The sequence below is a fragment of the Salmo trutta genome, chromosome 18 (genome assembly GCF_901001165.1).
Source record: "Salmo trutta chromosome 18, fSalTru1.1, whole genome shotgun sequence".
In the NCBI taxonomy this organism is placed as follows: domain Eukaryota; kingdom Metazoa; phylum Chordata; class Actinopteri; order Salmoniformes; family Salmonidae; genus Salmo; species Salmo trutta.
Window position 1 is genome coordinate 32,217,338 of NC_042974.1, and position 72,089 is coordinate 32,289,426.

Genomic DNA, 72,089 nt, shown 5'->3' on the forward strand with positions numbered 1-72,089 from the left:
AAGAGACCAAAGATAACCCGGAAGGAGCTGCAAAGTTCTGCAGCGGAGATTGGAGTATCTGTCCATAGGACCACTTTAAGCCATACACTCCACAGAGCTAGGCTTTACGTAAGAGTGGCCAGAAAAAAGCCATTGCTTACAAAAAAGAAATAAGCAAACATGCTTGGTGTTTGCCAGAAGGCATGTGGGAGAATCCCCAAACATATGGAAGAAGGTACTCTGGTCAGATGAGACTAAAATTGAGCTTTTTGGCCATCAAGGAAAATGCTATTTCTAGCGCAAACCCAACTTCTCATCACCCGAGAACACCATTTCATCAGCAGGGACTGGGAAACTGGTCAGAATTGAAGAATGATGGATGGCGCTAAGAACAGGGAAATTCTTCAGGGGAAACCTAGTTGGCCATCAAAATTGCGCTGATAAATGATGGGGAATAGTACCCTGCTCGTCCTTCTGCAGCTTGCCTGTCAATGCAAGCTTGTCCCAACCCACATTTAGACAACTGAATGGGAACTTGCCTGCTTGCCAAATACATTTGATTGACAATTAGGAGGTATGCTAACTGTGAATAACAGTCATTGAAGTTCACCCTAGCTAGCTAGCTAGCTAGCAAAGCAATGTTTTGGTTTTGAAGCATAAACTTGGAATTTGATTTAAGAAAATGACAGATATTATGATTGTCTGTTTGTTTCATATCTGCAAAGTAGTTAAAACGCTGTCAGTTCCACTTTAAGAGTCCATGTTACCGCATAAACGGACTCAACTGCATGAATATCTGTCTGTCCTGTCTTCAGTCAGCTGTTTATTCTACAGACAAAAAAAACACATTGTTATTTTATTTTAATGACGGTCTTCAACCGGCCGTTGGTTACATGGCTATACAGTAATTGTGCCATAGCCTGGTTTAAGTTCTACTGAAAATACAAAAAATGATTTTTAAAACACAGAAGATTGTGCTAAAACATTCATTTTCTATTTGAATTGGCTAGGCTAGTGAGTAACAGGTTTGTTTTGCACTGTCCTCTACCCTGGATTGTGTTGTACAACTTGTACTAGGACAAACTCTGCACTACATGTTGGTCGTGAAACCAGGCTTCAATCTGGACTTTTGGCACGTGTAGCCTCCCTGTTGGACAGATTTAAAAGCACACCAACTGGCCTCATCTCACCTTTACCCTTACCCAGCTGTCATCATCCTCTGTGCCAACATGGTCTATGCCAGTTTATGAACATCTCTTATGACATAAAAGCAGAACATGTGACTGTCTATGTGGCTGTTGTCCAAGGAGAGCCCCAGTATACTGTATAGACCAGACCTCTAGACCGAGTTAAACCCTGACACACACTGCCCCCTCTCCTCTCCTGCTCCCTATCCCTGGGGTGGACATCATTACTCAGATTAAAATCAGTTAATGTACTCTGCATTGTTTAAAGACCTGGGAGAGGCCAAAATGGCGACACATAAATCTCTCTCTCTCTCTCTCTCTCTCTCTCTCTCTCTCTCTCTCAAATGAATATCTATTGTTCTTGGTAAGCGGGGGTTGTCGCTGGCGGTGTGTGTGTGTCCATGTGGGCAGGGCAGGGCAGCCCATTAGTCTTTATTTGTTGTAGAGCAGGGTTTCTGTGGATTACTCATGGCCTAAAGTGCTATTCCCTTTCATTAACCTTGGCTCCAAGTCGCTTCATTTAATACGAAACAAATTCCTAATCTGGACCTGCTAAACAGCGTTTCAGCCTGTGTATTACTGTCTCATATTGCCTTGGGTTGCCACTCACCAGATCCCTAATTACGCTCCCAGCACCTTCCCGGCTCCTCCTATGCGCCTATCATCATTTAAAATTTATTTTGATTGATTTATGTCAGCTTTAACTATGCTTTTGGCCGGATCGATAAATAAAGATCAATACTTTAATGTTTTCTTCAGAACCTTTATTAAAAAATAGATTGGCTATAAAGAGGGCTGAATTACAGAGAGCACTGCCTACTTCCAATGCATGTCAACTTGAATTTAATTGAACAACACTGAACCATTTGACATTAGCTGAGGGAACGCAGGCAGAGAGAATGAGAGAGAAACCAAGAGATAGGGAAAGAAAAAAAGTACTTATGCAGGAGAGTTTTTTTGAGAGAGAATGCAGCCCAGAGCAGGCTGAGGGATCACCGTTTTTCCAACTCGCTGATGCATGGTTGTACAATCAAAAAGTTCTACCTTCATATCTACAGTAGGCTGTAGAGAGGATGTTTATTGTTAAATAAAAGGAAGGTCAAAAGAAGATAGTAGGCCCTCTGGTTTTAAACTGGTCCCAAAGTTTGGGGTTCTCCCACAGGGGAGAACGACTGCTCCCTCTCATTGAAGCCATAAAGTTCAAGGCCGACCGTGCTACTGATGAAGGCATTGGTTGCGGAAAAAATGTCCCCCGTTATAGTGAATGGGAAAATGGAAATCTTTGTAAAAAATGATTTTTTTTGGAGACAATCATGATACCAATAATTGCTTCTATTACACCAGATGTATGTCCTTGAACCAATTATTTAAAAATTCACACACAGAATAAGATATAATGATAATTTAGTTGCTAATGGCAGCCTGCAGTACTGTGATCGGCCTTCATCTCGAGTTACTCAATGAGAGGGGCCAGCACTGAGCTAGCCTGCAACGACACTTCCTGGAGTAGCTCAAACTGCAGGGTGTTATGCATCCGTGAGATGCCATCTTAACAGACTTAATTTGGCTTCAAATGGGCTATGGAGTCTTCACTTAGGAATGAATGGTGTCACGTGACCGATGGCTTTGTCCATTCATATATATAGTAATTGTTCTCCCCCGAGAGCCAGAGATGATATCATGATCCAGGTCATGGAGAACTAAAGGTCATAGATAAACACCCTCAAACTTCAGGCCCATATAAGACAGAGCATTTTTCCTCAGAGCTAAATTCTTACTGTGCTTTGGCTTCGCCAGGGGAGGGGTGTTTGTTGGAGAACAACCTCCATCCCCCAACTTCCCTTATACTCCCCTACCTCAGGTGCCTTTGTTCCCCACACCCTCACAACTCCTACCCACCCTCCTGGGACATTCTCGGCCAGGGCCCATTGTGGATGTCATAGAGTGTGTGTTTGGCATGTGTGTGTGCTTGTCTGTGTTTGGTTGTATATGTGTGATTGTATATGTGTGTATGGTACAGCTGTGGCACCTCTCCCAGCTTTAGCCCCTATGGGATAAGGGGGTTAACACAACAGAGCCACAGAGGCTCCCTCCTTCCTCTTCCTCTCCCCTCCCCCCCTGCCCGTACCTTGATCCATACATTTTTTAAACGGGACAGTTTGACCCAGCACAGAGACACATGTGGAGTTGCACCGTGCTACCGTGATTAATTATAGGGTTACAGCCATGCTGACATCATCACAGTGCACTGGGCGCGGGCTCTTAACCCACTGCTGGGCAGACACACACAGACACATACACACTCACACATGTTGCTTCTTATGTTATATAAGGTGGATGCCAGCTGTGCATCTAACCACCATACAGGTAGGGGGCGCTCTTCAATTACATTTTAGGTTTTAGGTTTTATTCTTTCGCACCAAAGAAGACAAGTGAAAGACAAAATAGGGCAGATAAAAACATGGTAAAAACGTTGTGCAGGTGAAGTTGGAAACCCAAGAGGGGATTGTATGAAAACCTCACCAAAAAAATAACCACTTCAAAGTGTATAGGTTACCAATCATAAAGTGTTCAACAACAAGTCAACCACATCTGTCTAAAAGTTTGCTGAATTGAAATGTAACTTCATCAACCAGACATTTGTGACCGTTTACAAAGCTTGGTACAATTACACTGAATGTATGTCACCTACATGTATGTGCTCAGCGGTCAACAAACAAAAGGAGCATGTGCACTGACCAGAAGTAAACCAGGTCAGGTCCGCTTAACAGGTTAAGCCCATCTGGGGTGCCATGGCAACAGCAGGGGCCTGGCCCTGCCTCATGGGATTAAAATACTCTTATTGTTATTTGTATCATTGTCAGAAGAGAACAAGCCATTCCCTTCAGTCTGAATAATCTTCTGTACAGGTCAGTTTAGTAAACACTTGGTACTCTTTTTTTGTTTTCTATTTTCAGTGATAGTTTACTGTTAGTGTTTAATATCAAACCAAACACCATTTTCCTCAGACTTCTGGATAATTTCTTTATGGATAAGTATGATTCATCAATCTTTATTGTAAGGTTTTAATTCTTCTGATATTTCCATGACCTTGTCCTTTTGGCCTATACTGTAGCTCCCTCTGAGGTCTGTATTTGTACATACTGTACAGTGGAGTACACTGCACAGTACTTCTGCACAAGTCTCTGCTTGGGGGGACAATGTTTTATTCAACTGTTTACCTGGACTGCATTTTGGTGGATCAATAGCAGTATCAAGCAGACAATTACCGGACCTGTCTGTCTGTTTCTCTGACTGGATCCTACAGATTGGCTGAACCAGAGAGAAAGAGGCGAAGAGAGAGGTTTTACTCTGCCCAAAATCTGTCCACGAAAATAAGCCCGCGAAGCGAGGAATTTTTGTATGGAGGTCAGTGAGAGGGTGTCGAATTTGGTAAACAAGAAATGGAATTGCTTATTGGCTACTTGTGGCTTATTTTATCTGATATACGTTTCATAATGGTTTGGTTATTATGAATTCACTGATATAAGTGGACGCACGTGGCATTTCTGCAACTTTGAAAAAAAAACGACTTTATATCGGCGCTGTCCCTGTTGTATTAAAATAGATAAAGGACTCATCATGGATATAACCTGTTTTAGTATGGACATAGCCATTGCGGGCTTCCACCATTTTAAAATAGTCAACTGAGTGTGAATTCCTATGAGTTGGGAGCAATCAGCCAATGAAGAAGAAAACTGACTACTTTAAAACTGTCACAGATGCTATAACGGCACAGATACAAAGAAAAGTCCTCAATCTATCTCTATGGCCTGTTGTTCATGTGTATAACTGCCCTCTCATTGCCTAGAATAACCCCACCTGATCTCACCTCTTCCCACTTGCCTTCCACCTTTGAGGAAATGTATTTCCATTGATAGAGTGGTCACTTGACTATCTTGTCAATATAATAGACAATCTTTGGCTGAGCTGCTGTTCCAAGAGACAGAGAACAATTTCAAGGTCTCTCTGAAGCTATGTTAAGCCTATTATCCAACCCCTTGTAAGACCGGTATTCCTCTTTTTTTAATTGTAACAGTAGTAAGGGGACATGAGTATTTATTTATTTAACCTTTATTTAACTAGGCAAGTCAGTTAGGAACAAAATCTGAGTAGGGCTGTTGCGGTGACCGTATTACCGCCACACCAGCAGTCACAAGTCATGAAGGCAGTCAAATTCCACATGACCGTATAATCACTGTAATTAGGCTTCTCCAAGCTCTGATGCTGCTGCTGGTCATTAGTAGCCTACCAAACTTGCTAACTGCCTGGTACTCAGCAGTCCATTGTCCCTCTAATCACTTTGACATCAATGCAAATCTATTCGAAAATCTAATCAAATACTCCGTGAGAGCCCTTGAGCTCATGTTGCGCAACATTTCTATAAATCAAATCAAATCAAATTGTATTTGTCGCATACACATGGTTTGCAGATGTTAATGTGAGTGTAGCAAAATGCTTGTGCTTTTAGGCTATGCAATTGTATGAGAAAACAGAGTGATGGCCGCTAATAAAAAGACGAGGAACTAATCAGCTTTCTAGAGGCTAGCCCTACTATATTTATTTTTCAACTTTCCTAATATTAAGCACATTGCTTATATTTACAACAGGAGTACATCCTACCCAGCAGGCATGAAAATAAACCACGGGGAAAATGTCCTCCATTCGCTATTTAAGTGCATAGATTACATGTATTGTTTCCCGCTGCTCCTGTTTCGATACATTTGCATGATAATGGTTCATTCTAAATCAAAACAAATGTCACATATATATTATTTAGTATATGTAAAGACAAGATTAAATCAAGAATAGTCTGATGGGTGACAATATTAGCCTTGCACTTGTGAATTATATATTATCGCTTGTGAATGATGCCCAGCATAAGAAACAATGCCTTTTTTTTGCAAATTTTTCGAATCATGGTCACACACCTCATGCAGTCTAGCCCATAGGCATATGTGTTTTAACAAGGTTTGTACCACAACTAAAGTGGCCAAATAACTTCTTAAAATGAAGCACATTAATCCGCTTTACAAGGGGTGTAGAGCCTAACTGGCATATATAAGCAGCATGAGTTTCAAGTTTGGGTAAGATAATTTTCACCATACAAAAATGCACTTTTATAATAAAAGCAGTACATGCATAATTGCATTTGCGGTCACTTTTGATAATGGTGTTGGAACATTCACGCTTAATAATCATGTGCTCATTGCTACGCTTATAATGTGAAGAAATAGCCTACCGTAATTTCCGGACTATTCAGCGCACCTGAATATAAGCCGCACCCACTGAATTAAAAAAATTATATTATTTTGAACATAAATAAGCCGCACATGTCTATAAGCCGCAGGTGCCTACCGGTACATTGAAACAAATTAACTTTACACAGGCTTTAACAAAACACGGCTTGTAACAAAAATAAATAGGCTTTAACTAAACACGGCTGTAACAAAAATAAATAGTCTTTAACGAAACACGGCTTGTAACAAAAAAGAAAAAATTAGCAGTAAGATTTAGTTGTCTTTTTGCACTAAGTCAATTCCTCACGCTGCTTTTTCCAACGTCTTATCATCGACTCATTAAGACCAAGCTCCCGTGCAGCAGCTCTATTTCCTTTTCCAACAGCCAGATCAATCGCCTTCAACTTGAAAGCTGCATCATATGCATTTCTCCGTGTCTTTGCCATGATGAGGGTGACAAAATAACTACCGTAATCAGAATGATGGGAAGTTTGAGAGAGCTCGATTTAATCTAAACAGTAAACAAAAAAGTTGTTTGACCTTAACCCGTTCGGCAATTTCATTGGTCTAATGAAAGCTTCATGCCGCCAAAAAACTGAGCACGTCACAGAATGTGTTTTTTTTTTGAAAAATGTTTTGAAAGCGGGAAAAATCCATATATTAGCCGCGTCATTGTTTAAGCCGCGATGTTCAAAGCGTGGGAAAAAAGTTGCGGCTTATAGAAATTACGGTAATAGTTTATCAACATTTTAAGCTAACAATCTGATCTGTTGCGTCAGCCACATTGCATAAAACATATGTTTTGATGCTAGTGGTTGTATTCACTTGGGATCTATCACATCCCACAATTGTCCCAGACAGTGCCTGTCTTTCCTTGTATCCTGTCAGAAAGACCCGATCACATGATGTAGAGCGCAGCACTCTTGGAGAAGGGCACGACAGCCACTGGCTGCAAAAGGCATGATTTTTTTAGGGTGCATTACAGCCACACAAAGGGGATGCCACCGTGAAATTCTAGGAATTATCAAGTGCTTGTCAAATTGTGAATGAGTGACTGATGTAGTGTGTACTGCCTGCACAAAAAAACAAAGCAGCGCTCATGCTTTTCAAGCGACTTTTTTCAAATCATCATTAGAGTTGCATCCTGCAGGCTTACAATGTATTAAAAATCAAAACATATAGCCCAATGTTTGTAGAACAACTAAAGTTACATTAATAACTCTAAATAAAGCACATAGGAATACCTATTTCTTTGTTAACCACTCAACACAGAATAGCCCATGTGCACACTCCCTCAAATTGTTTGGAGAAAATAACCTTTCTATTTCATTCAGCTTTGTACAATTGTATTCTTCATACTATAAAATAATGCCACGGAATTCTAAGCAAATCTTGTCTGCTAAATGAACTAGTGGATTTATTAGACTTTTAAAAATGTAGATATTCCAAAGGTCTGCATCAGTGGCATGTAGGCTATGGGTGGAAGCCAGGAGATACTAAATGTCTTATGTTAATTAACGGTCAATTAACGTGAGACCGACAATCACTGGCTGACGAAATTTCTTGACTGCCACAGACCTAGACATGAGTTAATGCAGTTTTGAACAGGTCATAAACTAATGCATGAACATCAATGACCACATCTTAGCTGTACCATTGAATCCTGGTCAGGTTCCTATGTGTAATGTGATTGGAGTTCTGGCTTGATGTATGAAGGTACCTGAGCATGCCAACTCTGGTCTGATTTTCTGTCCAAGTAGCCTTAGAGGACAGCCAGAGGAGGAGGGAGTTGGCTCGTAAAGAAGAGGCTTTTGGGTTGTGTCCATCTCACTGGACCCACACACACACACACACACACACACACACACACACATGCATGCTGCACTGTTGGAACATGAGCATTTCACTACACCCGCGATAACTGCAAAATATTTGTATGTGACCAATACTATTTGATTTGATTTGATGCACACACTCACATATGCACCCGATGTACAGTGTGTTGTATCGGTGTCCCTTCCACAGGACGGTTGAGCTAATGTAGGCTAATGCGATTAGCATGAGGTTGTAGGTAACAAGAACATTTCTCAGGACATAGACATATCTGATATTGGCAGAAAGCTTACATTCTTGTTAATCTAACTGCGCTGTCCAATTTACAGTAGCTATTACACTGAAAGAATACCATGCTATTGTTTGAGGAGAGTGCAACATTTTGAACATGAAAAGTTATTAATGAACTAATTAGGCACATTTGGGCAGTCTTGATACAACATTTTGAACAGAAATGCAATGGTTCATTGGATCAGTCTAAAACTTTGCACATACACAGATGCCATCTAGTGGCCAAAATCTAAATTGCAGCTGGGCTGGATTAATACATTATGGCCTTTCTCTTGCATTTCAAAGATGATGGTACAAAAAAATACAAAAGAACGGTTGTTTTTTTTCTTTGTATTATCTTTTACCAGATCTATTGTGTTATATTCTACTACATTCCTTTCACATGTCCATAAACTTCAAAGTGTTTCCTTTCAAATGGTACCAATAATATGCATATCTTTGCTTCTGGGCCTGAGCTGAAGGCAGTTAGATTTGGGTATGTCATTTTAGGTGAAATGTAAAAAAAAGGGGCTAATCCTTAAGAGGTAACTTGGCAGAGCCCATACCCTATGAATGTATCTTTCTCATCTCCTAATAACCGCTACTGGCTCACAGTACCTTAGTCAGACCTGCACATGGCATCTGCCCAATGATTTTCGATCACAATATGGACAGACACAAAGTCCCAACTTCTCTGCATGCTGGCACACACACACACACACACACACACACACACACACACACACACACACACACACACACACACACACACACACACACACACACACACACACACACACACAGGGCTTTGGCGAGGGGGTTAAGCTGGTGAGAGTGTCAGAGGGCACGCGTGGCTGGCTTTAGTGCATTTTGTTGTAACGGCGTCCCAGTTGCCTTGTCAGAAATCAATTCTAACTGGGAGCCGGCGAGCACAGGAGGTCAAGGCTTCGGCTGCCTAAATATTTTATCTCAGGAACACGTCTGGAGTTTTTAAAGATGTGCACTGCCCTCCTTTCTCCCTCTCTCACACGCACGCATGCACACACACACACACACACACACACACACACACACACACACACACACACACACACACACACACACACACACACACACACACACACACACACACACACACACACACACACACACACACATACATACATACATACATACATACATACATACATACATACATACATACATACACACACACACATGCTTGGACGTCACTGCCTTTGCGTCCTGGCCTGGGTCAGAGCCTAGTTAAAATCAATTATAATCAATTATTAAGAGTCCTGGTATCTCTGTGAGGCTAAAAAGGGAGCTGGTGGGTGCAGTGTGCGCCGCTGGCAGATAAAGTCCACTTTTATTTATTTTATTACTGCTTCCCTTGGACAACTCTTAACCCCGGAGAAGCATTCAAACTACATCCCAGTTACTCTTCACAGAGGCCCGAAACATCAATATGTTTGATTTGTGCATGTGTGAGTGGTCTGATTGTCTTCTCCAGGTTATTATGTTATCTCAGGTTCCTAGGGCTTTGGAATAATTTTATTGGAGTTTGGAGGAGTTGGCGGAATGAGAGAAAGGCAAGGGAAGAGTGAGTGGGAAAAGAGGGAATAACAGAAAAAGGGGAAGGAAGTGAGAGACCTTGGGTGAGAGTGTCAGGTAGGGAGAGTGAGGGAGTGAAGTCAAGAGAGAGAATGTGATTGAGAGAGGAAATGGGGGAAGGATGGAGAGGAGGGAAGAGAGTGATGAGGGAGTCAAAAAGAGAACACAGAAGGCTGTTGTATAAAACACTACATATTCAAACTAAGGGCAACCATGGCATCCGTGACAGAGAGGGAGAAGCGTTCATCCATGTGGGTAAGAGTCTAGCTCACTTTTCAGATATTATAAGTTTCTAATTTTGTCAGAAAGTCATTTTCTTTGCAAGTTAAATTATACTGCTATGTAGCTAGCTGCCGTTAGCTGGCTGACTCTATAGTAATATTATTCGTATCTCAGAGCAATTTGCATTGCTAGTTATAGCCTAATGTTAGCTAGCTAGCTAAAATGTAACCTAGTTGGTTAGCTACTTGCAGATTCATGCAGTGTAGTAACTTTATGAGTTGGAATTATGGTTAATTGTTCAGCTAGCTAGCTACATGTCATCCGAAACGTTATACTTTTGAGTAATCTATCCATAGAATATACGTCCAAGAACTTGATGATGATCCAGGTGCTTCCAGGTGCTTCCAGGTGCTTCCAGGTGCTTCTCGGCACACCAAAAAAAAATTGATGACATTGGTCCTACTATGCCTGGTGAAAACCAAACACTGCAATCCATAGAGAAAATCTCATACCAACGGTCAAACATGGTGGTGGTAATGTGATGGTTTGGGGATGCTTTGCTGCCTCAGGACCTGAACAACTTGCCTTAATAAAAAGAACCATGAATTCTGCTTTGTATCAGAGAATTATACAGGAGAATGTCAGGCCATCCGTCTGTGAGCTGAAGCTGAAGAGCAGCTGAGTCATGCAGCAAGACAATTATCCAAACACACAATCAAGTCTACGTGAAAATGGCTAAAAAGTGACACATTTGAAGTTTTGAAATGGCCCAGTCAAAGTCAAGACCTAATCCCGATTGAGATGTTGTGTTTGGATTTGAAACTAGCAGTTCAAGCTTGAAAATCCACAAATGTCGCTGAGTTACAGCAGTTCTTCTTCGAAGAGTGGGCCAAAATTCCTCAACAGCAACGTGAGAGACTGATCAGCAACTACAGGAAGCATTTGGTTGGATCAGTAACTACAGGAAGAATTTGGTTGGAGTGATTAAAGCTACAACCAGTTATTGAGTGTAAGGGGACAATTTTTCACATAGGGGCATTGGGTGTTGCATAACTTTGTTTATGAAATAAATGAGATAAGTATGTAATTGTTGTGTTATTTGTTCACTTAGGTGCCCTTTATCTAATATTATGTTTTGGTTGAAGATCTGATAATTCAGTATAAAAAAAAAGCAAAAGTAGAGAACATTTGAAAGGGGGAAAATTGTTTTTCGCATCACTGTACATGGATCAGTTTAGAAGGAAAACAATCTTTGGTTGCTGTTTTATCTTCAGCAGTCATGGTAAAGCTAAATGTTACCCCAAGTAACCAGTTTATCCCTAAATTACCTGGGTTGGAGAACCAAATCTCAGAGTGAGAGTGTGTGTGGGTATATGGATGTGTCTGTGTGTCATGATTGAGGCGTGAAGTTCACTGCACTTCTCTGCCATCTCCTTGGACGACGAGACAATACTGACCCAGATGTGTGCCGATAACCAATCAATGGTCTGGACTTAAGTGTGATCACAGAGGACAAGAATGACACACACACAAACACAGACACTCCCCGATGCTGCTTTGGTCGATGGGCCCCTGGGCTGGTCTTAAAATGTGTCACATCTGAGAAGCATGCCGTTCCACCCTGATGAGCAATCTGCCTCATCAAAAACCTTTATCCCTATCAATAAGGCTTTCATCCTGGGACTCCTCCCTGGCTGGCCATAGGCAGTACCACACTCCCACGGTGGGCAGACCTGTGTGTGTGTGTGTGGGGGGGGGGCATGCATGCAGAGAAGGTGAGGCTATGTGTTTATCCATATTGGGATCTGAAATCATTGGTTAGATGCCACGTATATGTATGACTAAGTTACTGTGTGCCAATAGAGGTTCTTATGAGATGAGAAAGATAAATTGGATAGGGTTTGGGCTCTGCCAGGTGAAGGACACAGCACACTGTACATTGTGAAAACCCAACTTTGGACACTTCACAGATTTGTTTTACTTTATTTGAGAAAAAAGTCCCATTGAGACCAAGGTCTCTTCAAGCCCTGCATTTCAATAACTTTTCACATTTACATTTTAGGAATTTAGAAGACCTGTGTGTGTGTGTGTGTGTGTGTGTGTGTGTGTGTGTGTGTGTGTGTGTGTGTGTGTGTGTGTGTGTGTGTGTGTGTGTGCGCGCGCGCGACTGCCCTGGGTATTCTCTGTCAGTTAGTAAATCCTAGGCTATCACCGGAGAACACTGAATTAATCTTCAATCTCCCCCATTCAACGAGTCCCCCGAGGCTGGCTAATTAACCTAATAAAAACACTAATAGAACCATTTCCAAAGGTACATTTAATTTATTTGTCAGTGTTGTACATCAATAGGAATAAGGAGCACTGGGTACTTAGCCGTCTTTGTTAGCTACCAATCGGCACTAGCAAACAGTACAGTAGAGTAAATAGAAGCCTATTATGCCTCCTGTCACTAGTCACAGAGAAACAATGATAAAAGGTAGGAGGGAGAGGGGAATGAACAGGACGACAGATTAGCTTAATATTTATCTCAATCGATGTGGGCACGTTTTTCTTCGAGGGCGCCGCAGCTTGTCACACACTTTCCCTCGTCCTTGCTGCCTCGCTGTGACCTGTTAATAGAGCCAGCTAATGTTTTAATAAATTAGGTTTGATTAAGAAGATTGCCACCTTTTTGATTCTAATGGGGGTTTAAACAAACGCCGTTTGGATAGGCTATTCATAAAAGCCATGTGAGAATGGAAGAGGGGGGTGTAGGGGGATTGGAAGCCGTCTCTATCGTTTACGGCTCTCCTCTCTCTCGGCCATTAAGCCTCCTCTCGTTACTGGCTCTCTTCCTATCGCAGGGTAATGACCTGCAATCACCGCCAAGTGAATCACTATTAAAAGCCTTGGGCCCAGCAGTGGGGGAACGCTCTTAAAGGCAAATTAAAACACATGGAGTTAGTTTCCTCTCTGGTTATGATGAATCTATAGATATATAACAAGACCCTCGTCATTTTTTTTTCTGGTGGCAGATATATCTATCAAGGCCCAGAGGACTGGTCCCAGAGAGAGAGAGAGCAGAAGAGAGAGAGAGACAGGGAGGATGCTGTTGCTTTCTGGCTTCTGAAAGGTGAGAGAGACAATTTGTTGAAAACGTTTTGTTTTTATTTAATAATACAGTGCCTTGCAAAAGTATTCAGAACCCTTAGCGTTTTTCCTATTTTGTTGCTTTACAACCTGTAATTTAAATGGATTATTATTTGGATTTCAGGTAGTGAATACATACACAAAATAGTCCATATTGGTGAAGTGAAATGAAAATAATAACTTGTTTAAAAAAATTCTAACAAATTAAAAACAGAAAAGTTATAAAAAATTATCTGAAACTTTGAACATCCCACAGAGCACCATTTAAATCCATTATAAAAAAATGGAAAGAATAGGGCACCACAACAAACCTGCCAAGAGATGGCCGCCCACCAAAACTCACAGACAAGGCAAGGAGGGCATTAATCAGAGAGGCAATAAAGAGACTAAAGATAACCCTGAAGGAGCTGCAAAACTCCACAGCGAAGATTGGAGTATCTGTCCATAGGACCACTCTAAGCCGTACACTCCACAAAGCTGGGCTTTACGAGTGGCCAGAAAAAAATAAGCAAACATGTTTGGTGTTCGCCAAAAGGCATGTGGGAGACTCCCAAAACATATGGAAGAAGGTACTCTGGTCAGATGAGACTAAACTTGAGTTTTATGCCAATCAAGGAAAACGCTATGTCTGGCGCTAACCCAACACCTCTAATCACCACGAGAACACCATCCCCCCAGTGAAGCCTGGTGGTGGCAGCATCATGCCATGGGGATATTTTTCATTGGCAGGGACTGGGAAACTGGTTAGAATTTAAGGATTGATGGATGGCGCTAAATTCAGGGAAATTCTGTTTCAGTCTTCCAGAGATTTGAGACTGGGACGGAGGTTCACCTTCCAGCAGGACAATGACCCTAAGCATACACCTAAAGCAACACTCGAGTGGTCTAAGGGGAAACATTTAAATGTCTTGGAATGGCCTAATCAAAGCCCAGATCTCAATCCAATTGAGAATCTGTGGTATGATTTAAAGATTGCTGTACACCAGCAGAACCAATCCAACTTGAAGGAGCTGGAGCAGTTTTGCCTTGAAGAATGGGCAAAAATCACAGTGGCTAGATGTGCCAAGCTTATATAGTGAGGGAAAAAAGTATTTGATCCCTTGCTGATTTTGTACGTTTGCCCACTGACAAAGAAATGATCAGTCTATAAATCTCAGCTTGTTACCTGTATAAAAGACACCTGTCCACAGAAGCAATCAATCAATCAGATTCCAAACTCTCCACCATGGCCAAGACGAAAGAGCTCTCCAAGGATGTCAGGGACAAGACTGTAGACCTACACAAGGCTGGAATGGGCTACAAGACCATCGCAAAGCAGCTTGGTGAGAAGGTGACAACAGTTGGTGCGATTATTCGCAAATGGAAGAAACACAAAATAACTGTCAATCTCTCTCGGCCTGGGGCTCCATGCAAGATCTCACCTCGTGGAGTTGCAATGATCATGAGAACGGTGAGGAATCAGCCCAGAACTACACAGGAGGATCTTGTCAATGATCTCAAAGCAGCTGGGACCATAGTCACCAAGAAAACAATTATTAACACACTACGCCATGAAGGACTGAAATCCTGCAGTGCCAGCAAGGTCCCCCTGCTCAAGAAAGCACATATACATGCCCCTCTGAAGTTTGCCAATGAACATCTGAATGATTCAGAGGACAAATGGGTGAAAGTGTTGTGGTCAGATGAGACCAAAATGGAGCTCTTTGGCATCAACTCAACTCGCCGTGTTTGGAGGAGGAGGAATGCTGCCTATGACCCCAAGAACACCATCCCCACCGTCAAACATGGAGGTGGAAACATTATGCTTTGGGGGTGTTTTTCTGCTAAGGGGACAGGACAACTTCACCGCATCAAATGGACGATGGACGGGGCCATGTAGCGTCAATTCTTGGGTGAGAACCTCCCCCCAGCCAGGGCATTGAAAATGAGTCGTGGATGGGTATTCCAGCATGACAATGACCCAAAACACACAGCCAAGGCAACAAAGGAGTGGCTCAAGAAGAAGCACATTAAGGTCCTGGAGTGGCCTAGCCAGTCGCCAAAAATTAATCCAATAGAAAATCTGTGGAGGGAGCTGAAGGTTCGAGTTGCCAAACGTCAGCCTCGAAACCTTAATGACTTGGAGAAGATCTGCAAAGAGGAGTGGGACAAATTCCCTCCTGACATGTGTGCAAATCTGGTGGCTAACTACAAGAAACGTCTGACCTCTGTGATTGCCAACAAGGGTTTTGCCACCAAGTACTAAGTCATGTTTTGCAGAGGGGTCAAATACTTACAAAATCGTACAAAATCAGCAGGGGATCAAATACTTTTTTTCCCTCACTGTAGAGACATACCCCAAGAGACTTTCAGCTGTAATTGCTGCAAAAGGTGGCTCTACAAAGTATTTACTATGGGGGGTGAATTGTTATGCACGTTCAAGTTTTCTGTAAGGCAACAAAATTGGACAAATGCCAATGGGGTTAATACTTTCGCAAGCCACAGTACATCCTCAGTTCATTAGAACTTCACCACCACCCCACCCCCCTTTAAAAAACAAATATCCCCCCCCGACACACGATATCTCCTGAAACATATCCACACTTTTAATCATTTATAGAACTCAAATTCCACCCTAAGACACGCAGAGACCTTCCCATTAAATAATAGTAAAGGGTCTGTTATCCCCCCACCGTTCACCCTGTTCCTCTTTGTTAGCCAAATAGCCTACTTTGCTTGAGCAAACAGAAAATTCAACAACACACACCTTTTCCTTATTCGAATACCTGTATCTCATAAACATCCTGACAGTAAACTCCACCCCCAACCTCTCACACAGATATTCCAACAGAGACATTAATGGCATTAAGCTGGTGCACAGGGTAGAACCCTCCACTGGAGGTCCCTTAACCTCTTTGGTACTGTGAGTTCTAAAACCCACCATACTCTCCGCCCCACATACCCCCAGCCACAGAGGTGCCTTCACTCCTGTTAGGCTCCTAATGTTCCTTACCTTAATGCAGAGGTTGTAGAGGGCTTTACCTCCCACCCCCTCAAACTTCCCCAGGCTCGGAGTGTTAAAATCTAACAAGTCCTCCAGACCCCCTTGCCAGTCCCCAGTCTCTGCCGTCACCTGCAGTGGTGGAAATATTGGTGGCCACTCCCCCTTTGGCCGGTCAAACACCCCCTTTCCGGGTCAGATAGTGCCTCCTGGATCTCCCCCAGGAATCTCTCCAGCAGCCTAAGAGATGTTCGTTGTGCCAGGACTTCCGGGGTGTTCCACCCCTCCTCCAGCAGCCGCAGGTCACCCAGCCTTAGTAAACCCGTTGCCATCAGTCGCCTCTGCATGGTGGCCGACTGAATCAATCTCAAAAGGATGGCTGGGTTGTGGAAGATAGTCTCCTCCCACAGTCCAGGCTCTTCTTGTGAGGGCCTTAGCAGGTGCCAGGCCCTCAGCACCAGAGAGTAAAAATCAGAGAGACCTGCTGTACTCAGCCTCTCCAGCATCATGAGGAACAGCTGCCGGTCCATCCCTAATCCATCAGTTCTCCTCAGCAGTGCGCATGTTTCTTCCATTTGCGAATAATCGCACCAACTGTTGTCACCTTCTCACCAATCTACTTGGCCATGGTCTTGTGGCCCATTGCAGCCTTGTGTAGGTCTACAGTCTTGTCCCTGACATCCTTGGAGAGCTCTTTGGTCTTGGCCATGGTGGAGAGTTTGGAATCTGATTGATTGATTGCTTCTGTGGACAGATGTCTTTTAAACAGGTAACAAACTGAGATTAGGAGCACTCCCTTTAAGAGTGTGCTCCTAATCTCAGCTCGTTACCTGTATAAAAGACACCTGGAAGCCAGAAATCTTTCTGGTCAAATACTTATTTCCCTCATTAAAATGCTAATCAATTTATAACATTTTTGACATCCGTTTTTCTGGATTATTTGTATAACCATTGTTGAAGGAATCAAAATAGGACAAATCGTTACCAACATATCCCTTACAAATATTTTACTTGTAATTAGCCTACCCACTAAATTTACTATTTTCATGAACACAACCACAGCTTTGTTCATTCTGGATGCAGAATGTATAAATTTAGCTCCTACCTGTTCGTCGACTGCAAGCAGAACCTCATCCACCTTAAATCCCTTCTCAGGAACACACCTGAATCCATGCCATAACGACAGCGTCTCCTCCTCTCTAGGCTGTGAATCCGTTGCGCACACTACACCGTTCAAACCCCAGGAAACTACAACTATGTCCTCTTCCTCCCTAACTTTGAGAAAAAACAGTGGGTACCACTAAATTATCAGTGTGTTAACCGTCCACCATAGAAAATAAAAAGTTCAAGAAAAGACCAAGGAAAGAATCAAGAACATATGTAAGGACAGAGCCCTCCACACGGCCTCTCAACTACAAAACACTCCCAGCATGAACTGAAAGAGAAAGAGTGCGAGAGAGCAAGAGAGAGAGAGAGAGTTACACCTATCTGGAGGTGACAGCACTCCCTCCCCCTCTTGCACCCCCTAGACACAACTACAACAACATAACCAACAGAAACAAGTCACAACTCCTGCAGCTCTGTCGCATGTTGGGTCTGTACATAGTCAATGGTAGGCTTCGAGACGACTCCTACAGTAGGTACACCTATAGCTCACCTTGCTTCTACACCTGCATTGCTTGCTTTTGGGGTTTTAGTCTAGGTTTCTGTACAGCACTTTGTGACATCAGCTGATGTAAAAAGGGCTTCATAAATACATTTGATTGATTAATTGATTGATTGATCTCTTGGCAGTAGTACGGTAGACTACCTCATGACTAACCTCAACCCAAAGTCTCTCAGCGCGTTCACAGTCAGCCCACTGACACCACTATCAGATCACAGCAAAATCAGGCATCGAAGCCAAACAAACTGCAATACTATTAAGAAATCCTGTAGATGGAAGGAGAGTAGTGTAGAAACCTACCGAAAAACTATTGGCCAACAACAAATCCAATCCCTCCAAGACAACTTCCTGGACAAAATGTTATCCTGCAATAGTGAAGGTGTAAACTTAGCAGTAGAAAGCCTGAACAATATATTTTACATATCAGCTGACATATCAAATGTAAATTCTGGCAGAAAACCTAAGAAAACTAATAACAATGAGAAATGGTTAAATACTATCAGAACCCACCTGATTCTCCAATTTACATTGGATGAGCTACAGGACAAAATACAAACTCTCCAAACCGAAAAAGGCCTGTGGTGTTGATGGTATACTAAACTAAATGATAAAATATACATACCACAAATTCGAATGGGCTATTATTAAACTATTCAACATTATCCTCAGCACTGGTATCTTCCCCAATATTTGGAACCAAGGTCTAATTACCCCAATCCACAAAAGTGTAGACAAATTTCAAATCATTAATTACAGTGGAACCAACAGCAGTCTTGGAAAAATCTTTTGCAGTATCATTAACAGCAAACTCCAACATTTCCTCAGTGAAAACAATTTCCTGAGTAAATGTCAAATTGGCTTCTTTCCAAAATACCGTATGACAGACCACATATACACCCTGCACACCCATATTGACAAACAAACAAAACCAAACAAAGCCAAGTCTTCTCATGCTTTGTTGATTCCCAAAAAGCTTTTGATTCAACTTGGCATGAGGGTCTGCTATACCAATGGATGGAAAGCAGTGTTGGGGGAAAACATACAGTCATGTGAAAAAGTAAGTACACCACCTGGAAAGTTGTATTTCTTTTTAGCATAACCTAATTTAACAAATTACACTGTAAGACTATACTTTGCAATCAACAGAAATAAAATTCCATAGTGCGGACAAAATAAATACAGGTACAAATACAAGTACAGGGTGTTGCCCCCTTTGACTAAAATAACTTCATGTAGACGTTTCTTGTAACTGTCTCTTACATAGACTGGGAAATATTTTTGCCCATTCCTCTTTACAGTGCTGCTTCAACTGTGTCATGTTCGAGGGCATGCATGGCCCGCTTCAAGTTCCCGCACAGCATTTCGACAGTATGAGATCTGGGCTTTGACTTGGCCATTCCATAACCCTCCATTTCATATTTTTGAACCATTCTGTTGTAGCTTTGCTTGTGTGCTTTGGATCATTGTCCTGTTGAAAGATCCATGTTCTGTTCAGCTTCAGCTTTTTGACAGATGGCCTCAAATTCTACTCAATAATGCTCTGGTACAATATGGATTTTATGTTTGACTCAAAGAAGGCAAGTTGGCCCTCAGGCAGCAAAGCAGCTCCAAACCATAATGTCACCCCCTCCATGCTTTACGGTTGGTATGAGGTTCGCTCAAAGGCAGTGTTTCATTTTCGCCAAACATGGCGTCTGGCATTGCGGCCAAACAACTCCACCTTTGACTCATCTGTCCAGAGCACTTGTTCCAGTAGTTTTACCCAGGTATTGTCTGGCAAAAGTCAGTCATGTCTTGATGTTCTTTTTTGAGAGCAGAGGCTTTTTCCTTCTTGACCTCCCATGTAGGCCAAATTTATGGAGTTTCTTTCTGACAGTTGACTCATGCACTTCGACATTGATTGTGGCAAGAGAGGCCTGTAGATCCCTTGATGTTACCCTGGGATTCTTAGAGACTTCTATGAGCATCTTTCGGTCAGCTCTTGAGCTGAATTTGGTGGGATGACCTGTCCTAGGTAGATTTCCAGTATTCTGGAATTTTCTCAATTTCCATTGGCGAGTGGAATGATGTCCTTCGAACTTATTGGAAATGGATTTGTAACCCCTCCCAGACTTATGGGCATCAATAATCTTTCTTCTGAGAGCCTCAGATATGTATTTTGATCTTGGCATGATGTATTACCACACACCAATATGATTAAGACCAAACCAGACCAAGTTTCTAATCTTTATCGAAGGCTGAACGCTCCCAAGTTACTCTCTAATGATTTTCTAATCATTTGCCCCTTTTTTTGGTGCACCTGATTCTAATTTTAGACATTTTATGTGATGGTAAAGGTAGGGCTGTACTGACCTTTTCAACATAAGGAAATGTAATTTTTGTTCATTTTAAATCATTTTCCACACACCGTCTGTGCCTGTACTTAGTTTTCATGCTAGTGAGGGCCGAGTATCCACTCTCACATAGGTACGTGGTTGCAAAGGGCATCAGTGTCTTAACAGCAGGATTTGCCAAGGCAGGATACTCTGAGCGCAGCCCAAACCAGGAATCTGGCAGTGGCTTCTGATTAAATTACATTTTCACAGAACCGCTTGTTGAAATATTGATGAGGCTCTTTTGTTCAGATATCGATAAGTGAACTGTAGGCAGGGCATGAAAGGGATAATGAATCCAGTTGTTTGTGTCATCCGTTTCGGGAAAGTACCTGTGCAATTGCTCACCCAACTCACTCAGGTGCTTTGCTATATCACATTTGACATTGTCCATAAGCTTGAGTTCATTTGCACACAAAAAAATCATACAATGATGGAAAGACCTGTGTGTTTTGTCCCGCACATTGAATATAGTTGTGGAGATTCCCTGTAATCCTACATTCAGATCATTCAGGCGAGAAAAAAAATCACTCAGATAGACCAGTCATGTGAGAAACTCGTCATCATGCATATGGTCAAATGATGGTCAGTAAAAAAAACTTTAAGCTTGTCTCTCAATTAAAAAAAATGTGTCAATACTTTGCCCCTTGATAACCAGCGCACTTCTGTATGTTGTAAAAGCTGCCCATAGCATTGCATAGTTCAGAAAATACACGGGAGTTCAGGGGCCTTGCTTTAACAAAGTTAACCATTTTCACTGTAGTGTCCAAAACGTCTTTCAAGCTGTCAGGCATTCCTTTGGCAGCAAGAGCCTCTCGGGGGATGCTGCAGTGTACCCAAGTGGCGTAGGGAGCAACTGCTTGTACGTGCATTACCACTCCACTATGTCTCCCTGTCATGGCTTTTGCGCCATCAGTACAGATACCAACACATCTTGACCACCAAAGTCCATTTGATGTCACAAAGCTATCCAGTACTTTATAAATGTCCTCTCTTGTTGTCCTCGTTTCCAGTGGTTTGCAGAAGAGGATGTCTTCCTTGATTGACCCCCCATAAACGTAACCGACATGTACCAGGAGCTGTGCCAGCCTCGCCACGTCTGTTGACTCATCTATCTGTAACTCATAGAATTCACTGGCTTGTATGCGAAGCAGTAATTGTTTCAAAACGTCTCCTGCCATGTCACTGATGCGTCGTGAATCAATGTTGTTTGATGAAGTCATTGTCTGTATAGTTTTTCTTGGCCTTTTCCCCCAGCATTGTCACAGCCTTATTCGCTGCAGCAGGAAGAATTAAGTCCTCCACAATAGTATGGGGATTGCCTGTCCCAGCCCCTCAGTAGCTCACCATATAAAACGCTTCTAGCCCATTCTTATTAATGGTTTGTGTTGCTTTTACTACTTGACAGTCATCTTAATTCTCGCTCAAAAAACTTCTGTGGCTTATTTTTCAAATTGGCATGTTTTGTTTTTTAATCTCTCTCTTTTAATCTCTGCGCAGAGTGAAAGTTTCATTTTTGCACATATAACACACTGTAGCTGAGGAAAGGCACTACTCCCAATATAAGTGAACCCCAAATCAATGTTGTTGTCATCATATTTGCGCCTCTTCGATGATCCAACATCCCTGTCTGTTGTTCGGTGCTTTCCCGGATAAGGGGGCAGTAGCTCTTCGGCTGAATCAGTTTCACAATTGTCAGTGTCCATGCTAGCTGGGCTAAAGACAAATGTAGAATTATTGATGCTAGCATTGAATGTGCTCATGGAAGCAGGTCAACTTGTGTCATCGACAGTTGCAGGTGTGGTACTGCTGGTAGTAGTGGTACTGCTGGTAGTAGCAGTACTACCAGTAGAGCTGGTACGTGAATCACATTTTTATTTGGCGTACCCCCAACAGCATTGCGCGTACCCCAGTTTGGGAATGCCTGCTCTAGAGCACACAAATAATTATACCTACCTCGGCCTAAACATCAACACCACAGGTAACTTCCACAAGGCTGTGAACGATCTAAGCTATCAAAAGGAACATAAATCTCAACATCCCAATTAGGATCTGGTTAAAAATACTTAATTCAGTTATTGAACTCATTGCCCTCTATGGTTGTGAGATCTGTGGTCCACTCACCAACCAATAATTCACAAAATGGGACAAACACCCAAGTGAGACTTTGCATGCAGAATTCTGCAAAAATATACTTTGTGTACAGTACAACACAAAACCCCAAACAATCCATACAGAGCAGAATTAGGACTATACCCGCTAGTTATCAAAATCCAGAAAATAGCTGTTAAATGCTACTACCACCTAAATGGAAACAATGTTAAAACCTGTTGGGGCTAGGGGGCAGTATTTGCACGGCTGGTTAAAAAACATACCCGATATAAACTGGTTACTACTCTTGCCCAGAAATGAGAATATGCTTATAATTAGTAGATTTGGATAGAAAACACTCAAAAGTTTCTAAAACTGTTTGAATGGTGTCTGTGAGTATAACAGAACTCATATGGCAGGCCAAAACCTGAGAAGATTCCATACAGGAAGTGCCCTGTCTGACAATTTGTTCTCCTTCTGTGGCATCTCTATCGAAAATACAGCGTCTCTGCTGTAACGTGACATTTTCTAAGGCTTCCATTGGCTTTCAGAAGGCGCGTGAAAGTGAAATGACGTCTCTCCTGTCTCTGGGTGAAAAACAGCAGGAGATTTTGTGAGTGGTCAGGCTGGGAACAGTGACACTGGAGATGCGCGTTCATGAGAATTCACTTTTTTTTTCTTTCAGCCTTTGAATGAATACAACGTTGCCCGGTTGGAATATTATCGCTATTTTACGAGAAAAATAGCATAAAAATTGATTTTAAACAGCGTTTGACATGCTTCAAAGTACGGTAATGGAATATTTTGAATTTTTTTGTCACGAAATGTGCTCGCGCTTCACCCTTCGGATACTGACCTGAACGCACGAACAAAACGGAGGTATTTGAATATAACTATGGATTATTTGGAACCAAAACAGCATTTGTTGTTGTAGAAGTCCTGGGAGTGCATTCTGACGAAGAACAGCAAAGGTAATCCAATATTTCTTATAGTAAATCTGAGTTTGGTGAGGGCCAAACTTGGTGGGTGTCAAATTAGGTAGCCGTGATGGCCGGGCTATGTACTCAGAATATTGCAAAATGTGCTTTCGCCGAAAAGCTATTTTAAAATCTGACACCGCGATTGCATAAAGGAGTACTGTATCTATAATTCTTAAAATAATTGTTACGTATTTTGTGATTGTAATCGTGAGTAATTTAGTAAATTCACCGGAAGTTACATGCATGTATTGTATAACATAATGTCCTAGGAATGTCATCTGATAAAGATCATCAAAGGTTAGTGCTGCATTCAGCTGTGGTTTTGGTTTTTGTGACATATATGCTTGCTTTGAAAATGGCTGTATGATTATTTTTGTCAGGGTACTCTCCTGACATAATCTAATGTTTTGCTTTTGCTGTAAAGCCTTTTTGAAATCGGACAATGTGGTTAGATTAACGAGAGTCTTGTCTTTAAAATGGTGTAAAATTGTCATATGTTTGAGAAATTGAAGTTATAGCATTTTTTAGGTATTTGTATTTCGCGCCACGCGATTCCACTGGCTGTTGCCAGGGAGGTTAACACATTCTACCACAAAGCCCTCACCTACAGAGAGATGAACCTAGAGAAAAGTCCCTTCAGGCAGCTGGTTATGGGGCTCTGTTCACAAACACAAGCAGACCCCAGGACAGAAACACATTTAGACCCAACCAAATAATGAGAAAGGAAAAAGATAACTATTTGACACAATGGAAAGAATTAACAAAAAAACTGAGCAAATTGGAATGCTATCTGGCCCTAAACAGAGAGTACACAGTAGCAGAATACATGACCACCATGACTGACCCAAAATTAAGAAAATCCTTGACTATGTACAGACTCAGTGAAAAATAGCCTTGCTATTGAGAGAGGCCACCATAGGCAGACCTGGCTCTCGAGAGAACGCAGGGAAAGTGAACACTGTCCTCTATCGTGGAAAATTACATAAATAGTCATGTTATCCTGTGTTTTACTGTTTAAAGAATTGTCTCTTGTTAAATGCTAGTGTTTTTTCTAACCTGATACAAACTTGTCTTTGTGGTACTTAGTCATAAGACTGGGCTTATAGCTAAGGTCCGCTTGGTTGCGGTCGCAGCATGTGACATCCCATGGGTTTACTATCTACAGAAAGTCACATGTATGAAAACTTGCAGAAAGGAGCACATTATAGTGTTTTGCTGTTGTGAATGCAGTTAGACAGTTGAGCTCTCTCGCTATCAACCTTGTGCTATCTTAAGTCTGCACAGACAACTAATTACCTTTTACACACTATCTGTTGACTGCCACGTATACAGAAAGGGGTTGCATGTATTTTCTCTATAAAAGCAGAGACCCGGCTATGTTTGTTAAGCTTTCAACTCTGAGCCATTCTTGGTGATGGTTGATTTGCTTCATTTTTGCAAATCTTATGAAAAAGTGTTGTTTGAAAGAATCTGCCGTCTCTCTTCCCTTTGATTATATATTCCACAACACCACAAAATGAGGTGGAAACTGAGCTGCACTTCCTAACCTAATGCCAAATGTATGACCCAGTGGATTTTGCTGAGGGGAGGATGGCTCATAATAATTACTGGAACAGGGCGAATGGAATGGCATCAAAAACATGGACTCCACTTATTCTGCTCCAGCCATTACCATGGGCTCACCCTCCCCAATTAAGTTTCCACCAACCTCCTGTGGTATGACCACATTAGAGATACATATTTCCCACAGATCACACAGACCTACAAAGAATTTGAAAACAAGTCAAACATTGATAAACTCCCAAAGCTGTTAGGCGAAATACCTAATTGTGCAGTCACAGCAGCAAGATTTGTGGCCCGTTGCCATGAGAAGAGGGCAACCAATGGAGCACAAACATTGGAAATACCACCAATATTTATCTGTTTCAATAATTTCTCTTTCATACTTCAACTATTCACATATTGTTACAACACTGCACATAGCCAATAAATAATTGAACATTTTATTTGTCTATATTATTTTAAAGCTTTTGTGAGTGTAATGTTTACTGTTCATTTTTTATTTCCCTTTTTTCTATCACGTTTCAGGGAAGACCCAGGTGCAGACAGTGTCGAAGTAACAAAAGTGTATTACTAAAACAGGGGGCAGGCAAAGCGACAGGTCAAGGGCAGGCAGAGGTCAGTAATCCAGATCAGAGTCCAAAAGGTACAGAACGTCAGGCAGTCTCGGGGTCAGGCAGAGGTCAATAATCCAGGGTGGTGTGACAAAGTACAGAACGGCAGGCAGGCTCAGGGCAGGCAGAATTGTCAAAACCGGGAAATCTAGGAAACAGGAACAAGACAAAGACAGGAGCAAGGGGAAAACCACTGGTAGGCTTGACGAACAACACGAACTGGCAACAGACAAACAGAGAACACAGGTATAAATACACTGGTGGTAATGGGGAAGATGGGTGACACCTGGAGGGGGGTGGAGACAAGTGCAAAGACAGGCGAAACAGATCAGGTTGTGACAGTTTATTTCCCTTTTGTTTATTGTTTATTCCACTTGCTTTGGCAAAGTAAACATATGTTTCCCATGTCAATTGAATAGAACTGAGAAATGAGAGAGAGAGAGAGAGAGAGAGAGAGAGAGAGAGAGAGAGAGAGAGAGAGAGAGAGAAAATCTGTGTAACTTTGTGCTGACTCTGAAGTCCACGGGCCTCATTTATCGATATTGCGTAGAAACTATTCTAAAATACTACTTACGAATGGAATTTAGAATGTTTCTAAGGATAGAAAAAGTGTGATTTATCAAACAATCCCACGAGCGTCAAACGCATACCGGTAGAAGATAACCATTGATAAATAACAATTGTTCTCTTTTGCATTTTCAAACACCCCTAATTATACATATATATTTTTTTATTTTACCTTCATTTAACTAGGCAAGTCAGTTAAAAACAAATTCTTATTTTCAATGACGCCGTTGGAATAGTGGATTAACTGCCTTGATCAGGGGCAAAAAAAAAGATTTTTACCTTGTCAGCTCGGGGATTTGATCTTGCAATTACTAGTCCAACGCTCTAACCACTAGGCTACCTGCCGCCCCATATGGTCAAAATTATCCCTTTATTGCCTGTGTGGAATATTCAAAGCCCTGACACGAAATACAATGCCGCCACCAAAAAAAGTAAAGAAAAAAAAACTTATCAAGTTTGAAATAGAGGTGCTAGTGTCAGAGATTGAGTACAACCAAAAGGTTTTATTTGTCTCGCTCAGTTGTGGTTTGACCAGTAAAAATAAAAACATAGATACAAAGAGAAGACTATTAGGACAATTCAAGTTGCTTTAGCAATGGCAAATATACTTCAAATGAGTAGGCAACGCTCACCAATAAGCCATCCATCCTCAACCGCTCCCTCCTGTAGTAGGCCAACATTGCTGTTCTGAACAAGTCGTGCGTTCCACCCAGTCACCTTGCCGTCTTTTGCGCATCACATAACCTATCACCTGCACATTAAGAGTGGAAACCTTTTCTGTTCACTTAGTTGAAATCGTTTGGGATGGTTCTTTTATGGCAATGTGGGCTCCGTCTATTGCTCCCTTCGTATTTGGAACCCATTGCTTACATCATGGCAAATAAACCCCTCTTGACTTCATCCTGTTGTGCGATGGTGTATAGAAATGGTATGTGTTACTGTTCATTTTGCTGATGATTGCATCCAAAACATTGGTTTATCGAGGGCTGTGAGATCCCGATCGGCAAGCTCCCGTTGAAAAGTGCCCGTTGCCTTAAACCTGAGGGTGGATAGCAGTTGGATGTGCATCGGAATGGCATGTGTTTGCCTTTTTAATGTAAGTCTTATATCCTCTCAAAATGTATAGAATTTTTTAGGGGGGGAAAACAATATCTGATGAGCTCTAAAAACTCTCTAAAAACTATAAACTCTCTCAATATATTATTTGTTTTCCAATGATCTCAGTCTTTATAGTATTTCAACAATTGTTTCACTTTCACACATGCCTCTAATTTAACAAATGACTGTACTTTATGTGGATTATTATCATAACAAATGCACTAATGTGGTCAAATTATATATAGCCTGTCAAGATATGTTGCATGAATTCACAATAGAAATACAATTAAATCGAAAAATGATTTAATTATTACTCTCACAATTTCAACATGTATTTTCCCTATTCTGAGCTGGACAAGCAGTTCCGTTAGTCCACCACTTGGTGCATACGCATTGTCATGGCTGTGCGTAAATGTAAGCACACTCTCAAGCAAACGTTCATATTGATAAATCTCACACATGGTTTACTCACAGATTTGTTCCTACGCATGACTGATAAATGAGGCCCCTGTTCATTTGGGTCCATTTGGGTCCTTTGAACTTTAAATGGTTAAAGGGATAGTTTGACATTTTGGCAATTAAGCACTTTGTTCTACATGATGAACTCATTGATACCATTTTTATGTCTCTGCTGGTAGTCTGTAGGAAGTTGAAGGTTGTTTCTAGAGCCATTGCTAACCAGTGTTAGCGCAATGACTGGAAGTCTGCAGGAGCAGCTAGAATGCTAAACAATTCAACTTTAAAACTTATTGATCCTGTTTGTCCATGGTTTGTCCACAAAGGCCTTGAAATGTACAAGAACTATGGTCATAATTGACATAGTAATTTACATACAATATTTCATGAGTATTTCCCTTGTGGTTTCCGTATAATAACCTATATGTAATGTAGTTTAAAGTGTTACACTCATGTTGGCTGTATGGACAGAGTACAGGGAGCTATATTGCAGCTATTATACAGTAGGTACCATAAGCCTGCTGTTTAAATGTATTATACCACCACTGCCTATTAGTCCTGGACAAGGCTGCTCCTGCTCAGATGAATTAATAAAGGCTATTTATAAGGAATGTTAACTAACAATTTAATGCTTGGTGGGCAGCAGCCCAGCTGATTACATAATAATTATAGTTTGTTCCTGTGGAGCGGGCTTTGGAGACTCCAGTAGAATGCAAAGAGAGTGAAGAGATGAGTTTCTGTTCTGTGTCAGCTGTAAATACAGTAGTCTATATATGTTATGTTTATAGGCTATACGGTATAGTTACGTACAATACAGAACAGAACATGAAATTCAATGCAATGATACTGAACATACCGATGGTCTACATTTTGGTTTAATATGACCATGGCAATTTCTATATCTTATTTGTGATTTTGAGAAACCACACCAAGGATACTGAGCCTTTGTTTGGGTAATATAGAGATGCCAGAACTTTGGACGAACCAAGGCTTCTAGGGAACACATTGACACATGAAAATGCACTTCACAAAAATAATACACACATAAGAACGCACAAAAACATGTGCACACACACAATCATGTCCCACATTATTAAATTCTATTTTACTGAATATGAAACACTTTTCTCATTCTACCTGAATGAGAAATCTTTTTTTCTTTTCTTTTTTTTTGCAACAGTTTAACCAAGCGAGCGAAGGTCATGTTGCCAATTATCTCTCTCACACATGTGTGAACTGACTTCTGAGTGCCGCCCTGGCCCCATTCACCCACAGTGGCATGGTCTGGAGAACACTGAGTTCGTGTATACAATGTATGCAATTATGTGTACAATCAGAGGCAAGCTATTTCAAAGCTCTCCCTGTGCAGTGTATCAAGGGCTCAAAGGGATATATTGATCATATGGGGAAATGAGGCTACAGTGGCAGAGCTGGAGTCATGTAAGTTTCTACAGATCCATGTAAGTTCCTCTATTCACTTCATCCAATGGGGCTCTATCATGGGCATGGTGAATGGCATTGTAAACAAGGACATGGACATATATTTCATTTCAACTACTGTAGGTTTTCTGAGAACTGGCCAATTTTATGTATGTACTTGTCGTTGTTAGACAACGGCATTCACCATGCCCACAATAGAGCCCCAATGGATAAAGCACAGGGGAACTTACATGGCTCTGTAGAAATGTACATGGTTCCAGCTCTGCCACAGCTCTGCCTCATTTCCCCATATGATAAAGATTTCCCTTTGAGACCTTGATACACTGCACAGGGAGAGACACACAGAGGGAGGAAGAGAGTGAAAGAGAAACGCAAGAGAAGTGACAGAGCCAGGAAGATGGAAGATATTGAAAACCTGGAAAGAAGAGAGAGTGAGAGATTCTCTGTCTGTTCTCTCACTGAAGGATGCGTGTATCTTTCATATGTCCCTCCGGAGTTTGGAGGAGAGGAGTGAGAGAGGAACATCTGAGTCTCCTGTGTGTCTCTGCCACCTCTGGGCCACCCCTCTGCTGGCTGGTTTTCATTCCATTCTAATGGAAATGGATATCTCTTCTCTCCCTAGGGAGGGAAAGAGAGAGAGAGAGAGAAAGAGAGAGAGAGGGTCAGGGAGAGATAGAGAGAGGGGAAGAGATAGGAGATGGATTTGAGATGAGCATACAAGAGAGGAGGCGAGAAGATGTGTTCTGTTTTGGGTTCCCTAAGTTCGGTAGAGTATTGAAGACACACTGTCACCAATTACTCTTAGTCCTGGTACTTTCAGTCTTAATCCAACCTTCCTGATCCTTTCACTCGATCTGTCTGCCTCTCTCCATGTCTCTCCTGTGTGTGTGTTTGTGTGTTTGTCTGTGTGATAATAATAATTATTTGGGTGCTTATATTTGTCCTATTTAATGCGTGACTGCGTGTGTGCGCTTGCATGTGTGTGTGTTTGAGGGTGTGTGTGTGTGTGTGGTTGTACGGCAGCCCCGTGGAGTCCATGTGAGTTTTGGCAGAACTCTTGCTCCTCTCATTCTCTCATTAGAAAAACAGACTCCAGCCATCACACTCCACAGCAGCAGGGAACCATTTACATAGTAATGATACCACATACGCACACACATGCACGCACACACACACACACACACGCACACACACACACACTCTACACACACACTACTGACTACATCATTACTGAACTGAATTACAAGTGTTAAGTCTGTTGTTATTATGATTACATGGTGATGAATGCTTCATATTGTTATTAACATTGTGGATGTTATTACTTTAATAATGTGATTTATTGAAGTGTACTACTAGTAGTCATTTACATGTAGCAGCAGTTTTAGTAGTAGAAGTGTAATGTTTGTGCATGTGTGAGAAAGATAGAGCGTTTGTGTGTGTGGCTACAGCCTCTCTCCTCTCTCTGATATACATACCAATGACCCCTCACTCACTGTGCCGACTCCATGCTGTGAATTCCATCTAGCCAAAAAAACAAGGGGACATTGTTATGTAAATTAATGTGGGGTGGGTATTCTAGAAAAATGGTGATGTTTGAGAGAGAGAGAGAGAGAGAGAGAGAGAACCTTCAAGTAGGTTTCGGATTTGTTAGGGTATTTTGGACAGGGATGGTGAATGGGGTTAAGCATTTTCCTGTGCTGCAAAAGGTTGCATGTTCGAATCCAGCAATATTTTTTATATATATTTTTTTGCCTATCCCATCCTTAACCCTTCCTTACCCATTCTGACTTCATGCCTAACCTTAAGATTTCGGAGTTAATGCCTAAACTTAACCCTAACCTTAATAATTTGGAGTTAATGCTTAAACTCAACTTTAAACACTTTGAAATGTGACTTTTGGAACATCTTCGAAATGTAACGTATGAGAAGCATTGATGAATGTTGAATTCTGACGTGAGACTAAGAGCTTGAAGGGATAAGAGCGACTGCAAAATTTTAAGCATCTGCCTCTGGTGCCAAAGGTTCCATGTACTAATCCATCGATAGAAAGTTGTTTTTGCGATTTTTGTTTTAAGCCTATCCCAAACCTTAACCCTTTAATCTTGTTGGGATAAGAGTGTCTGCTAAATATATAAAATGTAAATTATTAAGATTTTACAAAACATGGTGAACACACATGCAGACACATACAAACACACATACCTACCCTGTACTGTATACAGCACAATCAGCAGTAAAGAGAGTAGGAAGACACAATGAGTAAAAAAAGCAGGTCACTTACTGTTAATTTTTCATATGAATCCAGTGCTCCTTCACTGAGCAGAAAACAATGGTTTTACACCTACAGTAGAGCCCACTGACACTAACACACACTGGCTGCGTCATCATCGTGCGTGCGTGCATGTGTGTTCCCTCTGCTTGTGTCCTCCTGCCTCCCAATGCCTAGTGATCAGTAAAGCTCAGCTTAGTCCCAGTTCTCACACTACTATCAGTATATCCTTCAGTGCATATCCTTCCTCTCTAGGTTTCTTCCTAGGTTCCGGCCTTTCTAGGGAGTTTTTCCTAGCCACCGTGCTTCTACACCAGCATTGCTTGCTGTTCGGGGTTTTAGGCTGGGTTTCTGTACAGCACTTTGTGACATCAGCTGATGTAAGCAGGGCTTTATAAATTAATTTGATTGATTGATTGAGTGCCTAAACACAGCACCTGCCACTACCCTGCAATAACCCCCCTCTCTCTCTCTCTCTCTCTCTCTCTCTCTCTCTCTCTCTCTCTCTCTCTCTCTCTCTCTCTTTATCTTTTTCGCTCTCTCCTTGCATACATAAAACATAAACATAAAAACATCCTTCTGTTCACTGGCATTGGTGGTCTGGTCACCAGACTCTGTCAGACTCTAGCGGCACCCAAACATTATTAAAAAGCAGATTGGATGCTGGGGGCATCACATGTGGACATTACAGTAGCTGGAAGAAATTGCAAGCCCTGAACCTGTGTATCAAGACATCATAATTGAATCCATGAATTGTACGGGCATTAGAAATCATTATCCAACATTGTCACACGTATGTATACTGGAAGTGGACCATGATCCTGTGTTGTTGACTAGCGTTGTCTTTTATGTCAGTTGCATCAGGTTGCGTCAGTCTTGGTGCTCTGCTGGATTCCCTGGCTCTGGGCGTGGGTACTAGTCCAAACACTCCTCTTCTCTGCCAGGCAAGAGAGTGCCAAAATGCCACCACTCTGATGATGGCATTAGCCCTCTACGGTATGCCAAGAGAGGGTTGGACATTCATAAGCCAATGAATCGAGGTTTAAATGGGTGCCAAATACCTCAACAAAGGAATGACATACTTCATGAGGGAGTGCTGCTAAACAATGGAAGTATTGCCAGTCAGAATTGTTGTATACAGCAGTTGACCATTTGTTAATAGTAAAACATATTGGAAAGTGGTTTCCACATGGTTATCCACCAAACATTTGTTATTGCCTCAATAACATCTGTATTGGCTACTGAAAACGGAGAGAAATAGTTTTTTTATTTTATTTACGAACACATAATATATAAAACTAAGCTTTTCTGGATGAACTGAACAAATGCTTCATTCAACAAACCCCCTATCAAAATTCCCTTTTTCCAAAATGAGCTAATAATGGAAATTAATGCAGTATTTGTAACAATGCATAAACAGGGAGGATACGGTTCACCAGAAACCATGGGCTCTATTTTCATTTTCAAACACACTTCCATTTCCTACAGAATGTAATATGTGTAAAGTGGTTAAAAAATTAGACCCCTGTCCACCTCTCCCTTCCCCCATCCCACCACCACCCCTCCTTCCTCCCAATGAAAGTTCTGGCAGGCCTGAGCTGTTGTAATTGGCAGGCGGTTGCCGTGCCGATAGACTCCACCGTCCTGCAGGTCAAGAGTAATTTACTGTGCAGCTAAACGCCCTAGCTGTTTTTTTCTTTCCGGCGTCCATATTGGAAATCCCATCCAGGCTGTATTACAAGGCGAGATGATGGCTTAATCCCTTGTTAATTAGAATAACATCTCCGGCAGCTGAGGCTGAGGGGCCACTAATGCCGAGCTCTGGAGCTCCCTTCGGAGAGGCTGCCTGGCTCGCTTGCCATGGCCTAGAGAGGAGGGCTTGGCGCAGGCTCAGAGAGCTAGAGAGAGAGGGGGGCCCTGGATGTGCTTTGGATGAGGCGTGAAAGGCTGTCTAATCCACTGTTGATGACTCTTGTGGGCTAATGGGGCTGCAGTTTGTTGGCAGGTCCGGCCAATCCACCATGATCTAGGTCAGAGCAAGACTGAAGGACGATTAAGGGTGTCCTCAAAGGGTGTTTAAATGGTGTACTGGCACACCTGCTGTAAGGTTACAGATACTCCTTTGGCTGGACATCGTATTATGAAGCTGAAGAGCTTTGTTGTGCAACAATAAAGGCTAACCATGAAAATTGTGTGTGTGCGCGTGCGTGCATGTTCCATACGCACAGAAACCTTATTTCTCTCAAATGATGTGCACAAATTTGTTTACATCCCTGTTAGTGCGAATTTCTCCTTTGCCAAAAAATATCTATCCACCTGACAGGTATGGTATATCAAAAAGCTGATTAAACAGCATGATCATTACAAAGGTGCACCTTGTGCTGGGGACAATAAAAGGCACCTCCAAAATGTTCAATTTCGTCACACAACGCAATGCCACAGATTTCTCAAGTTTTAAGGGAGCGGTCATTTGACATGCTGACTGCAGGAATCTCCACTAGAGCTGTTGCCATAGAATATAATGTTAATTTCTCTGCCAGTAGCCACCTCCAACGTTGTTTTAGAGAATTTCGCAGTTTGTCCAACCGGCCTCACATCTGCAGACCACGTGTATGACGTTGTGTGGGCGAGCGGTTTGTGGTTTTGCAACGTTGTGAACAGTGTCCCATGGTGGCGGTGAGGTTATGGTATGGGCAGGTATAAGCTATGAACAATGAACACAATTGCATTTTATTGATGGCAATTTTAATGCACAGAGATACTGTGACGAGATCCTGAGGCCCACGAGATCCTGAGGCCCACCTGCTGGGGCGGCAGGTAGCCTAGTGGTTAGAGCATTGGACTAGTAACCGAAAGGTTGCAAGATCGAATCCCTGAGCTGGCAAGGTAAAAATCTGTCGTTGTGCTCCTGAATAAGGCAGGTAACCCACTGTTCCTAGGCCGTCATTGAAAATATGAAATTGTCGTTGCCTAGTTTAATAAAGGTTAAAAAAAAGGTTTCAGCATGATAATGCATGGCCTCATGTTGGAAGGATCTGTACACAATTCCTTGGTGTGAAAAATGTCCCAGTTCTTCCATGGCCAGACATGTCACACATTGAGCATGTTTGGGATGCTCTGGGTTGACCTGCATGACAGCGTGTTACAGTTCCCGCCAATATCTAGCAACTTCAAAGCCATTGAAGAGGATTGGAATAACATACAACAGCATAATCAACTCTATGTGAAGGAGATGTGTTGCGCTGCATGAGGCAAATGGTGATCACACCAGATACTGACTGGTTTTCTGATCCACGCCCCTACCTTTTTTTAAGGTATCTGTGACCAACAGATTCATATCTGTATTCCCAGTGATGTGAAATCCATAGATTAGGGCCTAATGCATTTATTTCATTTGACTGATTTCCTTTTTTGAACTGCAGCTCTGTAATGTCTTGTAATTGTTGCATGTTGCGTTTATAATTTTGTTCGGTATATATTTTTTTCAAGCCATATGCTGAGGTTAATGCTAGATAATATTTTTATGTACTGCCTTGAGGTACATTTATACAAAACATTACCAAAAGTATGTGGACACCTGCTTGTCAAACATCTCATTCCAAAATGATAGGCATTAATATGTAGTTGGTCCCCCCTTTGCTGCTATAACAGCCTCCACTCTTCTAGGAAGGCTTTCCAATAGACGTTGGAACATTGCTGTGGGGATTTGCTTCCATTCAACCACAAGAGTATTAGTGAAGTCGGCCACTGGTGTTGGGCGATTAGGCCTTGCTGGCAATCAGCTTTCCAATTCATCCCAAAGGTGTTCGATGGAGTTGAGGTCAGTGCTCTGTGCAGGCCAGTCAAATTTTTCCACACCGATCTCTATCAACCATTTCTGTAAGGACCTTGCTTTGTGCACAGGGATTGTCATGCTGAAACAGGAAAGGGCCTTCCCCAAACTATTGCCACAAAGTTTGAGGCACAGAATTGTTTAGAATGTCATTGTATGCTGTAGTGTTATGATTTTCCTTCACTGGAACTAAGGGGCCTAACCCAAACTAGGAAAAACAGCCCCAGACCATTATTCCTCCTCAACCAAACTTTGCAAATGACACTATGCATTCGGGCAGGAAGCTTTCTCCTGGCATCCGCCAAACCCAGATTTGTCTGTCGGAATGCCAGATGGTGAAGCGTGATTCATCACTCCAGAAAACTGCTCCAGAGTCTAATGGCGGCGAGCTTTTACACCACACCAGCCGATGCTTGGCATTGCGCATGGTGATCTTAGGCTTGTGTGCGGCAGCTCGGCCATGGAAACAGATTTCATGAAGTTCCCAATGAACAGTTATTGTGCTGACGTTGCTTCCAGAGGCAGTTTAGAACTTGGTATAGTATGTTGCAACCGAGGACAGACGATTTCTACGTGCTACGTGCTTAAGCACTCGGCGGTCCCGTTCTGTGAGCTTGTGTGGCCTACAACTTCACAGCTGAGCCGTTGTTGCTCCTAGATGTTTCCACTTCACAATAACAGCACATACAGTTGACCGGGGCAGCTCTAACAGGGCAGAAATCTGAGGAACTGACTTGTTGGAAAGGTGGCATCCTATGACGGTGCCATGTTGAAAGTCCCTGAGCTCTTCAGTAAGGCCATTCTACTACCAATGTTTGTCTATGGACATTGCATGGCTGTGTGCTCTATTTTATACACCTGTCAGCAACAGGTGTGGCTGAAATAGCCGAACCAACTAATTTGAAAGGGTGTCCACATAGTTTATATACACTATATATAGAAAAGTATCTCTTAAATACCCATGCCATGGAGGTACTGTGGGCGCAAGCAAATTCAACATGAACACATTTGCATGTTTATCAGTATTGTAAAGACTACGATACTGATAATGTATGTGTCACGTTTGATGAAAATATAAATGCAAATAAAGCAAATAATAATCAAAGTATTAAAAGTAAAATTTATACAATAAGACAGCCAATAAAAACACGACCTAAGTAAGTAAATGACCAAAAATTGACATGGCACCAAAAAACTAACACAGTAATACAGGAGGAAAAACCGTGGTCATCAAAAGGCATTTTAAAGAATGCATACAATAGATAGAATGTTTGTTATTGTTTGTATCAATTTGAAACACCTGACCCTTTTGAACTGTTCTCATGGGTTGTCACAGAACACAACAAAATGTATCTGGTCAGGTGTGAGTCATGAGCTTGTATCATCATGAAAAAGAAGAGCGAGAGGGAAGATGAAGAAGAAGAAATATTAAAGTGAGAAAGTGAGTGGAAAAATGTTATGCAAAGATTGAGAAAACAGCTAGAACATTAAACAAAGAAGAATAGCAAGGAAAAGAGACAGAGAGAGGGAGCGGGAAAAAAAAGATAGAGATAAAGGAAGATAGAGAGAGGGTAAAAGCTGTGTGCCCCTCCAGCTCAACCTGTTAAAGTGGCTTTATTAGAAGTCAGGGACTGATCACACTGCTAAGTGACCCGCCAAGGTCAGGATGAAGGGCAGCAGCTGTAATTAGTATGCACTTTGGCGCAGCAGGGCTACACTGACATTAGTATGCTTCTCTATGGGGCAGGGCTAGGCTATGCTACCATTGTTCCGCCACAATCAAATTAGCCCCACTGATGAGGCCTGAGCTCTGTGACCTCAGAGCCTGCATGGCTTTCTAGTGATAGAAATGACAATGGCACAAAAGAGTATGTGTGCCACACTCTTCGGGGACAGTGGGGCTCACATACTCATTTCTGATTATAGCAGCTCTTTATTTATATATTTTCTCCTGGTGAACGTAATTGAAATGAGGTGTTGGCTGCAATATGTGAAATGGATGCCCCTCTGGCTCTGTGACATTGGCCTGCCTCTAAACCTCAGTACTGGTTGATGTGGAGTGGACATCAACAAAACGTGTGTGTGTGTGTGTGTGTGTGTGTGTGTGTGTGTGTGTGTGTGTGTGTGCATGTGTGCATGTGCGCTTGTGTGCACACGCGTACACGTGTGTGCGAGTGTACATGTGTGTGTTTGTGAGTCATGTCTCAGACATTGGCAGTCAGTTCAGACTCCCCCTCCCTCCCCATGCTCTCCTTCGCCCATATTGTGTGATTTAGTGAGATCAGATGTGATAGGCGATGCAGGCGATGCAGGCTGTTGTTAATGCACCGTGGGGTCCACAATAGCACTGCGCCACACCTCTGAGGGTAGCATGAATCAGATGGACAAAAAAGAGAGGAAATTAGATATGCAGCATACCAATTTTACAGTCCCAGCCTCTGAGATTGAAATAGCCAAGATTAATGTATCATATTTTCTATCTACACTGTCCCCACCGAATCAACTCTAATATATTGAGCAGATTTGCGGAACAAGACTTTATCTAAGGGAGTTCTCCAAAAGCTGTGCTGACCCCGGGATTTGATTTGGTTCAGGGATGTTTCTGTCGAGGAGTGAGACTCCAATGCTGTTAAAGAAATATAAACTCAGATTGCACATTTATATTGGGGATGATTGCAGATAGGGTGTCAGTGTGCCACTGATACATGCTGAATGTTCTCACAGAGTAGTGAAAAGGAGGAAGGGAACAGGGAGGTAGGCTACTGGCCTAAAATATTAATATATTTCCCTGTGTATCTGATGTCTCCAAGACAGTTATAGAGAATGCTAGTGAGACTGTCCTTGAATTTTAACACAATCATGTCAAACATTGAAGCTGCCATATAATATTCCTGACTTTACAGAAGGTAAACATCCATTGTTATAGAAATAAACGGATCTGTATATTGACGGCTAGCTAGTTCTTTTTTAGGTCTAAAACTCCTGGCCATTTGTCTTGCCCATTGCTCTCAATGGCTTTATTCACACAATGGAGTATTTCAGTCAATATTTTTGTGGTTGCTATGGCATAGAAACGCTAACAGAGAGATTGGAAAAGAGAACAATTTATATCAACTGATATTTGTATTCCCTTACTTTGTTCCATAGACATTTCATCAAATTAATTTCAGATTGACTTACCTGGTCAGTGTCTCTCTCTCCCTCTCTCCCTGCGTGTGTGTTTGTTGGGGGGGGGGGACGGTGACTTCAAAGTCAGCACGTAGTCACACAGATTCTCTCTCTCCCCGTCTCTCTCTCTCTCTCTCTCTCTCTCTCTCTCTCTCTATATATATATATATATATATATATATATATATATATCCCCATTCCTGTCAAGCAGCCATCTTTTATAGTGATAGTTCATCCTTTACATGGCTCTGATTATCTCCAAACTGAAATCAGACAATAGACATAAATATCTGGGAGCATCATAGGGAAGTGAGCCGGTTAAAGAGGATAAAGCAGGGATCAAGTTTCTCTCCTGATGAAAATCAATGCAATGTGACTGGGTGGAAAATGACTCAACATGTCATCTATAAAGAGATGAGCCATTATATCATTAGAGCTAATTTGATATTTTCTACTTGTAACCCTATTGTTAGTCATTCATTATGGAAGATGGACATGTAAATGATTCATATCTGTCCATTGTCATCATTTTCAATGTGGTTCAGACTAAACAGCAAGAGACTCAATTACCATTGAGTTTTTTTGTGTAAGCACAATGACTGCTAGTACTAACACTACCACTGCCACTGCTACTATAGTATTCTACGATAACTGCTGGAAAACTCATATTTCTACTATCACTGGACCTATACTACTACTACTACTACTACTACTGCTACTACTACTACTACTACTATCACTACTACTACTACTACTACTATCACTACCATTAGTCAGAAATACCCAGGTTGGGGTGGCAAACTTGACGACGATTCAGAACAACAACGACAAAATCTGTATACTAAAAATATATAATTATAGCACCACCCAAAAGGGCACTTGGCGAGTGGGGGGGGGGCAAAAGGGCAGGTGTTTGGGCACAGGTAGACCCCTAAATGTGCACATGCCTGCATACACACATGCACTGAGAGACAAAAGAAAACGTTTGATTTTCATTTGGTGTAGCAGGGCATTAGCCGTGATGTCTTAACACTTGTAAATGAACCCTCCTCCCCTCCTAATCTGTCACTTTAACGTTCTATAGATTATATTTCAGCCTCTGTAGTATTACATTCGCAATAATAATCATCAACCTCTGCTGTTGTTCCCTCCCGCAGAAATTAAATCTAGCCGCTGAGTGCACAACTAATAAAAGATCTTGCCGGAGGAAATAAACAAATAAATATGATGAATCATAAGGCCAGGGATTTGTATTCAGATGCAAGAGACAATTACACAAAGAGTTTGAATTTATCAGCCGCTGCACCTCTCAACAGCTCAATAATGGACCACCGCTGCCGCCGGCCGGTGTGACTCCCACACACCCACACACACCACAAACCGGTGGTGCGGCCTTTTCTTTTCTGCCAAGGTATGTCTTATCAGACGATAGTCTGAGGAGTAGATTCTGAGGAGGGGATATTGTTTATTAGCACAGCCTGTGTGTGTGTGCGTTATTCTCTCACAGAGTGCTCCAATCTGAGACTAGGGCTGGGATTTAATTCATAGTGCTCCATGCTGGGCAGCCAACAGTGCAACTTTTAAAGGACATTCGTGAACATCGCATTAATGGTAAAATCTGCAAATGTTGGCTCAATCGGAAAATACCTTTCAACAGGGTCGCAACTTTGGTTTTAGACGTGTGGGGGACATAATATATATATATATATATATATATATATATATATATATATATATATATATATATACACACAGTCCAGTCATACGTTTGGACACACCTACTCAAGGGTTTTTCTTCATTTTTACTATTTTCTACATTGTAGAATAATAGTGAAGACATCAAAACTATGAAATAACACATATGGAATATGTAGTAACCAACAAATGTGTTAAATAAATCTAAATACAATGTTATATTTGAGATTCTTCAAAGTAGCCACCCTTTGCCTTGATGACAGCTTTGCACACTCTTGGCATTCTCTCAACCAGCTTCACCTGGAATGCTTTTCCAACAGTCTTGAAGGAGTTCCCACATATGCTGAGCACTTGTTGGCTGCTTTTCCTTCACTCTACGGTCCAACTCATCCTAAACCATTTCAATTGGGTTGAGGTCGGGTGATTGTGGAGGCCAGGTCATCTGATGCAGCACTCAATCACTCTCCTTCTTGGTCAAATATCCCTTACACAGCCTGGAGGTGTGTTGGGTCATTGTACTGTTGAAAAACAAATGATAGTCCCTCTAAGCGCAAACCAGATGGGATGGCGTATCGCTGTACAATGCTGTGGTAGCTATGCTGGTTAAGTGTGCCTTGAATTATAAATAAATCACAGACAGTGTCACCAGCAAGCACTCCCACAGCGTCACACCTCCTCCTCCATGCTTCATGGTGGGAACTACACATGTGGAAATCTTCTGTTCACCTACTCTGCGTCTCACAAAGCCAGGGCAGTTGGAACCAAAAATCTCAAATTTGGAGTCATCAGACTTCCACCGGTCTAATGTCCATTGCTTGTTTTTCTTGGCCCAAACAAGTACCTTCTTACTATTGGTGTCCTGTAGTTTTGTTTCTGCAGCAATACGACCATGAAGGCCTGATTCACGCGGTCTCCTCTGGAAAGTTGATGTTGAGATGTGTCTGTTAGTTGAACTCTGTGAAGCATTTACTTGGTTTGCAATTTCTGAGGCTGGTAACTCTAATGAACTTATGCTCTGCAGCAGAGGTAACTCTGGGTCTTCCTTTCCTGTGGCGGTCTTCATGAGAGCGAGTTTCATCATAGCGCTTGATGGTTCTTGCGACTGCACTTGAAAAAACGTTCAAAGTTCTTGACATTTTCCGTATTGACTGAACTTCATGTTTTAAAATAAAAAGGACTGTCGTTTCTCTTTGTTTATTTTAGCTGTTCTTGCCATAATATGGACTTGGTATTTTACCAAATAGGGCTATCTTCTGTATACCACCCCGACCTTGTCACATCACAACTGATTGGCTCAAATGCATTAAGAAGGAAATAAATACTACAAATCAACTTTTAACAAAACACACCTGTTAATATAAATGCGTTCCAGGGGACTATGTCATGAAGCTGGTTGAGAGAATGCTAAGAGTGTGCAAAGACGTCATCAAGGCAAAGGGTGGCTACTTTGAAGAATCTGAAATAAAATACATTTTGATTTGTTTAACACTTTTTTGGTTACTACATGACTCCATATGTGCTATTTCATAGTGTTGATGTCTTCACTGTTATTCTAGAATTTAGAAAAGAGTAAAAATAAAGAAAAACCCTTGAATGAGTAGGTGTGTTTCGTTTATCCAGTAGGATAAACACTCAAATCAGCCTACCGACCGTTCGGAAGCGTCCGCAATGTCCTAAAGCACACCATTGCCCTGTTTTGTATCACATTCCAGTGATTAAACTGGAGGGGACAAAAATTTAATTTCAGATTGTGGGGGGGACATGTCCCCCCTGAAAGTTGCTCCCCTGCCAGAGCTCTCCCAGCGTCACAGAGCTCTGTTTATGTAGATTTAGTTGAAACTCGGCTCAAATCCTACATTGGCTAAAACTCTGAGCTTCATGGATAGAGGACATATATATATAACAAAATCCTCAAAATGGAAGAATTATATATATTTTTTTAAATAAATAGTCATTAAAATTCAATAACTAAAATGTAGTCGTCAGCTCCCTTTGTCAATATATTTTAGAAACATCGTCGGAATCGATTATTGTCCTGCTGAAACTTGAATTCCTTTCCCAGTTACTGTTGTAAAGCAGAATGAAGCAGGTTTTCCTCTAGGATTTTGTCTGTGCTTAGCTCTATCCCGTTTCTTTTTATCCTGAAAAACTCCCCAGTATTTGCCGATGTCAAGCATACCCATACCATGATGCAGCCACCATCATGACAAGGCTACTGTTGTTTAGCAATGCTTGACTCAGATGGAGACGTCTTAATAGCTTGACAAACACTTTGTGAATCTGTTTCGGGTCAGACAGCTAACATTAAGATTTCGAATGCTTCCCGTCTGGACAACATGGTATGACAAGGAGAAGATTGCTAATGCTCACTAGCTTTTTCGTTCTTCTCAGGATCAGGATCTGTGCTCTAAATAACTCAACTGGCTAGTTTGCCTCTCTGTAAAGAGAAGGGCGGGCTCTACCCTTCTAATTTGATAGAGCGAAGCTTTCTCTGTGCACTCGCTTCATGGTTCACCCGATAACTTCTCATCGCATTTTGTTCAGTTTTCACACTCAACAATTGTGGTTTATACTCTGACCACAACCACACACTTACAAAAAAAGTTCTGGATTGAACCAAAAAGGGTTCTGTTGCTTGCTTCATTCATATGTTTGGGGTGGCAGGTAGCCTAGTGGTTAGAGCATTGGACTAGAAGCTTCCTAGATCAAATCCCTGACAAGGTAAAAATAAATTGTTCTGTCCCTGAACAAGACAGTTAACCCACTGTTCCTAGGCTGTTATTGTGAATAAGAATGTGTTCTAAACTGACTTGCCTAGTTAAAATAAAGGTAAAACATATATGGCACACCTAGACGTTTCTATATAGAACCTTTTTGTAGGGTTTTTTGAAAAGAAACCCAGCGTTTCTTCTTCACTGAACCAAAATTGGTTCAATATTGGACCCTTAGGTTTATGGAACCACAGCAGAGGTTCAAACTGTAGAACCCAGTTCCTACATTTGAATGTACAAATTGATTTTATTAAACAAAACTATGCTACATTTTTATTTCTGGGACCCTCAGGATGACAAATCAGAGCAAGATTACTTAATGTAAGTATATTATTATCCTTCACAGGTGAATGAATCAAACCAGTTGCCGTGATAAAAGTTTATTTCTGTTGTGCACTCTCCTCAAACAGTAGCATGGTATTTTTTCACTCTAATAGCTACTGTAAATTGGACAGTGCAATTAAATTTAAGCTTTCTGCCCGTGTAAGACATGTCTATGTCCTAGGAAATGTTCTTGTTACTTACAACGTTATACTAAACACATTAGCGCACGATAGCTCAACTGTCCCGCAGGCGGACACCAATCCTGTAGAGGTTTTAAGGAGTGTCATATATAAATCAAGGAGTGTCATATATAAATCAAGCATGTTTTGGCTCTTTCCAGAACTCTTGCACAAAACTACTGACCACAACCACACAACTATTTACAACATAACTACTGAACCACACAACTACTGACCACAGCCAGACAACTACTGACCACAATTACTGACCACAACAACACAACTACAGACCATAACTATTGACCACAACTACTGACCACAACTTCTGCACAAAATCCTGACCACAACCACACAACTACTGAACCATAACTACTGACCACAAAACTACTGGCTACTACTGACCAGAGCTACTGACTGCAACCACACAACTACTGAACCACACAACTACAGAACCACACAAAGAATGATCACAACCACATAATTGCTGACCAGAAATACTGAACACAATTGCTAACCACGACCACACAACTACTGACAACACAACTACTGACCACAACTACTGACCACAAACACACAACTACTGACCACACATCTACTAATCACAACAACATAACTACAGACCATAACTACTGACCACAACTACTGACCACAACTTATGAACAAAATCCTGACCACAACCACGCAAATACTGATGCACAACTACTGAACCACACAACTACTGACCACAACCAACCAACTACTGACCACACAACTACTGACCACAACCTTACAACTGCTGAACAACAACTACCAACCACACAGCTGCTGACCGCAACAACACAACTACAGACCATAACTACTGACAGCTACTGACCACGAACTTCTGAACCACAACTACTGACCACTACAGACCAGAACTACTGACCACAACCAAACAACTACTGACCACAACTACTGAATCACACAATTACAGAACCAGACAACTAATGACCACAACCACACAATTGCTGACCAGAAATACTGAACAAAATTACGTAACAACCAACCAGCTACTGCCCACAACCAGACAACTAGACACCAAAATTACTGACCACAACTACTGACCACACCTCCTGACCACAACCACACAACTACTGAACCACAACTACTGACCACACAATTAGAAAACAAACAACTAATGACCCCAACTGCTGACCAGAAATAATTGACCACAACCAATAAACTACTGAACTCAGCTCCTGATAACAAGCACACAACATCTGTACCTCAACAACAAAACTACAGACCATAACGACTGACCACAAAACGACTGACCACCACTGACTAAAACTACTGACCCCAACCACACAACTACTGGCCACACAACTACTGAAACACACAACTAATGACCTCAACTACTGACCACAATTACCGACCACAACCACACAACTAATGACCACAACCAACAAACTACTGACCACACAACTACTGACCACAAAACACATTTAGATCATGTAACTACTGGCCACAACTACAGACCACAACCACACAACTACTGAACCACAACTACTGACCACACAGCTACTGACCACAACAACACAACTACAGACCACAACTACTGGCCACAACTACTGACCACAACTTCTGAACAAAATCCTGACCACAACCACACAACTACTGAACCACAACTACTGACCACAAAACTACTGACAACTACTGACCAGTAGTACTTACCATAACCACACAACTACTGAACCACACAACTACAGAACCAGACAACTAAAGACCATAACCACACGATTGTTGACCAGAAATACTGAACACAATGACACAACAACCAAACAACTACTGACCACACAACTACTGACAACAACTACTGCCTACAACAACACAACTAGACACCAAAATTACTGACCACAACTACTGAACACAACTCCTGACCACAACCACACAACTATTGAACCACAACTCAACTACTGACCACAAAACCACTGACCTAAACTTCTGACCACAACCATACAACTACTGACCACACAACTACTGACCACAACCACACAACTAGTGACCACAACTACTGACCACAACCAGACAACTACTGCCCACAACTACTGAACCACACAATTACTGACCAACACTACTGACCACAACTACTGACCAAAACTATTGACCACCACTGACTAGGGATTGGCATTTGGAATTATTTCACTCTTCAAATAATATAAATAGTGTACAACTTTTTAAACTTCTTCCACTACCACAAAACATTTTAAAGAGCTTTAGCAAGCCCACATCTTTACTTGTAAAGTTCCCATCTAGTTTAGTTATGCAGTTTTTATTTATATGTAAATATATATATATATATATATATATATATATAATTTTAATCCCACTTTGTTAGAACTCAAAGGGGTCTGAATACTTTTGCAAAGCATTGTATGTGGGAAACAGTTTGCATGTTATTGAGGGAAAAGGAATGCATACGTGTTTATCTGCCTTCATTCATCCTCTGACTTACTACACATTGCCTTTGGACAAAGTACATTTTAGTGACAGTATTGCTTTGACATTGGGAGTCAGGGAGTCAGGAAGCATGTGGTAAGTTTAATAATAACAAACATTTATCATCGATCATTGCAACACAAGTAGCACAGCAAGAACCAACACTGCCTGATGACTGAGGTTGGTGAGGGCTATATGATGGGGGAGAGTAATCAGGGTGGTGATGAAGTCCAGGTGTGCTTAAAGATGGGGAGCGGGTGTCGCAATGATGGTTGCCATATGTGGGCAATGTAGGTTGCCAGGACCGGTGGTAGGCCGTCATTGTAAAATAAGAACTTGTTCTTAATTGACTTGCCGAGTAAAATGCAGGTTTAATAAATAAAAAAATAAATAAACAGTAGACCGGTGACGTCAAGTGCCAGAGGAAGGGCGCAGGACTAGATGTGACAGACAGTGAACATCACATTTTATTAAGTAATTCATAAAATTTTATGAAATGCATTTTAAATACATTTTGACTTGACTTGACATATCAGTAATATTGTTTTTCATGAGTCCTGTGATCTGTGGATTGAGACCCTTCCTGTTTGTTGTGACTCATACATGATTGGTGAGAAGAGCTGCTGACGTAAGGATGTCACAGCATTCGATCAACTGGAATGGACTTTCTATATTCAGAATGTGTGTGTGTGTGAGAGAGAGTGTGAGTGTGTATGTGTTTACTGTGAGAAAACAGAAAAAAACATGAGTCACAGAGAGAGAATGAGGGGAAATAAATCTGAGCAGTAGGGTCTGACTGGAACTGCTCCCCATGCAGCAAACACACTCTGCCGGACAAACGTGTCCCTTGACACCTCACACCTAACCCCTTGTCATCCTTTCCTCCCTCTCCTCGCTGGCTCTGTCTTTCCTCTCCTCTTCTTTCTGGCTTTGTGTCATCCTCCTCTCCTCTCCTCTCCTCTCCTCTCCTCTCCTCTCCTCTCCTCTCCTCTCCTCTCCTCTCCTCTCCTCTCCTCTCCTCTCCTCTCCTCTCCTCTCCTCTCCTCTCCTCTGCTGGCTAGCTGACAGTTGGAGCCAGGCGGGGTCACCTCCCCTCACCTCCCAGGGGTGTGTGGGTACAGCTCCGGAGCTCCAGAGCCCACGCCCCAGCGGCTCCCTGACTTGCCCAGCGAGGAGAAGTGAAGTGTGGGGAGAGCCGGGCTGCTCTGCTGAGACGGGGGCCTCAGGCCTGGAGGTACCTCTGGCCTACTCACTTTAGGTCATGCGAGATGCAGTCTGCCAGGCCTGCCCCAACCCCCTCAGAGTGAAGAGTGCAAGAGGAGCAGAGCGGTCACTGCTGCACTTGAGCTGTTGAGCCATGTACTTCTCACACTCAGTCATCTCTGTCTGCTTCTATCACTTTGTTTTGGACTGCATTTCCCTCTCAGTGATGTCATGATAAGCTTTGAATTCTAACAAAACTAAACCTTTTTTTTTATATGCCCTACATTGTGAAATATCCTTAGGTTATGATTTCTATATAAATCATATTTAAATAATAAACTAGAGTAACACACTAAGTAACACACTGGCGATGCTTACAAAGACGTAAACTCATAGTGGTTATCGTAGTGTTGGGTTGGTGTGTGTGTCCTGCTCAGGCTCATAGTTTATAACCCTGAGAGAGAACCATCCTCTCATATCTACTGATGGCTCCTTTTTAACAATGGTCGATCAGCTGCAACATCAAAGGTCCTGGGTCGTGCTGGAATAGCTGCATCTTGGGACCACATTAGTGTGTGTGTGCATGATTTTTCACTGTTTTGAAGTTCCCTGTCTCTCTCCCTCTCTGACCTATTTGACTATGGGAGGGGTAGACGTGGGGTGACCACACATAGAATGCATAACCCCAACCCCTTAAATGTCATAAATGCTGGGTATAGTTGGGGTTGATGGCATTTCAGTTACATAAAATGCAAGAGTCAACAACAACAACAACATACATTAAGACTCACATAAAAGCAACAGGCAACCAAAGATACTGGTAACTTTCCCAAGATAACTCATCAGCGTCGTTTCCTGTGGCAGCAAATGAAGCATAGTGAACAGAACAAACAAAGAGGTGGGCAGAGCCAAGCACAAGCTAGCAAGATCCTATTGGCGCGTTTTAGCATGTATTTGCATATTTCCGTTAGGAAATGCCTTATTTGTGAAGTGCCCGTGTGCAACAACTCAACTCCTTCTAAACAACGCAACTTTGGCAAAGGGTCAAGTCTACAAAACTTTGTTTGTAACAGATTCCAGTTTTGGGAACAGAAAACTGCATTGAGTTCAAATGTTTCTTCAATGAGAAAATTTGCTGAATGTCGGACAAGTTTCATCTACTGTAGCTCCATATTCTCCCACTTCTCGCCACTGGACTTGCTGTCATCAGAATATTGGGTGGCGAGTGGAAGTTCAAAACGGATGCTTCAGATTTATACATCCTCTGAGACATCTGGCTCCTTCTATCTGTGACTCAATGCTGCTGATGTAGCACACATTTTCATTTTAATAAAGCTTCATTTGAATTTTCATTCAAATTCAAAAACAACTCATCCAAATGAAGAGCAAATTTCAAGAACAAAATACAAAAAATATATGATTATCTCCAAACCACCTTTCATGTGATATCTGTTAAAGTTCCTGTGAGTGTTTGGTAAAACCATCGCTGATATCTTGACAGGATCTTATTTTGTATGTTCTAAAACAACTTCTTGACATAAAACATCCATTGCTTTATTAGCCTCAAATCAGACTTTTATATTTAGTGTCTAAACAAGGAATTCCGTTCTTGTCAAAAAGTGAGAAAAAGACAACATGATGCACAAATGATCAAATTTCAAATCAAATGTATTTATTTATATAGCCCTTCTTACATCAGCTGATATATCAAAGTGCTGTACAGAAACCCAGCCTAAAACCCCAATCAGCAAGCAATGCAGGTGTAGAAGCACGGTGGCAAGGACAAACTCCCTTGTCACGTCGTGACCAGTAAAAGGGGTTATTTGTTATTGTAGTTTGGTCAGTGAGTGGCAGGGGGTGTTTGTTTTGTGTGTTTCGGGGTTTTTGATTTATGTTCTATATTTTCTATTTCTATGTTTATTATAGTTTTCTATTTCTATGTTGTGTTTTTCAATTACCTCCAATTAGAGGCAGCTGGTTGTTGTTGTCTCTAATTGGAGGCCATATTTAAGTGTGTTTGTTTTTCACTTGTGTTTGTGGGTGGTTGTTCCTAGTATAGTCTGTGCACCTTACTGGATTGTTTTTGTTGTTTGTTTTGTTTAAATGTCTTCTCTGTAATAAAGTAAAGAAGATGATCAATATACCCGCTGCATTTTGGTCCACTCCTTACGACGCCCATGACATCCCTAGAATGGCCAAAACCTAGGAAGAAACCTAGAGAGGATCCAGGCTATGAGGGGTGGCCAGTCCTCTTCTGGCTGTCCCGGGTGGAGATTATAACAGAACATGGTCAAGATGTTCAAATGTTCATAAATGACCAGCATGGTCAAATAATAGTAATCACAGTGAACAGGTCAGTGTTCCATAGCCGCAGGCAGAACAGTTGAAACTGGAGCAGCAGCACAGCCAGGTAGTCCTGAGGCATGGTACAAGGGCTCAGGTCCTCCGAGAGAGAGAAAGAAACAAAGAGAGAAAGAAAGAATTAGAGAGAGCATACTTAAATTCACACAGGACACCGGATAAGACAGGAGAAATACTCCAGATATAACAGACTGACCCTAGCCCCCCGACACATAAACTACTGCAGCATAAATACTGGAGGCTGAGACAGGAGGGGTCAGGAGACACTGTGGCCCCATCTGATGATACCCCCGGACAGGGCCAAACAGGCAGGATATAACCCCACCCACTTTGCCAAAGCACAGCCCCCACACCACTAGAGGGTCTTATCTCTCTCATTTTCTGTCTGTCTGTCTCTCTCCCCCCCTCTCTCCCCCCCTCCTCCTCACTTTCTCTGGCTGTCTGATTGCTGGCTCTCGGAGCAGGCTTTGGAAGGTAAATTTGCCTGTTTCAGGTGGGAGAGCGTCTGTGTTTGGTGTCAGATAATGTGCACTTAGGAGTCCGGGGGAAGAGTGATTAAAGCCAAGCCACAGATAATTATGTCAAACTCTGCAGTTGTCTTTAGCCCTCTCTAGTTGAAAGAGATTTCTTCTCGATGAGAAAGTAGAAAGAAGAAGATAGGAGCCCAGAGAAAGGAGAGGTGAAGGGGTTGAAGTGGTTCTTTGCATTACTGACGTGCCCTCTTATGACCCCAAATTTAGGGAGACGCTTCGTCTACTTTCAACCATATTGGAGCCATTCTTTAGCATGGCGTGGAAAGTGGGCATTTCGTTTTCTTCACTGTATAATCTCTGTATATTAACCTGTTGAGGGTAGGGGGCAGTATTTGCATGGCCGGATAAAAAACGTACCCGTTTCAATCTGGTTATTACTACTGCCCAGAAACTAGAATATGCATATAATTATTGGCTTTGGATAGAAAACACCCTAACGTTTCTAAAACTGTTTGAATGGTGTCTGTGAGTATAACAGAACTCATATGGCAGGCAAAAACCTGAGAAGATTCTGTACAGGACGTGCCCTCTCTGACCATTCCTTGGGTTTCTTGACTCTCTTTATTGAAAATTTAGGATCTTTGCTGTAACGTGACACTTCCTACGGCTCCCATAGGCTCTCAGAACCCGGGAAAAAGCAGCCCCTGGCTGAAAAACATTAGCGCCTTTGGTAAGTGGTCGATCAGAGTACAATGGGACTGAGGCGCGTGCACGAGGCGACCCCATGTTTTTATTTTCTCTCTCTTTGAACTAAAACAATGACTCCCGGTCGGAATATTATCGCTTTTTTACGAGAAAAATTGTATAAAAATTGATTTTAAACAGCGGTTGACATGCTTCGAAGTACGGTAATGGAATATTTTGACATTTTTTGTCACGAAACGCATCGGGCGCATCACCCTTATTTACCCTTCGGATAGTGTCTTGAACGCACGAACAAAACGCCACTATTTGGTTATAACTATGGATTATTTGGGACCAAACCAACATTTGTTATTGAAGTAGAAGTCCTGGGAGTGCATTCTGACGAAGAACAGCAAAGGTAATAACATTTTTCTTATAGTAAATCTGACTTTGGTGAGGGCTAAACTTGGTGGGTGTCTAAATAGCTAGCCCCTGATGGCTGGGCTATCTACTCAGAATATTGCAAAATGTGCTTTCACCGAAAAGCTATTTTAAAATCGGACATAGCGAGTGCATAAAGGAGTTCTGTATCTATAATTCTTAAAAAAATTGTTATGTTTTTTGTGAACGTTTATCGTGAGTAATTTAGTAAATTCACCGGAGGTTTGCAGGGGTATGCTAGTTCTGAACGTCACATGCTATTGTAAAAAGCTGTTTTTTGATATAAATATGAACTTGATTGAACAAAACATGCATGTATTGTATATTATAATGTCCTAGGATTGTCATCTGATGAAGATCATCAAATGTTAGTGCGGCATTTAGCTGTGGTTTGGGTTTATGTGACATTATATGCTTGCTTGAAAAATGGGTGTCTGATTATTTCTGGCTGGGTACTCTGCTGACATAATCTAATGTTTTGCTTTCGTTGTAAAGCCTTTTTGAAATCGGACAGTGTGGTTAGATAAACAAGAGTCTTGTCTTTAAAATGGTGTAAAATAGTCATATGTTTGAGAAATTGAAGTAATAGCATTTCTAAGGTATTTGAATAACGCGCCACGGGATTCCACTGGCTGTTACGTAGGTGGGACGATTTCGTCCCACCTACCCTAGAGAGGTTAAACTCTGTATAATGCTACTGGCAGGTAGAAGGTGTTAGAGCTGGGGTCTCAAGCATATAGCCCGCGAACACAAAACATTTTAGAAAAACACACAAACATATAGTATACATTTATATAAAAATATATTAGCTCAGCAAAAAAAGAAATCCTCTCACTGTCAACTGTGTTTATTTTCAGCAAACTTAACATGTGTAAATATTTGTATGAACATAACAAGATTCAACAACTGAGACATAAACTGAACAAGTTCCACAGACATGTGACTAACAGAACAATGGAATAATGTGTCCCTGACAAAATCAAATTTAACAGTCAGTATCTTGTGTGGCCACCAGCTGCATTAAGTACTGCAGGGCATCTCCTCCTCATGGACTGCACCAGATTTGCCAGTTCTTGCTGTGAGATATTACCCCACTCTTCCACCAAGGCACCTGCAAGTTCCCGGACATTTCTTGGTGGAATGACCCTAGCCCTCACATGTCCCCAGACATGCTCAATAGGATTGAGATCCAGTCTCTTTGCTGGCCATGGCAGAACACTGACATTCCTGTCTTGCAGGAAATCCCGCACAGAACAAGCAGTATGGCTGGTGGTATTGTCATGCTGGAGGGTCATGTCAGGATGAGCCTGCAGTAGGTGTACCACATGAGGGAGGAGGATGTCTTCCCTGTAACACACAGCGTTGAGATTGCCAGCAATGACAACAAGCTCAGTCCGATGATGCTGTGATACACCGCCCCAGACCATGACACACCCTCCACCTCCAAATCGATCCTGCTCCAGAGTACAGGCCTCGGTGTAACGCTCATTCTTTCGACGATAAGCGCGAATCCGACCATCACCCCTGGTGAGACAAAACCCCGACTCGTCAGTGAAGAGCACTTTTTGCCAGTCCTGTCTGGTCCAGCGACGGTGGGTTTGTGCCCATAGGCGATGTTGTTGCCGGTGATATCTGTTGAGGACCTGCCTTACAACAGGCCTACAAGCCCTCAGTCCAGCCTCTTTCAGCCTATTGCAGACAGTCTGAGCACTGATGGAGGGATTGTGCGTTCCTGGTGTAACTTGGGCAGTTGTTGTTGCCATCCTGTACCTGTCCCGCAGGTGTGATGTTCGGATGTACCAATCCTGTGCAGGTGTTGTTACACGTGGTCTGTCACTGCGAGAACGATCAGCTGTCCATCCTGTCTCCCTGTAGCACTGTCTTAGGCATCTCACAGTACGGACATTGCAATTTATTGCCCTGGCCACATCTGCAGTCCTCATTCCTCCTTGCAGCATGCCTGAGGCACGTTCACGCAGATGAGCAGGGACCCTGGGCATCATTATTTTGGTGTTTTTCAGAGTCAGTAGAAAGGCCTCTTTAGTGTCCTCTTTAGTTTTTATAACTGTGACCTTAATTGCCTACCGTCTGTAAGCTATTAGTGTCTTAATGACCGTTCCACAGGGAAACATGGGAAACAGTGTTCAAACCCTTTACAATGAAGATCTGTGAAGTTATTTGGATTTTTAAGAATTATCTTTGAAAGACAGGGTCCTGTAAAAGGGAGTATATACAGTATATTAGTGATGCACCGATATGACATTTTTGGCAATACCGATACCCAATATTTAAAATTTTAGCAGTCTTTTAAGCATTCTAGTACAGTTAAATAGTTAACACACACACATGGACGCAACGGGCTAAGGCACTGCATCTCGGTGCAAGAGGCGTCACTACAGTCCCTAGTTCGAATCCAGGCTGTATCACATCTGGCCGTGATTGGGAGTCCCATAGGGCGGCGCACAATCGGCCCAGCGTTGTCCGGGCCACTGTAAATAAGAATATGTTCTTAACTGGCTTGCCTAGTTAAATAAAGGTTACACACACCACACTGACTCAAAAGTTATTTTGTTGGCATTTACGTATGTCCCCATTACCGGTAAAAAGTCGTCAAAACCTATTTCTTTCACTTACTTGCTGTGCTGTTTTGATGTTAATTTGTTCAGTCATTTCATTCTCAACCAGAATTTCTATGGAACGCCGTTTGGGTCTTTGCGTGTCAAAAAAGATACACGTCAAATAACACTATTTGATGTGTCAAATAACACTATTTGTACTGTATTGTATACATACATTTATTTATTTTATATTTTTTGAATAATTATTATTTTCGGCGAAAAAAACTATCTCAGTCGACATTGAAATGACTAAAACCAAATCGAAACTGTGTAGAAATGATAATGGACCTACATTTATAGGCTCTTCACTCTGTCCAGTTTGCTAACGGTCATCGAAAGGAAATCGAGACAGTCATGGAGCATCAGAAATCCCAAAAGCGATGGTTATGGGACTATTTTGATGTATATTTGATGTGGAGGAAATATAATACATTTTAAGTGCGGACCTCCAGACCTTGGTGAATACCAAATGCGGCCCATGGTGCAAAATTAGTTTGACACCCCTGTAATAGAGCATCGTGTAGTGTAGCCCTACTCAACAGGCAGACCGGGGATGGGGTAAAAAATATATATATCAGCTGATGTTTCACCTGTTTTTGTGCTTGTCTCCACCCCCCTCCAGGTGTCGCCCATCTTCCCCATTATCCCCTGTGTACTTACACCTGTGTTTTCTGTTTGTGTGTTGCCAGTTTGTCTTGTTTGTCAAGCTTACCAGCGTTTGTCCTGTCAGCGCCTGGCTTTTCCCAGCCTCACTTTTTCTCGTCCTCCTGATTTTTGACCCTTGCCTGTCCTGATCCTGTACCCGCCCGCCTGACCACTCCGTCCCTGAGCCTGCCTGCAGTCCTGTACCTTTGCTCCACCTCTGGCTTACTGAACTCTGCCTGAGCCTGCCTGCTCTCCTGTACCTTTGCTCCTATTCTGGATTATTGACCCCTGCCTTGACCTGTCGTTTGCCTGCCCCTGTGGTTACAATAAACATTGTTACTTCACAGTCTGCAGTTGGGTCTAACCTTGAATCCTGATACAGCTACAGTGGCTTGTGAAAGTATTCACCCCCTTTGTCATTTTTCCTATTTTGTTGCCTTACAACCTGGAATTAAAATGGGTTTGTATCATTTGATTTTCACAACATGCCTGCCACTTTGAAGATGCAAAATATATTTTTTTTGTGAAACAAACAACAAAACTGATCTTGAGCGGGCATAACTATTCACCCCCCCCCCCCCCCAAAGTCAGTTGCAGCAATTACAGCTGCAACTATCTTGGGGTATGTTTCTATAAGCTTGCCAAATCTAGCCACTGGGATTTTTGCCCGTTCTTCAAGGAAAAACTGCTCCACCTACTTCAAGTTGGACGGGTTCTGCTTGTGTACAGCAATGATTAAGTCATACCACAGATTCTCAATTAGATTGAGGTCTGGGCTTTGACTAGGCGATTTCAAGACATTTAAATGTTTCCCCTTAAACCATTTGAATGTTGCTTTAGCAGTATGCTTAGGGTCATTGTCCTGCTGGAAGGTGAACCTCTGTCCCAGTCTCAAATCTCTGGAAGACAAACAGGTTTCCCTCAAGAATTTCCCTGTATTTAGTGCCATCCATCATTCCTTCAATTCTGACCAGTTTCCCAGTCCATGCTGATGAAAAATATCCCCACAGCATGATGCTGCCACCACCATGCTTCACTGTGGGGATGGTGTTGTAAGGGGTGATGTGAGGTGTTGGGTTTGCACCAGAAATAGTGTTTTCCTTGATGGCCAAAAAGCAAAATTTTAGTCTCATGTGACCAGAGTACCTTCTTCCGTATGTTTGGGGAGTATCCCACGTGCCCTTTGGTGAACACCAAACGGGTTTGCTTATTTTTTTCTTTAAGCAATGGCTTTTTTTCTGGCCACTCTTCCGTAAAGCCCAGCTCTGTGGAGTGTACGGCTTAAAGTGGTCCTATGGACAGATACTCCAATCTCCGCAGTGGAGCTTTGCTGCTCCTTCAGGGTTATCTTTGGTCCCTTTGTTGCCTCTCTGATTAATGCCCTCCTTGCCTGAGTTTTGGTGGGCTTCCCTCTCTTGGCAGGTTTGTTGTGGTACCATATTCTTTCAATTTTTTAATAATGGATTTAATGGTGCTCTGTGGGATGTTCAAAGTTTCAAATATTTTTTTAAAGTACACACATAGTCTCAGTCAGATTACAGGTACAGTAATGTATTCTAATGAGAGGATCAGTGAAAACGGCATTATGCGCATCATTCTACCTGGGAGATAGAATCACAGGCAGGTTAAAGCAGTCCATTGGCTTAACGGCAGGGCATGTATTAATATGAATTCTGTCCAATTACTGTCCAATTCTGTCCAATTACTGCTCTAGTTATCCTCTAGTGTAATTTTTGTCATTTCAGAACTATGAGCAAACACAGGCTAGCAATACGGTATCTCTGTGTGTAGAGTAATTTACATTGTGTGTGTGTTTTTCTGTCTGTTTGAGAATATAGTTTGTTAAATGTTAGCAGTAGAATATTTTTCAATAACCATACAGCATGTGACATTTTAATGTCAAATGATTAATCGATCAGATTGCCTTTTAGTTTATATCAGCATGAGATTCTCCTTTATTGCAATTACAACTGTCAACAAAGAATCTGGGGGACAATTTTGAGAATTTAAACATACACTGAGTGTATAAAACATTAGGAACACCTGCTCTTTCCATGACACATTGACCAGGTGAATCAACGTGAAAGCTATGATCCCTTATTGATGTCACTTGTTAAATCCACAGATGAAGGGGAGGAGACAGGTTAAAGAAGGATTTTTAAGTCTTGAGACAAATGAGACATGGATTGTGTATTTATGCCATTCAGAGGGTGAATGGGCAAGACACAATATGTAAGTGCCTTTGAACAATGGTATGGTAGTAAGTGCACCAGTTTGAGTGTGTCAAGAACGACAACGTTGCTGCATTTTTCACGCTCAACAGTTTCCTGTGTATATTAACAATGGTACACCACCCAAAGGACATCCTGCCAACTTGACACAGCTGTGGGAAACATTTCAGTCGACATGGGCCAGCATCCCTGTGGAATGTTTTTGATACCTTGTAGAGTCCATGCCCCGACGAATTGAGGATTTTCTGAGGTCAATATTAGGAACGTGTTTCTAATGTTTTGTACACTCAGCGTATATGTATGACTCATAACAGAGTTAAAAACGTACCGTAAGCTCACTGACGGAGCTATCAAATGTAGACATTTTTTGATAGCTCAAACGGTTGGTACGTAGGTTATCAAGGAGGGTGGTCACGTGTGTCTGCGAGCAGAGGATCACTGGTTTGAGTCTGGTATGGTGACATGGACAGTGGAGGAAGATATACTGCTAGCCTAACATTGACGTTTGTTTCATATGTAGTGCTAATATTCAGTCCTTTGATTTTAGACATTAACATCCTAAAAGGAATAGCATGCATTGTTTTATGAATGTGATCACAATCATGAAAGCATGAGCTGTGGTTAATTGTTTGTGTGTGTGTGTGTGCGCGTGTTTAGCCAGGGAGGGGAAAAAAAGGGTGGAAAGTGTGTTGATTTGTCCCTTGGTAAATGAATGGAGTCTTTGTGTCTGACAGGGTTCTATAAAGTAGCTAAATGAATAATGATTTCTGAGTTAGAACTGAAGCAGGTCTCTAACAAGCTTCATCTGAACCTCCCTGATATGGGCATACTGGGAAATGAGAGAGAGAGAGAAAGAGAGAGAGAGAGAGAGAGAGGGAGGGAGGGAGGGAGGGAGTGAGTGAGAATTGTCAGCTACAGCCACTTCAGTAACACTGATTGCACTGTTGCTGTAACTGTAGGAATATGTTGCAAAAAACTGTAGAGCTTTCTCTCCAACTGTAACGTTAGCTAATGCTAGCTTTAGTTGTAGTACATGGTCGAGGTAGTTATAGTACAGACCTGGGGAAGGCTATTGCTGCTGCATACGTTGCATTCACAGGTTTGGGAGTCTTGCGAAGCTTTCCAGGTCCTTGGAAGGGCCATTCAACAAAAGATAACATCGCAGTTCTGACAGGGCGCCAGTTTGTTCCCACGGTAACATCAGACATTGCTGTCTGCTGATTAGCCATCTGGTATTGTTTTATGTCACTTCCTATTACACTCAGAACCTCTCTCTGTTAGTGGCTTAGCTCATCATCCCAGATCAACTGTATGTCTGTAAAATGAATATGGTTTGCTTACAATTGTATGACTGTCTTTCTGTTCGTTGATGCAGGTCCCACCTAGCCATGTCTTCCCCTTCCCAGACCATGATTTCTCTGTTTACATACTAAAAGACTACAATCCCAGCAATCACAGAGAATCATAAGACGCAACATGATGTCATTACATCAGTCCCCATAGAGGTCCTTATGTGTGGGGAACATGTCTGATGCCATTGAAGCTTCAAATGGTGCCAATAGATAGGGCAGCCGTGCTTCTAGTCTAGACATGTTAAGCGGAGCAGCACAGGGGAACCCAAGAGCAGACCCAGACGAGGAAACAGAGATGAATGAACCAAGGTATTTATTGTAACACAGGGAGATATGGAGTGCAGATCTGGGGAAGCTTGGATGAGTTGTAGGAAACCAGATGTGGAGGCTGAGGTTGGAGTGTGCTGGGTTGGGACAAGGTAAACAAGTCCGGAGGGTAATCCAAGCATTACGACCAGGAATACGACTTTCCCGAATCAAACCCTTCATTCGTACCCCGCAGGACAATTGAACTGATTCCAGAGGCTGATCCAAAACACCGTCGGTGAGTTATTCGGAGTGGACTTCTAGTCCGACTTAGGAGGCGCGCATACCACCCACTGCTACCGAGTATATTGCTCTCTAATGTTCAGTCTCTGGATAATAAAGTTGACTAGCTCAGGGCGAGGATTTCCTTTCAGAGAGACATCAGGGATTGTAACAGACTCTGTCTCACAGAGTATGCCGTGTATATTCCCCATCAAGCCGATACCATGACGGCCCTCAAAGAACTTCACTGGACTTTATGCAAACTGGAAACCACATACGTATCCTAAAGTCTGCATTTATTGTAGCTGGGGATTTTAACAAAGAGAATTTGTGGAAAACGCTAGTGAAGTGCTGTCAACACGTTGACTGTAGTACTCTGGTAAAACACTTGACCACTGCTACTTCAACTTCCGGGATGCCTACAAGGCCCTCCCCCGCCCTCACTTTGGGAATTCTGATCACGACTCCATTTTGCTCCTCCCTTCCTATAGGCAGAAACTCAAACAGGAAGTACCCGTGCTAAGAACTATTCAACACTGATCTGACCAATCAGAATCCACGCTTCAAGATTGTTTTGATCACGCCGACTGGAATATGTCCTGGGTAGCCTCTGAGAATAACAGTGACAAACACACTGATACAGTGACTGAGTTTATCAGGAAGTGTATAGGAGGTGTTGTCCAAACTGTGACTACTAAAACCTACCCTAACCACAAACCGTGGATAAATTGCAGCATTCGCGCAAAACTGAAAGTGCGAACCATCGCATTTAACCATGGCAAGGTGACTGAGAATATGGCCAAATACAAGGAGTATAGTTATTCCCTCCAGCAGTCAAAACGTCGGTATAGAGACAAAGTGGAGTTGCAATTCAGCGGCACAGACACGAGACTTATGTGGCAGAGCCTACAGACAATCACAGACTACAAAGGAAAAACCAGCCTCGTCACGGACACCGAAGTCTTGTTCCGGACAAGCAAAACACCTTCTTTGCCCACTTTGAGGATAACACAGTGCCACCAACGCAGCCCGCTACCAAGGACTGTGGTCTCTCCTTCTCCGTGGCCAGCGTGAGTAAGAAATTTAAGCGTGTTAACCCTCGCAAGCCTACCGGCACAGACGGCATCCCTAGCCGCGTCCCCAGAGGATGTGCAGACCAGCTGGTTGGAGTGTTTACAGACATATTCAATCTCTCCCTATCAAAGTCTGCTGTCCCCACATGCTTCAAGATGGCCACCATTGTTCCTGTACCCAAGAATGCAAAGGTAACTGAACTAAATGACCATCGCCCGTTGCACTCACTTCTGTCATCATGAAGTGCTTTCAGAGACTAGTCAAGGATCATATCACCTCTACCTTACCTGAAACCCTAGACCCACATCAATTTGCTTACTGCCCCAATAGATCCACAGACGATCCAATCCCAATCGGACCGCACACTGCCCTATTCCATCTGGACAAGAGGAATACCTATGTAAGAATGCTGTTCATTGACTATAGCTCAGCATTCAACACCAAGCTCATCATTAAGCTCATGGCCCTGGGTCTGAACCCCGCCCTGTGCAACTAGGTCCTGGATTTCCTGACCACCCACAGGTGGTGAAGGTAAGAAACAACACCTTCACTTCGCTGATCTTCAACGTGCTCAGCCCTCTCCTTTACTCCCTGGTCACCCATGACTGCGTGGCCATGCACGCCTCTATCTCAATCATCAAGTTTGCAGATGACACAACAGTAGTAGGCCTGATTACCAACAATGATGAGACAGCCTACAGGGAGGAGGTGAGGGCCCAGGGAGGATGGTGCCAGGAAAATAACCACTCCCTCAACGTCAAAAAAACAAAGTAGCTGATCGTGGACTTCAGGAAACAGCCACATCGACTGGACTGCAGTGGAGAAGGTGGAACGCTTCAAGTTCCTTGGCATACAAATCACTGACAAACTGAAATGGTCCACCCACACAGACAGTGTGGTGAAGAAGGCGCAACAGTGCCTCTTCAACCTCAGTAGGCTGAAGAAATTTGGCTTGGCACATAAAACCCTCACAAACTTTTACAGATAGACAATTGAGATTATCCTGTCAAGCTGTATCACCGCCTGGTACAGAAACTGCACCGCCGCAACCACAGGGCTCTCCAGAGGGTGGTATGGTCTGCCCAACGCATCACTGGGGACAAGATACCTGCCCTCCAGGACACCTACAGCATCCAATGTTACAGGAAGGCCAAAAAGATTATCAAGGACAACAACCACCAGAGCCACTACCAGTTCACCACTCTATCATCCAGAAGACGAGGTCAGTACAGGTGCATCAAAGCTGGGACCAAGAGACTGAAAAACAGCTTCTTTCTCAAGGTCGTCAGACTGTTAAATAGTCATCACTAGCATATTAGAGGCTGCTGCGCTATATACATAGACTTGAAATCACTGGCCACTTTAATAAAGGAACACTAGTCACTTTAGTAATGTTTACATATTTTGACTACTCATCTCATATATACTGTATTATATTCTATTCTACTATATCTTAGTCTATGCTGCTCTGACATTTCTCATCCAAATATTTATATATTCTTAATTCCATTCCTTTGCTTTAGATTTTTTTGTTTTGTGTCTATTGTTGTGAAATTGTTAGATAGTACTTCGCTACACCCACAATAACATCTCCTAAACACGTGTATGTGACCAATAGAATTTGATTTAATTAGATGTTAAAACTTCTTATGTGTATGTGGGACGCTACCATCCCACCTGGCCAACATCCGGTGAAATGGCAGAGCGCCAAATTCCAAAAAGGAAATACTCATAATAAATATTCATTAACATCGGCTTAAAGATGAACTTCTTGTTAATCCAACTGCGGTGTCAGATTTCAAAAAGGCTTTACGGCGAAAGCATACCATGCGATTACCTGAGGACAGCGCCCAGCACACAAAACAGGACAAACAATTATCTACCAAGTATTGGAGTTATAAAGTCAGAAATAGCGATAAAATTAATCACTTACCTTTGATGATCTTCATATGGTTGCACTCACAAGACTCCCAATTTCACAATAAATGTTTGTTTTGTTCGATAAAGTCCCTCTTTATATCCAAAAACCTCAGTTTTGTTGGCGCGTTTTGTTCAGTAATCCAATGGCTCAAAGGCAGTCACAACAGGCAGACGAAAAATCCAAATAGTATCCGTAAAGTTCGTAGAAACATGTCAAACAATGTTTATAATCAATCCTCAGGTTGTGTTTAGTCGTAATAATCGATAATATTTCAACAGGACAAGAAAGGCGCTCTCTCAGTCGCACACAGAAAACAGGTCTGGGGACTTCCCACTATCCACTTACTCAGAGTGGTCTTACTCCCTCATTTTTCAGAATACAAGCCTGAAACAATTTCTAAAGACTGTTGACATCTAGTGGAAGCCATAGGAAGTGCAATTTGAGTCCTAAGTCATGGGATACTGTATAGGCAGTCAATGGAAAAGTTCAAACATAAAAAAATCCCAGTTCCTGGATGGATGCTTCTCAGGTTTTCACCTGCCATATCAGTTCTGTTATACTCACATACATTATTTGAACGGTTTCGGAAACTTTAGAGTGTTTCCTATCCAAATCTCCCAATTATATGCATATCCTAGCTTCTGGGCCTGAGTAACAGGCAGTTTACTTTGGGCACGCTTTTCATCCGGAGGTGAAAATAGTGCCCCCTACCCTAGTGAGGTTAAGAGCAGAGCCAGTTCAATGGACACTCTGATGTCAAAGAACATAACATATATACTTCTCCCTCTCTCTTTCTCCCACACACACACACACACACACAAACACACACACACACACACACACACACACACACACACACACACACACACACACACACACACACATTTTGTTCTTCTATCCTTGTGGGGACTTAAAATGAATTTCTATTCGAAATCCTGTATAAACAAAATATAAATATGTTTTTTTAAATACTTATTTCCTTTATTATTTTTTTCCCCTAACTCTATCAGCCCTCCCCTAATTGGAGTAAACTAAAGGACGACAACACTTAGGTTTCTACTTCCAGCTTATACTCGGGGCTCCTACTCCGGGCTCCCGAGTGCCTCATCGGTCTAAGACACTGCATCTCGAGGCTAGAGTTGTCACTACAGACACCCGGCCGTGACTGGGCGTCCCCGGGTTTGGCTTGTGTAGGCCGTCATTGTAAATAAGAATTTCTTAGTAACTGACCTCCTTAGTTAAGTAAAATACATTCTATATACATTTTACAGACACAGTATACCTTACAATAGTTATCTTTAGTTTCCTTTTACTCCTTTCCTTTAGCTAGCCTCAACCCCTCCCATCTATCTCTGAAGACCATCCATTTTTGATTTCTATTTGCCATATATTTTTCAACTGTGCTGTTTCTTCAGATTGTAAATATATATTTGTAATGTTTTGTTACCTACTGGAGAGCTCTTCTTTGTCTACAACCATTCAGCATTTTTCACACCATCTTAAGCCAGCACCACCCATCTCTTTAATTCACATGTGAGGTCATGTGCTAAACAGTGAGTAGTGTAGTAAAGATCAAGACTAAAAGTGATAGTAGCCTGCAATAAGGAAAATTCCAGGTAAACAGAAAGTGTCCAGATAAAAATGTTTTATAAATATTAGATGACGCTTACCCAGACACACTTGTCTAAATTGATGAGTCATGTAAAATAAATGCTATAACCCCCAGCCACATCTTGCTAATTGGATGGGTCTCTATAGAAGTGGTAAACATTACAGCGAAATGTTTACTTGCATAGTAACAATATCAGAAACAGAAAATAAGAAAATAATATACAGTATGTACAAGAACAATATCAATAACAATATCAGTGATAGACGAGGTAGTTATATGCATACAATCAGGGGTAAAGTGGCTGAGCAGCAGAATAAACAAATAGTAGCAGCAACGTATGGTGTGTGTGTTAGGAGAGAGTCATGTGAATAGAGGCACTGCAGATAGTGCTGATGACTGGGAACTCACCCCCAGTGATGAACTGGTCCGTCCAAACCAGGCATGAACAAGGGAATCTATATTCGGAGAGCCTGTTTCTGTCCTGCCCTTGACTTTGGTGCAGGGCATGTGATGTCCACAGCCTCTTTGTCACAAAACTCCCTGATCTTCTCAAACAGATATGTTTGTCTAGCTGTGACCAGTCCAGGTGGTGCTTGTACAGGCAGACCATCTATGGGAGGAAGGATGTCAACATTACACAGCAGCTGAAACCTGACCCAGACTGAGTCAGAACACTCCTTGGCGACAACAACACCAGACTCCAGAGCATTGAAGCTGTAAAATAGGAAATAACCCCCAAAATTATGTGAGATCAATAAAAGTAGTGCCAATCATGTTGGAAGTAAATTAAGTAATCAAAATGTGTTGTTTATGTTTTACATACCAAGTGTTGTCATCAATTCCTTCTAGAGACGCCACTCCGCTGCTTTTGTCACATGGGATGGCAACAGCTTTCCACAGAGTGTTTGTGTCCTGGGTGGCGTCCTGGTAATACTATTGCATTGTCCTCTGCGTACTTGTTGATTAAGTTCACAACTCGCTGCAAGTCCTCATGCTTCAGGTGTAACATGTGCTTGTCTTGAGCTAGCTCTCTTTTTGATGGGAGGAATTAGACCATTCTCCTTGTATGACTGGTGGAGGAGAGTCAGATGTGTTCTACTGATGCTGAAAGACAAATTCCAGAAACAAATATTTTGGCATTATTATACAATAGATAGCCGTAATCAACGTCAGACACACCTCGCTAACTTGATGGGTCATGTAATCATCTGGCGAAGTGGAGTCTTTTGTTTAGACACACTATCTAAACAATTAACCATAATCCTAATAGATAGAGTACTAGCAATACAAACCGATTGTCATAGCTAGCTAAAGTTAACCACTTGCATAATGGAGTCCTTTGTTAAGTTTTACTACGCAATACATAAAAAAGCTGTGTTAGACAGGATTACCTAAACATATTGACCAGTTAAAATAAACAGAAGCCTGCTATATGTCAGACCAATCTGAACTCATCTCTCGGTATGTCCAGCCCACTCATTATCTCAGCCAATCATGGCTAGCGAGAAGGTTTCTGTATTTTTCTGTGGCTAAACCAACTAGGCTCGTAATTTAACAATTTTAGTCGTATTTGCAGATGGCATACAAGTTTGTTATTAAGGAACATGAAAGTTCACATAATCGAGAAGGCATTTCTGCCAAAAAACGCATTTTGATACAGAGGTTAGTAGTAGTGACCAGTGACATACGACTAGTTTCCTGAAACGGTTCGCATTTTGTTACGTTACAGCCTTATTCTAAAATGTATTCATTTGTTTTTCCCCCCTCATCAATCTACATACAATACTCCATAATGACAAATCAAAAACAGGTTTTTAGAAATGTTGGCAAATTTATAAAAAATAAAAAACAGAAATAAGTATTCAGACCCTTTGCTATGAGACTCGAAATTGAACTCAGGTGCATCCTGTTTCTATTGATCATTCTTGAGATGTTTCTACAATTGGAGTCCACCAGTAGTAAATTCAATTGATTGGACATGATTTAGACAGGTACACACGTCTATATAAGCTCCCACAGCTGACAGGGCATCTCAGAGCAAACACCAAGCCATGAAGTCGAAGGAATTGTCCTTAGAGCTCCGAGACAAGATTGTGAAAAAACAAACATTGTGTATGTATGTATGTATGGAACATAATGTATTTACAGTTTTATTCACGTTTTCAAGTTCTGGTGACAAATAATACATTCTGATTATTGAATAGATTGTAATAGACACCTATGATGTGTGTAAAATACATTTCTGAAGGTTGTACTGATTATAATGAGCTAATGCTAAGCTATTTGCCAGCTTTGTGTGGCGCCATGTTTGTTGACATTATACGATGCATTCTGGGTGTCACGTAAACGTCTGTCTGACCGAAGATGTTATAATGTGGTGAAGTGAATGAAGGGAAGTGAATGATCGTTAAACCACACACCCCACACACCCCCTTCAACATGCATACTGCAAACAGACCAAACTCCCCTGTCTCCTCTAATTATCTTTGGTTGACGCGGAAAAACAAACTTGGCGGCGTGCACAAACTACCCATCGTCGGATTACTTTTGATTTCTATAAAGAGTTTTACGCAATTATTTAGATCAATGGTGAGCTCACCCATGATGTGATGAAATATAAATAGTAATTGCTTATAGCTAATTGTGATTCCTGATAGCTGAGAGTTATCTAAATATGACTACTTGTGTTACGTCAATCTTTCCTCAGTTAGCGCTAGGACTAATGTAGCCAATATTTTCCGGGTTTGGATGATTGTGTACGCTGTCACTACTTCTGTGAATGTCTGAACATTGCATCCAAAAATAAGCTTCTCACATTCAGGACATAACTTTGTAAGCACTGTGTTTGTGCAAAATGTTTCTTTGAAAAATCAGTGTGGCTAGTTATATGCTGATTGTTGTATCAAATGAAACTGGATGTAATAAAAATGAGTGCTAATCACACTGGTTTGAGCATACGCTGCAGGGACCACTGTAGAATGATCACACAGGTTTGTTGTTACGTGTGAAAAGGTTAAATGGAAGAAGTTTGGATACATCAAGACATTTCCTAGAGATGGCCTCCCGGCCAAACTGAGTATTTGGGGGAGAAGGGCCTTGATCAGGGAGGTGACCAAGAACCCGATGGTCACTCTGACAGAACTCCAGAGTTCCTCTGTGGAGATGGGAGGACCTCCCAGAAGGACAACCATCTCTGCAGCACTCCACCAATAAGGCCAGACAGAAGCCACTCCTCAGTAAAATGCACATGACAGCATGCTTGGAGTTTGCCGAAAGGCACCTAAAGGACTCTCAGACCATGAGAAACAAGATTCTCTGGTCTGATGAATCCAAGATTGAACTCTATGGCCTAAATACCAAGTGACACGACTGTAGGAAACCTGGCACCATCCCTACGGTGAAGCATGGTGGTGGCAGCATCATGCTGTGGGGGATGTTTTTCAGTGGCAGGGACTGGGAGACTAGTCAGAATTGAGGGAAAGATGACCAAAGTAAAGTATAGAGATCCTTGATGAAAACCTGCTCCAAAGCACTCAGGACTTCAAACTAGGTCAAAGGTTTCTCCTTCCAACAGGACACCGACCTTAACCACAAAGCCAAGAAAACGCAGTTGTGGCTTTGGGACAAGTCTCTGAATGACCTTGAGTGGCCCAGCCAGAGCCTGGACTTGAACCCAATCGAATAGCTGTGCAGCGAAGCTCCCCATCTAACCTGACAGAGCTTGAGAGGATCTGCAGAGAAAAATGGGAGAAACTCCCCAAATACCGCTGTGCCAAGGTAATAGTGACATACCCAAGAAGACTCAAAGCTGTAAGCGCTACCAAAAGTGCTTCAACAAAGTGCTGAGTAAATGGACTGAATACTTATGTAAATATGATATTTCAGTTGTATTTTTTTACATACATTTGCAATTTATTTGCCATTATAAAACATTTTAACAAAATGTGGAAAGAGTCAAGGTGTCTGAATACTTTCTGAATGCACTGTGTTGCAAAAATGTTGTATAATGATTTAAATTGAAAAACTCGTTTTGAATCTGGCGTCGTTTTGTGTATCAGTTGATAAACCATATGCCATGGAATCGGTACATCAAAAATCTCTTCCCAACTATATGACACAGCTGTATATTTTTTGGTCCTTAATAAATGAAACTGGTATACTTTTTAATTTATCACAATTTTCTTTAATCAATTGTGGTCTTTAAAAACAGGGTCAACAGACATGTTCCATACTTTCTCCCCCTTCCACTTGCCTCTTCTATTTTTTGAGTTAATGCTCCAATTATTTGGTTGTAATTTTGGATAGAGCAGGTGTTTCCATATATTTTTGTTACCTTAATATTTTACAGAACTCCACCAGTCCTATTTATGATATAATTTACAACGATCATTTAAAAAATAATGTTTATATTTCAGTTTAACCATAATATTTGTTCTAATATTTGTTATTTCTGGTGGATTAAACTGAAATCACAACCAACTTTTAATGGCTTGTTATCTGATATTGGTAGAAAGTTTAACTCACTGTATAAGAGATTCTCCAAAATGGAAATGTGCCAGGCATTTATACACAAATTCCAGTCTATTTTATCAAAAGCCTTTTCAAAGTCAGCTGTGAATACCAGGCTTGGTTTCCCAGATGTTTCATAGTTTTCTATTGTTTCCAGTACTTGTCATATATTATCTCCTGTCTGGTTAGGAGGAATAATATCCGACCATACCTTTTTAATTCTTTGCGCTATGCATTTTGCTAGAATGACAACACTGAAGTGTAAGAGGCCTCCAATTTTTCAATGGACTGGATCTTTATATTTTACAATTGGGTCCTGTTTCAGTGATATGAAATCAGACCTTCTTGTTGAGTATCTTATAATCTACCATTTTTATAGTAGTAATAACGGTCCTCTGAGTACATTGAAAAAGGTTTGGTATACCTCAACTGGTATGCCATCCAGCCCTGGAGTTTTCCCGAATATCAAGAAGTTCCTCCTCAGTAATGTGGCCTGTACAGCTATTAATTGTTCACTATTAACAGAAAAAAATCCTTACAATTAACTTCAGTTAGTGGAGATGGAGGAGACTGAAACGAAAACATATGCTTAAAGTACTTTGCTTCCTCTTTTAAAATATTGTTTGGTGAATCATGGGCGACTCATGGGTGTCATTTGTTACAAGTTACAGTAAATTATTTTTGGTAGCATTTCTATGTTGAAGATTTTAAAATCATTTTGTGCGTTTCCCCCAATATTCCATTCAGTTCACTTTATTTTTTATAATATATTCCACTTGATCTGTCTGAAATAATATCCTCCATTTCTTTTTGTTTTTCCTCTAAATTATTCTGTGCCTCTATGGTACAGTTTTTATTGATATCTATCTGTACTATTAGTCCCTCAATTTCCTTTGTTAATATGAACTCCTTAGACCTAAATTGCTTTTGTTTTTAAAATGAGCATTGAATTGCATAAAGTCACATTTACAAGTGTCCCATACAATAAGGGGATCTGCTGAACCCATGTTATGTCAGAAAAAGTCAGTTATAAATTATTCTGTCCAGGTTAAAAACAAGTTGTCATCCAATAGGCTTTGATAAAATGTCCAATATCCTCGCCCACATGGCAATTCTGTAAGAGTAATGTATATGCCAATTATTTGATGGTCCGACCACATTCTGTCCCCTGTCAACACTTATTTTAAACTTTTGGATCCAGCAAGAATGACACAAGATTGTAGTCAAGACGACTAGCTTGACTGAGCTTCCTCCATGTATATTTCACTAGGTCAGGATATTTAAGCCTCCATATATCCACTAGTTCCAATATATCCATGACATTCGTGATTTCCTTTAGGGCATGAGGGTGATTGTTCGTCGTGTGATTTCCTTTATGGTCCATAGAGGTATTTAAAACCGTATTATAATCTACCACCATAACAATAGAGTATGGTATTGCTTGTAGGGTTGATACATTATCATATATATTTTCAAACAATCATGGATCATCATTATTTTGACCATATAGATGAATGAGCCAAATATGTTTATGGTCCAATAACATATTTAAAATAATCCATCTTCCCTGTGGAATTGTTTCAACAATTTGCACATTCGGATCAAAATTATTGTTATTTCATATCATCACCCCCTTTGAGTTTCTTTGCACATGGGATAAGTATCTTTCGTCACCCCCAGTCATTGTCCCACACAACTTCATCTAAAATTGTTGAATGAGTTTCCTGTAAACAATAGATATTATATTCCTTCTCTTTAGCCAGGTAAATTCTGACAGTCTTTTCTTATTATCTGCTCAGCCATTACAATTATAACTGGCTATACTTATTTCAACATTTACCATAATGAGATACAAGTTTCAATTACATTTATCATAATATATGTTTGTGAACTTACCTTCAAAAAGTACCATCATTATCGAGTGTCCATATAGCTGTACTTTGAAATTTGCACTGCTGTTGAGTAAACCTCCAATTGTTCTCCACTATTCCACCCGCTAAAACCTTCCCCCATTCCAGTGACTGGCAGACCACCCCTGTCCACCTGTATCACATTGAGCCACCCACAGAACCGAAGCAGATTAACAGCCAAAAGCATTTCCAAAGCCCTCATCTCGATTGTGTTGTATACTGTTATTTAAAAATATATATAAAAAATTCTGCATGTCTTAATTTATTTCCACAATTAACAAATAATATGCGTAATAATGTTGGCTTTTCATACTAAGGATTGTTACCTATAACCAGGATTGGCATAACAATTATTGTGATTCATGGACCATTCTTAATACATTTTAGCTGACGCTCTTATCCAGATCAACTTACAGTAGTAAATGCATACATTTCTTCTCTGTACCGGTCCACCGTGGGACTCGAACCCACAACCCTGGCGTTGCAAACACCATGCTCTACCAACTGAGCCACACGGGACCTAATACACACAGGAAACTGTAGAGCATGAAAAACCCAGCAGAGTTGCAGTTCTTGACACTACCATACCCTTACTACCATACCCTGTTCAAAGGCACTTCAATCTTCTGTCTTAAACATTCATACTCTGAATGGCACACATACACAATCCATGTCTCATTTGTCTCAAGGCTTAAAAATCCTTCTTTAACCTGTCTCCTCCCCTTCATCTACACTGATTGAAGTGGATTTAACAAGTGACATCAATAAGGGATCATAGCTTACACCTGGATTCACCTGGCCAGTCTATGTCATGGAAAGAGCAGGCGTTTCTAATGTTTTGTACACTCAGTGTATATGCACACAATATATAACATTACCATTATTTTCATAGTATGCAGTCCTCACTCGTGTGGAGACAACATTCATGTTTACCTTTACGGAGATGCGGAGGCAACATCAAGGCTTTAGCTCCTTCCTCCCTTGTTTGTTGTCTGCGTTAGCGAGATGGAACCACTTTGAAGAAAGCGTCTGACACCTCCCCATCATTAGGCATGCTTTTCCTTTTCATCTGTGACTTATATTGTGGAGCGATAGATATGATAGATGCATAATGCAATCCAGTCTTTAGTTTTTTTTTATTACAGTGAATGTTTGGTTATTACTGCACCGTCTTTCTTCGAGGGTACCAGCCATCTTTGAGGTGAGGGTATTGTCCTTTAAAAACAGGCATTGTAGTGTCATACATATTCAAATTGACTGTTGGAATAAGCTTATATTAAAATGAAAGGACATCTTTCCTATCATGGCTTTATTCTGCCAGTAAAGCCTTAGGGTTTTAGCAATAATATTCAATCATGTCCAGCTTTGTTTGATATCACTTACACTACTGATGTCCTGGGCAGAAATATTAGCCAATGTTCAAGACATTCCACAAACTTGTGTAATTACTTATCAAGGCTGCATTTCTGAACCCAGGAGTCTTACATTCGTAATAAGCGGCATCACATTTAAGGAAATCAAATAGACAAATGCAATGATACCTTTAATCTTGCCTTACTTTTAACTGGAATCAAGACATTTTAATTGAATTATGCATGACACAATAAAAAACTGCTCTTCTCTTCTCCGAGAATATTGTTGTTGTTGTTGCGTGTGCAATACCAGCAACATAATATCACAAACTGTTTGGCGTGCATAAAAATATAGATACAATTACACCTAACCTACGCATCCAATAAAAATATGGTGATATGGACACACTGAGATTCTTGCTGAATTTTAATAGGCATACATACAGGTTTATGCTAATGTCTGTCATGAATAATCTCTCTTCTGCGACAGCTTGGTTGCCGTGACACCCTTGTGTTTGACGTCCATGTCTGTCTACTCCCAGCATGCCGAGGGAGTGACTCTGAGGCCGCCTCTGATGGAGGCAGAGTTCTGCCTTGCTTCTCCACTTGACTATTCTTCTCTCCTTTCTCTCTCTACTCTCTCCTTATTTCTTGTCACATCTGCACAGACTGTAGTAGTAAACGCAAACACACATACTTAACTTTCCTTCCTGTTCAGAGTTGTCTCCTACTGAAAGGTGCTACATCCTTTCAGACTGACCTTGTGTGTAAAGTGTGAGGGAGGGGCCTTATCCCCTCCCTCCCTCACTTCCTGCCACAGTGACCTGGTGGGGCTAATTTATTTACATTAGAGCCCGGCAGAAAGGCATCAGAGTAAGTCTTAAAGTAGAGCCACAATGGCCGCCTTAAGCCGCCACTAAAAAGCCAGTAGAGTTTTTTTTGCTAAGAGGATTTGTGTCTCATCCATGTATCAGCCTCTTCAGAATAGCAGACCAGTCTCACTCTCCCTGCCTGCCTGGGACAAAGTCAGCCCCCACATGCAGTGACTGACTGAACGGGGGATATCACCACTGGCTGCCTGGCTAATGACATTTATCCTTATGGAAATGAAGAGGGAGCTTTAGATGCATATAATTCACACAC

At 41.7% G+C, this 72,089-nt stretch overlaps 1 long non-coding RNA gene across 1 annotated transcript; it reads left to right on the forward strand.

Annotated features, from left to right (window-relative positions):
• The first annotated feature begins 4,325 nt into the window (after nt 1-4,325).
• LOC115153201 (uncharacterized) lies at nt 4,326-49,108 on the forward strand. The gene is made up of 3 exons (XR_003867656.1): nt 4,326-4,574; nt 13,399-13,496; nt 47,094-49,108. It is a non-coding gene; the product is annotated as an uncharacterized LOC115153201 (long non-coding RNA).
• The last annotated feature ends 22,981 nt before the right edge of the window (nt 49,109-72,089 follow it).